Genomic DNA, 72,089 nt, shown 5'->3' with positions numbered 1-72,089 from the left:
GCCCTGGTCCTGCTGACCACACTATTCCTGATACAAGCCAGGATGCTCTTGGTCATTTTGGCCACCTGGGCACACTACTGGCTCATGTTCAGCCAGCTATTGATCAACACCCCCAGGTCCTTTTCTGCTGGGCAGCTTTCTAGCCACTCTTCCCCGAGCCTGTAGCACTGCCTGGGGTTGTTATGACCTAAGTGCAAGACCTGGCACTTGGCCTTGTTGAACCTCATACAGTTGGCTTCAGCCCATTGACCGAGCTGGTCCAGATCCCTCTCTGGAGCCTTCCTGCCCTCCAGATCAACACTCCCACTCAACTTCACATCTGCAAACTTACTGAGGGTGCACTCGATCCCCTCATCCAGATAATTGACAAAGACATTAAACATAATGGGCCCTAATACTGAGCCCTGGGAAACACCATTTCTGAAGGGAATGGTGATTATTCTTTTAAAGAGATCCAGATTTTTCTGTGTTTTATGGGGAGTGCATGGAAATAAATCTGTTATTTTGGCTTTTCTGGAAAAAGGGTGCTGTGCTTGAGGTTTTTTGAGCTACTCTGCTAAGCTTCTGTTTTCATATGCTTGTAACTTCCTATGAGTAATTTTAAATTGAAGCTTTCTGTATATGATTCCCAAGTAGTTTTCACCTCTACTTATTTCTAAATGTTGCAAAAATGAAAAAAAACCCAATCAAACAAAAATAACAAAAAACTCGTTGTTTTGACCCTGCTGAAAAATATAGAAATTGAATAGTTTGCCTTATTTCCTCTGTTCAGCCCATTATCAGTCTTTTTCCTTTCTTCAGATTTCCATCACTATCTCATTTTACTCTTCCTCTTCAGGAAACATATTAATACGTGTAAAACACACATATGTAAAATGATCTGACAGCTATTATAATTCTGTCAAATTTGAGACTAGTCATCAGAAATGATCTTAGAGCTTCTGGAGGGAGCATAGGTCAGACTAGGTTGAGCTGGACTCTTTTAAAATTCTGGTTAAGAATTTTGTCTCTAATTCTTGCTTTAGAAAAAAGTAAAAAAGGAAACCTTTCCCCCTTACTACAAACCAAACAGACCTTGTTTACTTCAAAACAAACAAAAAACCTCTTAGATCTTCTACTATTTTTATAAACTGAGGATTGAGCTGATTCTATCAAACTGTATCTTGCAGGACCTGCATTGCACATGGTCAAGATGAAGGTGTTTGACCCTTTCTATGTTTGCCATAATTAGATATTGTAAAGCCAATTTAATACGAATGAGACACTTGTTTGAGTACTACAAGCTTTGCTAATAAATGCTGAAAGTCCTACCCTGGGGTTTCATGCACATTTGAAAGCAGCTACCCTTGATGATTATGTTCTGTACTTTTCTGTACTGAACAGCATACTGTGTCAAATCGATATTTCTTCTGCTCCCTGAGGTTCTTAATTCACATGTTCAGAAAACTTCATGTTTTGTATTCCTTGAGATACACCCTACAAAACCTCTAATACACACAGAAATGCACATTAAAGGGCCCCTGCTTGCACTCCATCTGTGTGAGCATATCACCAAGAATGACTGAGTGAGGTTTGCTTTATAACTTGAACCTTTGTGCGCAGGCACTCTCCTCCCAGCCTAGCTCTGTCTCGGGACTCTTCTGTTTCTCCTGCTGGAACTCAGGAGACAGGTTTTACCTACAATGTGTTTTACAGTGCGTGCATGACTGTAGAGCATGACTTCTTCCCACTCCGCTGTCTAAGAATTGCATATCTGAACTTGTTTCTATGGAGGTTAAATTATTCCTAACCTTAAGTGGAATAATGTTATTTCTGGAGCCTCCTAACATAATTTTTATTTCTAATAGTGTAGGGATCCTAGTCAGGGTCATAGCCTGGGTATGCTAGCTGCTGTACAAATATATTATGACAGTTAGTCTCCAGAGAAGCCATAATTCCTAAGAAGATGGCTGACTGTGCTCTAGGGTTTCTGTCTCTTAATGTTAACTTTCAATGCAAACGCTGGCACTGGTGAATCAGGGCTGATTTACACCTGCCGAGGACTCTGCTCAAGAACTCAGTTAAATTTGAGACACTCTCAAATTTCAATTTAGTTGTTTAAAGCAACAAAGTCTTGCAGGTGATTTACACTGTCTGTCAAGTTTCTTGAAAGGAAATCAAATCTGTTTCCATCAACTTATGTTTTTCTTGAGCTATACAAATTCCTTCTACGTAGATGGAGCCTGCCATATGTTTAAAACACTATAAGGCATGGGATGGGATTAGGAGGGAGGGCAAAACTCCTAGGATAAGCAAATACTGGGTTTTCTGACAATCTTTTGGGAAATGAAGCTGGGTATACATTTCTGCTTCAAGAAATTACTATGTGTGGCAGACTTGATGTTACAGTCATTTACCTTTCCCTTCACAGAATCTCCTGTCCAGTCCAGCTTTCAGTGTCCTTGCTGTTGCATCTCAAAAGTGCATCCAAGCTGAGCAGTGCTCAGGACAAGTATCTCCCTCCTCTCCTCACCATACTCTCATTACAGAGGCCCTGTTCTCTGGGAAGGACATTAAGGGTGATTGCTCTGAGTAGGAAATACTTTGGGGGAAAAGCAGTGTATGAAGCAAAAGCTTCTGCAAGTTACTATGCTTGGAAACAGAAAGGTAACTCTTCTCTGGGACCTTTCTGCACCCCAGCAGAAGCATGGGTTCATAGCAAACGTCTCTCCATGCAAGCAGGAGTCAGAAAGGAGTATCAGCAGGGAAGAGGCATTGGGAGGTGTTGGTCCTTAGAAGCTTTGTTCGTGGTGGGAGCTGCCTGTCATGGTGCCCTGTGCCCTCCGCTCCAGGCTGCTTGTTCGAAGTCGGCAGCACAGCAGAGCAGCTGTGCAAGAAAGCTGCGGTCAGGCCTGAAGGTTGGAGATTGGAGATCTCCCTCTGTGATGTTTTTTGCATGAGGTAGGGAATCTAGTAAGAATCAAAGGTGGCCAGAGGGAAATCCCAAAGCTTTCAAATTCTGGAATCCCTGCAGTGAGACTTCAATCACCAGTCTTAACTTCGAACAAGCAGGTCAAAGGCACTCCCTGTGAAAACCCTTTCATTTAATTAGACTTTCTCATGTGATTAAAACTGCCTTTGATATGGTTTATTAACAGTTTCAATCCAAAATTAACGTCTTACCAGTATAAATTTGGACATTGATATCTGACTCTTCCTTTTTTTTGTTAGGAAAGGTTTCAAGTAAGTCTGAATCTTGCTAGGCAGGAGAGAATGCAGGATGAACTAAGTAACTGTGTCTTGCAGAATAGCTGCTCAGATCCTAAGGGTTAAGATCTGTCTTTCATTTCATGCAAGGATTCTGCAAATGGTAAAATTATGTGTTATCAGTGAAAGGGTAGTTTGCCTTGTTTTTTTTCTTTTCCCCAGTATGAACACTGGAACATATGGAGACTGTTGTTAATTGAATAAGAACTGTGTCTACGCTTATAAAACCCTTGTTATGAGGATTTTAATTGTCTATTAGTAAGCTCTACTCCTTTTTTTTTAAAAAAGGCAGTAGGTCACTATCACAACAGGACAATAGATAAGTTGCTGAAAAAACAGGTTTAATAGTTTAAGTCTTAAGATCAATTGTGAGCCCTAGCACAAGATTTCAGGCCAAGTCGGAATCTACATATTCTTTAAGTCCCAGGCATCCTGGTGAGATGCTGTAAAGAGGGCCAGGCACAAAGTCAAAGTCAGATTCATTTCCTTTCATCTTCAAAACAGGCATGATATCGACTTCACCTTGAGCTAAAATTTGTCCTCTGATCTGATAAAATCATTATTTGTCATTTAAATACGGGACAGTTCTCATACCTGCTCCCCAAGCCCCTGCTGTGCACAGTGGCATTCTGTCTTCAGTTACAGCTCATGTGGAGTTGTACCTTGGTGTGAAAGCAGCTTTTGATTGCAAGCAGAAGCTGCCACGTTACCCGAGATGATACCGCTGATTAACTCTCTCGTAGTTGTGGCCATAGAGGCCTTGACATCACAAATTAAGGGCAGCGTTTCACTCTCTGTCTCGAATCTGCTGGCATTTGCTGACTGCATCCAAGAATTAAACTTCAGCTTTACTTATAGGAGTCATCAATAGGAAGAATAATTAGGCTTCTGTCTTCAGTGAGACTTAATAAAAATACACCAAGAACTGACGGTCAGGCTGATTTTCAATGGGAATTAGTGAAATGATTGTTATGGGTGTTCACCCCTCCACTTCTCTCATTTTTTTCAAGTGCAGCCCCCTCATCTCATCACAAGCAAAATCCTCCCTCGGGCAGAACAGCTGACAGCGACACTTCAATCTGCTGATTCTGATCCCAACAGCATTCTGAATGAAGGGAAAAAAACAAGTGTATTTGAGCATTAACAAACTGAGTTGCAGTATTTACCAGGATTTAAAATGATTGTCTTTCAAAAGATTCAAGTGTGAGCAGGTGTTTATGTAAATGATGATTCTTTAATTTGTCCAATAGTGTCGTTTTATTCCCTTCCTCCTATTATTCATTTCACTATTTTGCTTGTGGCATCCAGCTGTGATCCAGATTTGCAATCAGACCATTGTTTTTAGTCAAGTTCATCAAAAGGTTATATTGTATCTAATAAAGTCCAATTAAGACATTTGTGTTTTTCTGTATGTAAAACACTTGAAAGAGCTCTGTATGCACTCCGCACAATGTACAATAAGTGACTGTGGAAGGTAATGATAAAGATGACCTGATCAGCTCATTTTGTTCAATGAAATAAGCACCATGATATGTTGGAAAATACAGAAGATTTAACTACTAGAAAACTGCTGCTTGGAGAAATTGCCTTTCATAGTTTTGTTTGTTTCTTTTTTTTGTTTTTTAATTGTGGGCCTATATATAAAGATTTTGTGACTTAACGCATGTACTTTTAGATACATGGCAAACTGAATGTGTCCCCATATTCCTGAAGATATCATACATCATATCCTATAGACAGTATGCGCCTAAAGTAGAGTAATAGGTCCAAAGCAGGTTATTTGTAACTGGTGGTGTTATCATAGCAGAGGTAGCTGGGCTGTCCTCTTGTGTTCATTTACTGCATGAATAACAAGAATTTATTTGGTCTGGCCAAGCTTGCCTTGGAGTCACAGAAAGTGCAGCAAAGGAGAATGTGTGACAAACAAGGTTCCAGAGTTTCTTTTTGTAAAACTCCAGTTGTGAGGCACATCAGGGGCTTAAGCATTGCTGCTCATCTTCTTTGTCCCGAGGTGGCCCCAAGCACCGTCTGTTCAGGCAGGAGAGGATCTCCAGGTGCCAGTGACATCTGACCACAGACTTTTCCTGATTTCTGTCCTTGTTCTGCAAAATAACTGGTGCAGAACAAGCTCTGTAGGCCTCCAACATTACAAGACTTTCAAAACAGAGTATAAATGCTCACTGTATAAATGCAAGTCAGGTGCGGTCAGGGTGTGTGTTTTGGTTTGCGTTGTTTGAAATCTGATTTGACTTTCTACACCATTTAGCAGCTGATGTGGGGGAACAAGGTGACCAGGCAAGGTAGGGCCTGTTCTGCTGTTTCGGGAGTCAGTCAGTCAGTGGGATATTATCATTATATCCCAGGTCTAACAGTTACACTGAGCCAAACAGCTAATCATTTCATAATGATCCCCAGTCAAAAGTCAAGACAGTTTACTTTTTGGCAAGGATTTTTATTTTAATATCCAGTTTTGAGAAAGTAGCGTGAACATTAATAATAGCTAGTAATCATTGTGCTAATGCAGCCAAACTGCTTTTCACTCACTTTTACCAGGAATATTTTGAAACTTTAGTTTTCAGAAAAACCCGAACTGCTGCTGCCCAGAGAGATAGGGAATACAACAGAGGATATGACCTTTCTGAATGTTTTCTTATCAGGCAGCATAAGTACTGTATGTCCCACTAAGCTGCTTCAATAGAACCTTGTCAAGTTATCACATTACTTGACATGTTGCTGATAATGAATACATAAAAGCTTTAGATATTGAGGACTCAGAGGAAATAAATAAGATTCACTGAAAAACTGCTCAACATATATCCCAGGGCCACATTCTTTTTTTCCATGTGGGTTTTGTGCTGCCTTTGGTCCCTTAGATAAATGGGATGATGCAAGAGTTCCAGCTTCTTGAAATGTAAAGTGTGGATGTGAGTAGATAAACAAAGAAAGTAAATGGTCATCTATCTCCACAGTGGAGAACTCAATCACATCGTAATCACATGAGCCTTGTGCTCCAAAACTGCATAATTATTTGCTTTTCTACTACTGCTTGCTCCTATAGCTCTGGCTGGTGTCTGCTACATCTTCTCTTGTCCCATATTGTTATGAGGGCTGAGCTTTGGGGAAGAGTTCATATTCAGCTTTGCAATTTTGCCCTGACATAGACAAATTCTTGTGACTTTGAGGAATTAAAGAAAAAACTACAACAAAACAAAATGCAGCAGACAGAACTAGGATCACCAGCATCTATCCCTTTTGTCACTGTGGTAGAAGGTGGCCTTAAGAATTAGGTATCAAACAACGCTTGCTGAGAGGCTGCCCAGGGTTTCTCAGCTGCCGCCCTTCCCTGCCAGAGGGAACACAACATGCTGGAAAATGTCAGGATCTGTTCAAGAGGAATGGGGTGACTTACCCCCTCACTCCTTTTCTGAAACGATGTGTTGGTAGTCACATAGCTCTGGAATGGTTTTGGTTAGTTAGTCCTATGTCTCACCTGGGTCTGGAAAACTGTGTATGTCTGTCATCTGTCTTAAAGACGGTCCCACTGGCAGAGGTTTTGATTTTGCTTTATTAGCAGTATCGCAGTATACCTAGGCAACAAGAGCTGACAGAGTTGAGATTTGTTGCACCTGAACTTTGGATGCAGCTTTTGATAGCTATCAAGGATTTATTCAATAAGCACTGTTTGTATGCCTCTGACTGTAGAAGGTAACTTAATACCTTCTGAATCTGAACTTCTGACTTGGAAGAGCTGTAAAATTTGTGACGGGCAGCTTCTTAAATAAATACCTAATAAAATATTTTTAGTAATCTCTGAATCAAAAATACACATTCTGTTCCCTCTCTAATTCCTAGTTTTTCATGTTTAGATTAAATGAATTCACTCCTTTAGCGAAGATGACTTTGAGATTTACTTCAAGTTTACTCATTTTGTAGACTACAGTATGCTTAAAGCAGAAAATAAGAAAGTAATATTTTCCCATTTTAAAATGACCCCAAGCACCTATAAACTACTAACCTAAGAAAAAGCACCTGTAGAAGTTCTTTATCTTCTTCTAGCACCCCGAGAGCCATCTTTCTCTGGAAGCCTGTGCTTTCATTCTGGGCTCCTGTTGTATGTAAGGACACGGTCTTAGATCTGGTATCTTGCCCGGTTGAGACTTTTTCCCATGTTTAAAGTCACCTCTTGTATTTGACTGATGAGGAGGAGGTGGGAAGCACTGTTACAGCACGGTGGCTCGCAGTGGCTGTAAGCAATGATATCTAACAATGCCCTCAGAAGCTAGTTAAAAAGCGCCTCGCACACTCAGGAAAGCGCTTTAATGTAACTGCATTAGAAAGCTGTCAGTTGCTTGTTGGGCAAAACAGACTTTTATTTTGCTGTAAGGATTATTGAAGCATTTGTTACACAGTAATTTGGAAATCATAATAAAACATTTCTAATTTTATTTCCCCCAGCAAACAACTAATGGATCTAGTGCATCGCAAGCTCAGACAGCATGCTGTAGAGCCGTGAAATCTTGTTCATCCTCCTAATTGGGAGGGCAGGGGATAGAAGCTGTAGCTATTTTTTTTAAGTGTCCTTTAAAGAAAAAGAATTTTCAAAGGCAGAGATAGGAAATAACTTCATATTTTTCAGCTTTTCCACTGCCTTAAACTCTTGGTATGTTTGTGCAAATACAATTTAGTGTTGTTCAAATGACATGTTAAATGCTGATGAAGTGTCAGAAATCTAGTAGATTACTTAAATATTCTTAGTAGTCCCCCATGTCAGGAACCTTGGCAAGATGGTGACAGATCAATAGAGGTTAGATTTTGCAAAATCCTAAGAGGGTAACTGGCAAAAAGTGCTTTGTAGAGGACATCCTTCAGCGCTCTCTACAGGCCAACATTTTACATGGTTGAGAAATGAGTGATACATAAAAATTAAAAGAAAAAAAAAAATATTTCTGAACTGTTTCTTTAATCTGTCTAACTTGTCTATTTACCACATTATGATTTCCTTCATGAATTTTCTTTGAAATTGGAGAAGTAGAAATCTGATCAAAAAGTTGTGCACAAGCTTTTAGTAGCTATTCGAGAGCTGATTGTTGGATATGCTTAGGTCCAGATATTTGAAGATGCATGTCGATGCTCTTCAGGTAAACTTTAAATACAGACCTGTAATTAAAAAACAAACAAAGCAAAACTAAAACAAAACAAAACAAAAAAAAACCAGAACAAACCTAACAACAAACAAACAAAACAAAACAAACAAAAAACCCAAACCAAAAACCAGCCTCACATCAAGGAGGAGAGAAGAAAAAAAGAAAGTAATGAAGTGTGGTGATTTTCTGAATTTCACCCTTAAGTCGTGGTTAAACCCGATCACATACCACTGAAAATGTCAACTGTTATTGTTGTGTGAATAAGTTATGTGAGTTTTTGCAGAATTGGCATTCCCATGCATCCAAAATGTCACAGGCCTGAGGATACAGCAATGACAAAAGCGGATAAGGGAAATCATAAATCTGTTGAATGGGTTTGCAATTGGAAATCCGGAACACTCAGGTGCATCTGAGCAGAGGCTGGAACACTCTGTTTATTATTCACTATCCTCAAAAATTTCAGGTAAAGTTGTCCTATGAAAAAATTCTCCCCAGACAAAAAACCATTCTGTCTTGGGAAGATAAATTTAAAAATAGTGATTCACAAATCATGTTTTTGTCAGCTAAGGCAAATTCAATTTTTTACATCATATATTCCAAACAATACTTGCATACAAACTTGCTTCTTCTGAGATCAAGATGAAAATTGTCTTATGTTGTCCATTAACCAAACTTAGTGGAAGAGCTCTTCATGAGCAAAGGATGTATATTGCTCAAACCTGGATATTAGATGAACTGTAGTAGAGTTTGAGTTATAGACCTTGAACGTGAAAAACTCTGGACAGCAAGTACGGGGTGTTTCACAAAGATGGACCCATCGCAAAATATATACTGCTTTGAAAATGGGTCCATCATTTTGAAACACCCTGTATTTCACCTAAAGTGAACATGACCCTTTAGTTTCAAAGGGACAAGCATCAATGTCTATGTTTAAAGCTCTAAGCAGCAGTCTTTCGCACAGAGGGCTGAATTAAAATCTGAGACCGTAAACCCTACAATTATTGACTGATATGCAATGGCTCCTGTAGAAGAACCCTTTTTTAGCCTAAATCCAGGGCTTTTTAGAAGATTTATCATTATGATTTTAGTCCATCTTTTTCAGTATGGAATTCCAAGTAAGTTACACTTGAAAAGCTTGGAAATATTATTTTTCATATATTGCTTATGTTTCATGTCAAGTATCATGATGAAACATGGTATTGAATATGTTTATTTGTTCTAGTATTTTCAATATATGCTGTTAAGCAGTGGCTGTTCAGCTACCTGTATGACACACAATGCAATGTGTGAGAGAATACAGTGAAATGGAGAATAAGATGGAAGTCTGGGCAGAAAAGATCAAATACCTGATTTTGTTTTTGAATAGCAGCACACATGAGAGATTTCTTTAAGAGATCATTGTGGCAGAGAGGAAGAGGAGGAGGAGAGGAAGACAGAGGGCCCTGGAAGAAAGTGGAATCAAGTTTCTGAGAACTGCAGCCTTTACAAAGAAGGTCCTTTAGATACAAATAACGTGCACATTTATAAAAGAGAGTAGTGGGTTTAGAATTAGGAACTCAGAATACCAGTGAGCATCCAACAATGAATCTTAGCAAAGAAAAATACCTATTGCAGTAGGAGCTCCAGTTGTGCCTTAAAAGTACAACGGAGAAAGGACAGAAGTGAAAAGACAAGTCTATTCTTCTTTCCATTCAGGAAAGGACTGGCCTTCTCTTCTGACAACTGTCATCTCGGTTTGTGCAATGCAGCCCTTCATGAGACCTGGAAGGATGCTTGATGGTAAACTGTCTTCAAGAAAGAACGGTTCATTACAAAAAGCTTTAGAATTTGGGCCTCCTTAACAGCCTTTCAGATAAAAGGGACACACCAGTCTTTCTTATGTGATTTAAGCAAGAGTGTCATCACTGAATAGATCTGCAGGATGGCAACAAGGACAGAGATTTATATAAGAGCTTTAAGAACAGAGGTTTATAATTAATTAGTCAGCGCTGAATCGGTGGAGCATTGGGAAGGAGAAGTAAAGAAGAGACCCACAGTGCTGCTTGCAGGTTAGTCTGAAGTGAAAGCTCTTGGGGTGCGGGCCAGACTGACAGAGTTCTGCTAAAAGGAAAGAAAAAGCATTAACCTGTGTTCATGCCTGGATTTAATTCCACAAGACACTGCAGGACCTAAAGCAAACCAATTGGGACCTAAGGTACATCAAGTAACATTTAACCAGTTGTATGTTCTTTTTATGACTTCTGTTTGTGAGGGAGATGAATGCATGTCTTAGACAATGAAACATTTCCCCTGATTATAGCAAATGGTGTTTCTTTTCCCTCGCGGGATGTAATAGAAATATCAATGTTTTATATCTCAGATTAAAAAAGCTCGAGTTTGATAAAAAATGAAACACATTTAGTAGAGTTGTTATCCCAGGTAAGGTAAAGTACCATTGTACAAAGTCATAGGCACAGAACTGTAAGTACAGCAGATTCACTTACTTGCTGTGAATCCAACCATGCTTCTGCATGCTACATCAAAAATCCAGGCGAGCTTGGAAAGAAAGGCTAGTGGCCAGGCTTCTGTAAAGACCACAAAATCTCTAAGCAAAGCCAGGTGATACCTTTTATCAGAAGTAACAACCATTTCAATAAATGCAGCAAATTGAATTTTAAATTGGGACACAGACTTATATAAGGGGAGGATGGTGTTGAGGAGGAAAGCAGATGAGAGGATGTGAAAACAGAAGAGAACTAGCTCAGAAAAATAATCCTGGGAAGTGTGTCCAATTTTTCTAACATTTATAATCACTAACTTCTCGCGGTTGTGTGGCTATCTGTGACAGTAGAGTATGTCCCCAATAGAGTTTTGATAGTGTGTTAAGCACATGTTTTATTTCAGGAATGTAAATATGCAAAATAGATATGCTGAAATATTTTCTTTGATGTAGAATAATAAAATTTTAAAAGAAAGTGATACAGGCTTGCCTTTCCCTTCTGTATAGTGAGCTGCAGTTTCGCATTTAGTTGTATGGCCACTGGGGGAAAACTTTTCCAAGCCTGCAAATTTTCCAGGAGCTCAGGTCTTTTCCGTGTTGTGACAAAACCAAACTGTCCCAACATGTGCTTCTTGTCTGTCCAGCAGAGACACCTGTGCTAGGACAGCCAAAAACCCCACTGGCTTGGGAGTGTGGCTTCAACGAGGAAACCTCTCCCCTGGGTGGTCTGGAGCAGGTTCCTCACTGCAGGGCTCTGCACCTGCAAAGTGAATGTCCTCACCACCAGCCTGCCCTGCTGGCTGCTCCAGACAAGGCCACCCATTGGCAAAGTGTTGTGTCAGATGGCAGCAACGGGAGAGCGCACGCACGGGTTGAGTGACCGCAGCCTTTCTGGGGAGCATGGTTGTGGGAGCCTGAGGTACCCCCATCCCTTCTGCAGTGAGTATTTAATTGTGTTTGTGCGGTAGGATAGTGTGAGGAATAAAGACTTTTCCTCCTGTTTCAGGCAAAGGACTTGAGTTAAGAATTTCATCTCAAGCTTTAGCAAATGAATATTTTGAGAAAAAGAAAAGAAGCAACCAATGAAGTATTGACAGTGGGTCTCCTTAAAGATAGATTTCTGAGTTTTCTTTCTAACACCCTAGAAATATTGTATCTCATTGCAGTAAATAAGAAATTTTCTGTATGGTTCTAGGCGAGTATGCTATGTTTGACAAGTTCTGCATATTTCTTAACTTTCCCGGTTTGCTACCAGACTAGTTCCTACTGCTTCTCAAAGCACTGGTTTCCAAATATCTGACTGTATTCTACAGTTACGTGCAGAGGTTTTGTGTGTGTCAAGGCAGTGTTTTCACAGCTCCATATTTCTGAATGGAGGTGTTCATCGCTGTTGGAACTGCGATTTCACTGCAAAATTAGGAAGAATAGTTTTCACAGTTAGTTCTTTTGAAACAAGATTTCTTGTAGTGGAACTGGTCTGTTGGTTTGGTGGTTTTTTTTGGTTTTGTTTGTTTGTTTGTCTATTTATATGGCATTTATAGCAGCCAGGAACTATCCAGCATGGAAGAAGCTTTTAAAGAAAGCCTGCTAGTGCGTTATTGAAAGAGACCATGGTGTAGTTTGGTTAGGGGCTGTCTGGGAATGAAGCACAAGCAAAGAGCTGAGAACTGGGCTGATGGCAGCAGCTCATGTTTGTCATTTCGTGATGTCAGTGTCCTTCAGTCCTGCCTTGATTGAGTCCAGCAGCCTGTAATAGAGATCGCAACCTGCCAGTGTTTTCTCTGCATTGCTTTTAAGGTGTAAAATACAATATATTTTTTTAAAAAATGGATGTAATATGTATTTTATGGAATATACGTGAAGTTCAAGGAACAGATTTCAGACATTGTACATTGACATGATTTCTTTTATTTCATATTTTATGCAGACGTTGAACTCAGCATGCTGCGGTTTTACATTTGTGCTGGTTTACATCATTAGCTGTAAATGTGACATCACAGTGTTGATACGTAATGTACTGAAGCTTCTCAAGTTGGCAATTACAAGGATGTTTCTTGTGCTGTACTACAACTGAAAATCACAGATCCTATGAGATAAATATTCTTTGAGTTTTGTTTATCTAGATGTTGCATAACAGTTGTTTTTGTTTTCTCTTGTTGTGTTTTCTGCTATGCAAGCTGGAAATTTTTAGTTGGTAAAAACATGTTTCTTTTTAAAAAATGTCTGTCGTCTATTTTTGTGAACGTGAATAATTGTTTTGTGAAGATAATTCCCACAAATGTTTATATTCAGTCAAGTCAATGTTGACCTCTAGTTTCATGGGCTTTTGACAGTAAAAAATTGAAATCCTTGAGAACTTGAAAAATCTTAGAGAAGAAGCCACAAGAATAAATTTTAATATAAAAGATAATACAGTTATGCAGAAGTATGAAGCTTCTGGTTTTTTCATAACATTATTAGATGCTTTAAGTTTTGCTCAGCTCCCTCCATTCCCTCCATTTCCTCCAAATGCTAGAACTGAGCTAAACTAAACATTATCATATTGTTTTAAATATTGTGTTTTAACATATAGTATACTTTCCAGATGATCTAACCTCCTTTAGAAGTACTAGTCCCTGAAAATGTGACTGTGATAGCCTGCATTCCCAGAGAACACACACTGAATTAGAGGGTAAATGTATTTTAGTAATCACAGCTTGCACTGCTGCTAAGTTAAAAACCTTTTTTTTAATATATTTTAAAACATAGCCACATGTGTTATTATTTTTGCACATTTAAATATTCTGAAAGTCTCGGCAATGAAAATCAGTCCTTTTGCCATATTAATTTCTTACACTGTCTTTGAAAATCCCTCACAAAATATTTACAGAATAAAAGGGATATAATAGTTTTATACAGTTACCGAACCTCCAAAATTCACCAGGATGAGTGAATTGTGAATTGTGGCAACTCTGCCACAGCTACGACAATAAAGTCACATCCAAGGCTCGGAGCTTTGCGGTACTGTTGCAGTCACGTCACAGTCACACCAGATAATGGTCGATCTGTAGTCACAGCACACCCAAGACACTGCACATGCATAACACACCCCAGTCACCTACTGGGACAATCACAGACATACCAGAGTATCATTACTTACCCCCTAGTAAAATTTTAGGTGTATCATGTGGTATTCATGTCAGTCCTATGGATTAGAAGATTTTTCTTGAATTTCCTTGGTTTTGTTCCTCTGTAAATAGAGTCAAAATTCAAGGTAGAAATATATTTTTTTTGTGTAATTCTGTTGTATTATATGTCAGTTCTGCTTTTGTTTAAAGAAGAGTAATTTCTATTTCAAGAAGTTTACAGAATACTAGAGTGATTTTTTTTTTTCTCCATGTATCCATTTAGATAATTTTTGCTTAAAAGAAAAAAAAAAAAGAGAAAACTCACTAAAAAATATATTATCTGAAATTACATATATTAATCACTGTTTGAAGGCCTGAGGTGTAATATTTACATTTTGCAATTTTATTCAGAAATTAGAACTAGATTAAAAATTAAAATATACAATTTTTTTTTTTCTTAATAATCTTTTAAAACATTTATCATTGAAAAATGCCCACCAGAACATTCTGTGTTTTAATGGTGGTGTAAGTTTCATTGGTTACAAGTTCTGGAATATGAGTATGACTAATATTTGAACCACACTCGTGCAATGCAATTTAGGATTGCATCATCCATTTCTTTTCAAGTGCATACAAAGATGAAATAGCTCTACAAGAGACGTATACAATGTATTCTACCTCGCAGTGTGTCATCTGTTCCAGGATATGTGCTGCCTATGGATCAAACAGCAACAGTGTTTTTTCTGTTTGGGGATTTCTTCTTATTTTGCAATGATTTTATTTGAATATTTGGCTGAAATTTCAGGAATTCAAATGTTTATTCAGAAATCTGGATAAAAATGTCTTTCTGTGTTTTCCAATATAAATGTCTAGTGTGCAGATACTCATTCACTTGGAGCAAAACATAAAGAATCAGAGCTAGAGATGTATCGAAATATAGTACTAAGGCGTTGCTAAGAAGAGATGAGAAGTATACTATTTCTATATTTCATGTTGAAAGTTTGACCCTTATAAACTGAAGCTGCAATTATACAATACCACGTATGACCCATGAAAGTTCCAGCAGGTACCACAACAACTTTTGGGGCCACCTGTATTAATAATCAGCTCTACCTTATCCTCTCTCAGAACAGGCAAAGTTCTCTTGCCAATGGCATTATTTTAAAGTTTTAACTGCGTAAAACAAAACTCAATTGCCTTGGCAAAGTCGCATACAGTTGAAAAAAAACAATCATAGCTTTTGTTTAAGGTTTTGAAATCTTTCTATAAATGAAACCCAGAAATACATGTCTGCCATAGCTACACAGGACAGGATAAAAAATTCCTAGAGAAAGGTCATCCTTCTTTCTTAAATCGCACAGATCTTGGAAGATGTTTCGTAGAAGCCAATTGTATTGTGTGGAACCCAATTTGTGGTGTCGCTCTTTAAATCCTGTAGGATTTTCCGTGGAGTTTGTTGTTCGGTGCAAAGAGCCAGGTCGGTGTTCGCCCCGAGCGCGAGGGTTGCTCTCGCCCCACGCTCCGTCCCCCCGTTAATGACGGGGTTGTCACGGCTCGCGCGTCTGTCCCAAGGGAGGAGCTCGTGGGAACGGAGGGGCAGGTCATTCTCAGCGACAGGCTCCTGGCTCGCGATCTCGTTCCTGCCAGAAATCTGTCTGAGCCTGAATCTGGCAAAGTTGAGGAAGCAGTGTTAAATGCGTCTCTTTGTTCACGGCTTCCACTAACGGCAGGCGCAGGAATTTCGCTTGGCAGTCGGTATCCTGGCTACCCTTTTCAGGGTACTTCTATGGCTGTTTCAATAGCTGGGAGGGGCAGGGAGCAGTTTTTGTGGTGGTTTCAATGTAAAATGCACCCAGGTACTGTGATAATTTTACTTGGTGATGCAAATATATAATTGTGTCTATAAGATATTGGTTGACTGGTTCTAATTTTGATTAAAAAGGAGAGCCTTTAGATTATATAATTTTAGAAAAGTCTGAAGCCTGACAAATATGCAGAGGAATAAGATCTGTGTGTAGTAGGTGAGCAGTTTATAGACTTTTTATCATGGTATGTTTTCATTTATTACTTTGGATAAGTACTACAACTGCAAAGTAAGGAGAGAGGGTTTTTTGTTTTGTTTTGTTTTGTTTTTTTGTTTTGGGAGGGACGGACGTGGAAATAAATAAGTGTTGTTCAGCCTTAGAAACAAATGTAAAAATCAGGCATTTCATGTATATTCTCGTTCACAGAATATGCTCTGGATTTAGATGCTGACTTCTGCAGTCAAAATGTGTAAGAGTTTTTGCACAAGACAGATTTTCCTACGGGTAGAAGCACAGTAGTGTTTTGATACTGAACAACAGCTACGAGGGAGCCAGAACCCGCCTTGGGCATCAGCTAATTCTATTGCCAGAAGGACTGCTGCTTTATCCCTTTTCAGAAATGAGCTGATGTCTATCTCAGTAGGCAGAAGAGCATTGCCTGTAGGAAATTCACTACAGTGTATGAGTGCAGTGGGGTCTAGACATTAAAACTCCTCTGTGGAGGAGCGCTGGCATGTGTCTTTTCCAAATTCTGATTGATTTTGTCAATTATATTACTATTTGCTCTCTGGGCACTGTTGTCAGTGCATATAGACAGCGCTTCTCCTGAAAAGGTGCCGCTGCTGAAGTTAATTCAAGAGTTCCTTTTGCATATTGTTGTTGCTTGCTTACCCTGTTGTTACTTAGGTGTATTAACAGGTTTTCCTGCATGCCCAGCATTTATTCTATTGCTCTGGATGTGTGTTTGTCAGTGTAAGGCCCTCTTACTAAACAACATGAGAATTGAGAAGAATATCTTAGTTCGTACCTCTGGCTAGATACGAGTCCCACTGTTCCCATCCCCTAGAGTGTCTATCCAATAACAACTAGATAATTTCGCACAGCTCTTGTGGCAGACCACGGTCCTGAAGAGAGATGTGGAGAAGGAGAAGAAGGACGAGAGACAAGTAGAGGGACTTGAATATGGCTGCTGTTGGCAGCCAGAAAATGCCACGGGTAGTGCTGTAAGAGAGAGGTCAAATAAATACAAGAAATGTTTAAAATTTCCGTGATGCTGAAGAGGAGCTGCTTGAACTTTGCTGTAGGGGTAACAGAAAAGGCAAGTAGGAAGAAACACGTCTGGGTGGGAGGGAGCTGACATGTCTGAAGTGAGAAGTGAGCGGCTGAGTTAGTGGTTGGATCACTGGAGGTAGGTGGAACCTTTTTTATTTTTTTTTCCTAAAGTTACAGGAAAATGGTTTGGAAAATAACACATCTTAAGCTTGCACCCCTTGCAACTCCTTTTTCTAGCTTGAATCACAAAAGAAAGTTCAGAAACCAAAGAACAGGTTATTGTACTGTACTATTCCCAGCCTAACTTAAACTGGAGAACATTTGCATATGTGTCAAGTCCTCATGAGGATTGCAGCACAAGTGCTCAGAATCAAGTATCGTTAGATGTCTTTAATCTTGAAACATTCACCTTTCACGACGCAAATGATGAAATAACAATTGCTCCTTGTGCTTACATCTATTTTTAAAGAACATTTTCTTCCTTTTCCTATTGCTTTTTCAACATCTTTTTGTGAATACTACTTGCCCTTACATCACAAAAGAAGTGTTCTGCCAGACACACCAATTACATCCCATCTCAAATTTGACTCCATCCCTACTGAGTCCAGGTACCCAAAGGATCACAGTGTGACAAACTACACGTTTATGTCTGTGGCTGGCAAGGAGATTGTGCCCAGTCCTGATGAGTTACATTCTTGGTCACATTTGCGCACAGGCTGTGCTGTCATGGGTCTTTCTGAGTAAGGAAGTCTCATGTCCAGGATACCAGGTTTGTTCAGAGGGTCCCAGGTGTTCAGCAACTCATGGCTGGCACACTTCTTACTGCGTTACCCACCTCTGACTTGCTTCTTTTTGAAGACAGAACATGGTTCAAAGTCTCTGCCAAGATTTTTAGACCTTTACATAGACCTGTGTTTGCTACTTTGGGACCACATCTTCCTGTGTGTGATTTTTCACCCTCCACTGTCACCAGGAGATTGGAATCAGATTGGGAGATTTGTGACTCTAGGAGGCAAAAGCTTCAGAAGAGCTTGGTGAGAACTGCAGAACACTTGGCTGGGATGGCATTGTCCCCTCCACAAGGTGGCTCACAAAATGGCAGTCTGGTCCTTGTCGTGGAAAGGAAGACAGAGAGAGAGGAGACATGAAGTGTGTTGTCAACCTCTTTACCTCCTTGAATTAGCAAAATGCTCTGACAGTGACATTCCTAAATAGCAACACTTCTATTTCACTCATTTCTAAGAACCTGGAGGATCTCTTCTTTTTAATTCATGACTACCTTTTTTTAGGTCTTCTTTTATTACTAATTCTTATGCTGACTAACAATGCTAACAAAGATTTTACATAAAGCAGGCTGTCTTACAACTTGATTTTTTTTCTTCTGAGTTATACATTTTAATTAGTAATAAGTGATATGAACAAAGATAATTGAAACATTTCATCACTACATACTTAATCCTTAGATTTGAGATGGACCCTGGGGAAAGAGTTTGCATCTAGACCCAATGGCATAAACACATTCTTGCATTAATTGTCAGAAAACTATTTCATAATTTCTGTTTTAAGGGGTCTTCACTTATACACATATTTAGAAACCTTTTTACTCAACCAAAGTTTGTATGTGTGACAATGCAATTGTCTTGTTGCATACGTTCTCATCCTGTTAAATTTCATATCATTTCTCTAGGATCTCAGTTGAAAGGATTTTTCTCTTATCATTCTTCGGGCTTAATTTTGCTTTGGAAAATCAAGCTCTGTGCTCTTTTTGTTTCATACCCTGTCATTTAGAATCAGACAACAATAATTCTGGAATCGGAATGTATTTCTGTTATCTGGCTGATTTTGATGGATTGTCATGCGTCTGTTTGACTTTGCAGGGGTTGAATATAGCATTAAAATATTTTGAGCAGTTAACTGAACAAACATGCCATGGAAACTAGAAAGGAAGGTCACTGGCACAGTGTTTGATAAGCAAAGCTTTGCAGGTTGTTTTTATTTTATTTTATTTTATTTTAATTTTTTTTTTTAACTCAAGAAAAGCTTTGAAATAGTGCATTGTAATGCAGTTTGCAGATTGCTGAATTATGTACTGTATACACGGTTAACGATTTATGGGGCCATGAGTTATTTAATCTGGTAATGCATATGCTTTGTACAACAAGCAAGTAGATGAAAACTCTGGAAGAAATTGTTCATCCTCCAAATGACACACATTATATACTGTGTTATCAGGAAATAAGATGACTTTTTCCAGCCAAAAGTTGTCACTTCCAGTGGCCATTGTCTCATCTGAAAACATCAATTACACAAAAATGTGTAATAAATAGCATCTTTCATTTGGGGTATGTTAAGTGCAAGGCAAAATAGGGTGATCTCAGATCACTGGCATTAGGTTCTTGTGTTGTCATTGTTGTAAATTTTGTTGCTTTGCAGAATGGACCCAGCTTGCAGCAAGGCACTTGATTTCAATACCTACTGGAACTGAAATATGTTCTTGCTGTAGAAGCGATTTTAATCCTCATGAGTGGGAGGTGGTAGATAGCTGTAACGATGTGTTGCAGCATAGGACGGAAAGGGTAAGGATAACCAGGGAAAAGCATTGTACTGTTCACAACAGAGATGGCTATTTCACAGTGTTGGCACAGGACTTAGCACACCGGGGCTCTTATTCTAGATTGACATTTGTTGGTTACAGAAAAATGAAAGGAGAAGAAAAGGAAAAAAGAGACTGACAAGCGTGAGGCAGTAAAATAAAGGAATCTATTGGGGGCAACAGAGGTAAGGTGCAGATGGGGAAAGCAAAGCAAGTCTCAGAAAAGAGATGTCTTGTGCAGAAAAACTTTGAACTTCTTATGGATGGGGAAAAGCCTTAATCTTCAAAACTGCATGGAACAGAAAATGGAGAGTGGAAAGGGAAGATAAGCTCTGATTCTTCTACAAAACTGTCTGGTTTTTGACATGAGAGTGGTAGACACGAAGGAGCAGGGACTTGTCACACTTACTATGTCTCAGTGTCCGTCCCAGCAACCAGAGTCACAGATCATATCAGACAGGATAAGTTCTTCAAGAATAAAAGCAGACGTGTTGTGTCAAAGTAGGTGACCCCAAGGAAAATAATGCCATATCACAGGCTTGGACCCTTCCATGTACCCTGGAAAAAGGACCCTTGGGGGCTGATCACATTTAAGAGCCGTGGATATAACTAGGCATTCATCCTCTATAAACCAAGAGAGTATGAATGGCATGTTCTGGATATGAACAGCATAGCCAGAGCATCGCTGAGCACTTGTGCTCACCTAGAAGGCTTAGAAAGCTGCACTGAAGTGACTGACTGTCACAGATATTGGTGATGATACGCATCTCCTTCAGATATGCGTTCTTTTCCTCTCCTCAGGCCCTGAGGACAGTTTTCTCCAGCATTGCTGCTGAAAGCAGCCGAGGAGCCGTGTGCCCCGATGGGTCAGCAGGGTGCGATGGAGCAACGCAGACTAGCATGGAGCCTTTTCCATGCCGCAGTGACCTCCATGCTCAGCAGAGCTGCCAGGGCCCTGCTGTGCTCCCCACACCCTTCTGTGAGCAGCTCCTGCTCACCATGGTCCTTTCAGGTCGGATTTTTCTCTGAAAGCTGGGACACCCTCTGAGAACTGAGGGAGCTACACCAGCCTGTCGGAATGGCACTGCTATACAAGTGCTTCTGGAATGGCTAAGTCCTCGCCATATTCTTCGTAGAGTTTGGAATTATTTTTTCCCTTAAACGCTTGAGAGAGCATCCAGCTTTTCAATTTTCCCTGTATGTGAAGATGCACAAGTCTTCATTCCCATTTCCAGCATCTGACTTCAGCAAAAATCCCTAAGATTTTCTAGTTTCAAATTGTACTTTTGTGAATAACGGTGACTCAAACATCCCAAAGTATTTTTAATGTTCTCCAAATCCCTCACAATACCGCAGCTAGGTCCATGCAATTAGCTTCAGAAAACCATGTGAAAATGCAAATGTTTGCTTTCTCGACCAGAACTGAAAAATATCAAGCATTTCTAAAGGAGAAACAGAACAGTGTGTTCTAGTTTCCTTATGTATTTTATAAAAAATGCATATATGAAGAAATGAATATAAATTCTTTTAGGAGCAATTGTTTCATAAAAGAAACATGAGTTTGCTTTGGCAAAGATGCCTATGATTTATGGTTCATTCTGTAAACTTGGCCAAACAATTTCCTTCTCGTTTATGATTGGAGAGCAAAGCTGTCAGGGGCAGGGAGTTACAGGATGGCATCTGTTCTTAGAGCAACAGGATTATGTTTATTCATGATTAGTTTATGCAGAAACTGCATCAAAGACTTTATTTGAATTTTTGATAAATTTGCCTTATAGAAAAGAAATATTTTTCTTAATTGGACCTTGTAGGAAAAATCTCAGTAGTGGCAAATGCAAATGAGGAATAATCTAAATTTAAAGAGCTTTTTTTATTTTTTTAGAACACTAGCACTCAAAGTAGTGTGAGACCACTGTCTTTGCACTTTTTAATAAAATTGTGGGCTTTCCTTTTCCCTTTAATTCCACATGCATGCTGCATGGTACTACATAGTGCTTTAACATGTAGTTTCTTCGTGTGTCTTTACTGAAAGGAGGAGATAAGTTTATCAGTATAGTGCTCAATAGCCTTCTTTCCCTGCTTGCTTTTTAGTGTTGCATGAGGTTTTATAAAGTGCCACCAACCATGCCAGTTTTCCATATTTTTGACTTTATGTAAATTTTTGCAGAGATGGGGAGAGCAAGTGAAAGATTGACACTGGTATCTCCTGAAATGTTCCCTGTTTTTTTTAAAGTGGCTTGATTTTCCTTATAATGTTGCCAAAAACCTAACAGATGATGTTTTCAGGATCAGAGACAGGAGATTGAAATGTTGCTAATGTCTGTAGCACTTAAGTCATAGAATTCTGTAAAGAAATGTGGCATGATTGATCTGATTAATCATTTAGATGGGTGGTGAGGGAGAAAGAAACTTCTTTATCATACTAAATTTTTATATTTATGTAAGTGCTTTTTAGACACTGAACTTAGGTGTCCTTGTAATATTCTGACGTGGGTGACTCGCACTTGGCAATTTCAGTCAAATTTGGTACTCGTCCTTTCTGCTGCAAAGTTTTTTACATCGGCCTGGCTGTAACAGAAATGTTGATTTTTACAATTCTCTCCCACGAGCGAAGTCCCATGGGATCCTTTAGGAAACGCAAAGCAACGTGGCAGACAGTCGTGCCGTTACTGTGCAGAAGCTGTCCACTTGCTGCGAGGAGCTTCTCAGCCTTTAATCAAACTGAGGGTTCACTGCCAAAAAGCTTCAGGTTACATGTCATCATTCTCAAGATTAACTGTAATTGTGGATCAACACAGCCGCTGTAGCCGAGCTGGGGAAGCTCTTATTTAACTCGCAGTCACCTGTCACGACCTGCAGCAGACGTGCCCATCAGCCTTCATTCAGTCTCATGAAGCTGGAAGACCTGGTGCTTGTGCTGAAGGATTCCAGACCTTCCTCAGCTCATCTCATGTTGGGGCCACCAGCCATGGCACAATTATTACAGAAGTTCTGGTCTCTTTTTACAACTCAGATGAGCCGTTACCTGGTGGGCAGCTCATGCGTAGGTGGGTCTTTGCAGCCTTTTCTTTCGGCTTCAAAAGGTGCAATATTTCTTAAATGGAGCTAAAGTCATTTTCCTTGTCACGTAAATTCTTGTAAATTCTCAGCCTTTCTGAGCAGGTGTCAGAGGGCAATATTAAAGTGTATATGTAGATAAACATGCACACAATTCATTATTTATTTAGTAAGACCATGGAGCTTTAGCAAGGATGTCAGAAAGCCAACATAATCAACATAATGTGCTGCAGCCAAGGAGCAGAACTAGTCAGACATGACAATAACATAGTTTTGTCTTGGGAGCAAACAGACTTTTTTTTTTTTAAAAAAAAAAAAAACAGACTTTTTTTTTTTTTTTAAAAAAAAAGAGATTTCTGTCATTCTCTAAACTAGTGAAAGAGCAATAAATGAATTTGTTACCAAAATTTAGAAATTTTTAAAATATTTGATCAAGTCTATTTGGTTTTCTCTCATTTGGAGCCTGCCAAGTGAACACCCAGAACAGCATACGTGAATTATTGGCTGCCATACTCTTTGAGTTGCAACTTTATATTTTACTTGACCAGTGCCTAGAATGCCTCGCAGAACTTAAAGAACATATTCCATTTAATTATATCACATTGGAATAAATAATTTCCTAAATATACGCTCTGTCATGGTGGCCACTGATAAGGAAATTAATTTGAAACTCAGCTCTTGGCTTCTGAAAATCAGGTTTAACTAAATTGTCGCAGTCATTACATGTTGTAAAGCCTCTATATTTCACAGTTCATTTTCTATCCAAATGGATGCCAGCCCACTTCAAAGGGAAAGAAGTAAACCTGTGGTTGGAGTGTTCACCTGAACAGTATGGTCTCCCTGGATCCCACATCCAGCAGTTGCACGCATTTTGAATTCCTGCAGGTTTGCAATTTAATTGGTCAAAAATCAAAGGATGTCCAGTTGAACTGTACCTCCCTATAACAGGGTCACAGATTGGGGGATAATGTTTGATGCTCCACCTTTCCTGACATTTCTCTGTTGCACAAAAAAGGGAAAAATATTTCAATGAACTTCCAGGTTAGAAATGTTAACTCCCAAGTGTTCCAAACTTGTGAACATGAACTTTATATGGAAGAGAGACAGTTTTAGAGCCTACTAGAAGCTATAGTACAAAATTAAAATAAGATGCTAATTTGTACCTTGTTATAGTCTGTGATATCAACCCAAGTACTCAGATCCCCATTCAGCCCCTCTGAATTGTCTCAGAGTGTCCAATAAAACTTTGTTACGGAATACGTGGTACACATACAAACATTTTGAAGTGGTAGGATCTACACGACCCTCAACATTGTATTTTTTGTGTTATGTTCCTTACCACACACTGTAGTGGGCTCCTGTCCCTGGCTATTTCCTTTGATTTTTTTTGATATGTTGAGATTGTTGAGGCGAATACCTAGAGTTGGAAGGTAGGAAGCATTTGAAAGAAGACTGAAAACAGATTTGGTATGAATCTGAATGGAAAATTAAGGTTCGTTGCTGCTGTAAGGTTTACTACTAATTGCTTTCGGCAGTTTGCTTTAAGTCACATCATTTAAAACAGAAGCATCTTTGGCGCATATCCTGTTCATGGATCTCTGGGCAAAGCACAGTTGGTAAAGCTGAGGACCGGGGCTTCAAACTCCCTCCTCCTTGCTCTCCTCTTTTCCCACATTTACTCCCTTGGGCAGTGGGAGTTCACAGCCTGGTCTAAAGCGAGCAGAAGACAATCAACAAGCCGTGCTGAGGTTTGGAGGAACACTGAGCTCTGCCCCACCTTCCTGCTGCTTTCCTGTTCTTGAGAGGGAATCACAGCAGGAGATTTTTGCCAGTGGCGACATCGTAACCAAGGCCGTGCTCTCTGGGACCACTGTGTCAGGGTTACGGTGTGTGTGATTTGCAAATGGAGAACTGGCAGGAGAAATGAAAACTGAAACTTTGCAGTGGTTGGCTGCATACTACTGTTTGACCCAATGTCCAATTTGGAAGGATGGTGTTGGCCTGGCTTCAGTTCATGCGGTATTCGTGTCAACACGTGTAGTATGCAGCTGATAGAAAGGGAGGTGCTGTGTTGCTGTGGGAAATGTGCATAATTACTGTATAAATTGAATTGGTGTGGGGACCCAAAAACTCTATTCATTTTTACATTTATTATTTTTTTTGTCTTTCCCTGAGCAAAACTCACATTGTTTGGGTCTGTGTCACGACTGGTAGCAATGTTCTTTGGAGACCTCAGTGTCACGTGCAAGTAATAATGATATCACCACTGTTTATCTGATTGGAGACTGATAGTTTGATACCTTTCAACTTGGCTGGGCAGGTAAGGTGCAGGAATTTTTAAACTGTGTGTTTCCATCACAGGACTGTTTTGGGCTGCTTATTGGTAGCTTGCTTTTAAAAGCACTTGCATTCATATAGGAAGAGTTTGCTTCTCTGTTTAGAAGAGGAGAGGAGAGGGAAAAGAAGAAGGGAATGGAAGGAAAAAGAAGGAAAGGAAAGGAAAGGAAAGGAAAGGAAAGGGAAAAGAGAAAAAAAGAAGAAGAAAATAAGAAAAGAAAAAAAGAAGAAAGAAAAGGGAGATTTATCTAGATAATCAGAAGAGGATGGTTGTGCTAGAAAAGATGGGTACTTAAGACTGTTAATCATTGCTCACACTAAAAGCAGTGACATATAGGAACTGGACACCCCAGGCATACTGGCTAAGTGGACCTGGCCTCTGGTGCTTTGAGTGCACTTTCTGAAACAGAAGCAAATCCAGGAGCCAAGCCATTGGCAGCTGTGCGTGCTGGTACCTGGGACACAGGAAGGCAGGACAGTGTGCCTATAGAAAAGTGGAGGGCAGCTGAATGTATGGCCCAGAGGAAGTAGCAGTGCAGGGTTCTTTTGGAGCTCCTGAACTGCTGAGCAGGATGCAACCTGTTGTCGTACCTGTGACATTTAGGGAGCCAGATCTTTTATAAATTTTATTTTAAAAAGTAAGTTTGAGCTGAACAATGTCTGTTAGTACAAGCTTGTCTTTCTAACAGCAACTAACTAGTAAGGTCTTGAATACCATTTGCTTGAATCGAGAGGAGCAGCATATATTAAAGACAGATAGGTCTAGAAAGTCTAACTTGCAGTTATGGGGCTGAGACAAGATGCATTGTAAGAACCTCTTACGAAAATAAACTTAGCATGTGAGCTTTCCAAGACTGAGTTCAAATAAAATATTGGGTTGTTTTAAATGTCCCTCATTTTTAGGGAAAACCTATTGATCTGAAGAATTCTTATTTTCTACTGAGATTTATAGTCCCTTTTCCTTTACTTGTTCAGACTATTCAAACAAAATAAGAAGTCATAAAGTGTTACACAGTAACAGATGCAGGATATTCCTTTATTTGTTTGTTTTTCAAGTTTCTACCCAATACTTGGTCCTTTTCAAGTTATAGCTGTAGTATAGCTTTCAAAAATCTAAACAACCATGGGGTGGAAAGTGCATTATATAAAGCTGCCCTCTCATGTGTCCCCCCTTCCTAGTAGCTACCTATTTCACAAACAGATATTTAAACCTGGCTTGTCACAATATCATTATTCTCTAGCAGGTGTCGATTGGGAGTTTTTTATATTTCAGGATCCTCTGACCTTTCTTCTGGGCACACGTACAGTGTGTTAATGATGAACAATGTCCACACATCAGAACTAATTCAAACTTGAGCTCTTCCAGAGTTTGAAATATGCATGGGTAAAGTCTGTGCAGATGGTCCTGAATTTTAATACATAAAAGTCACAGTAAAACAAAGTTAACTTTAAAAATTCTGCAATAAATCAGAAAAAGATGAGTACGATGCTCTGGATATCTTAATTAGATGAATTTCGTTCAGTTAATCAGACATTCAAAGTCAAAGGGACAAAAGACACTGTCTTTCTTTAATACTGAGGCCTGAACAATGGCTCGGTAGTCAGAAGAGTTGATCAAATTATTTGCTGTCACACGTGTTTATATTTCATTGTATTATTTTTCTGAACAATAACTTGAATGTCACTGATTTCATTTCTTTATCAATTACAACCAAGAATGTTCTCAACAACTTTATTTCTGGGCTTCTTGCTGCCACACAGGACGTGGCAGCATGTATATTGACACGTAAATATTTAAGGAATAGTAAGTTTGCAAGCTGCACTTCAAAGATGGGAGATAGAAAAATCAAGATTATCCACAAAACACACTTTGGTGTGTACCTCTGATAGGAATCACTAGTAGTAGCAGGAAGGGCAGAGGTGGGGACACAGGGTGTCCTCTGGGCTTGGAGAGGTGAACGACACCCACCACGTGCTGTTCGGAGCTCAGGTCCGAGGGTGCCCGAGCTCATGCAGAGCACGTGGAGCCTTTGGGCTCAAGCAAGCGACTCTCACGGCTGCTATTTAGCGCATGCAGATGGCACATTTAAGAGACTTCACATATGGCCAAATTAAGAGGATTTTTTATAAGGAAATTAATACATTTCTGTCTGCTTCAGGGTTATCTCTATGCTGAATTCCCATGTTCCTTCTCCAGATCTTCAAAATGTTCCATTTTGTTTTTAAAAAGCAGTGGTTTGTGCTGGCAATTTCTCCAGATTTTTCTAGACTTATTGAAAACAGCTGTGACATTTTTGCTGAAGTGGGATGTCTTTGGTTTTGTCTGCTTTGGGTTTCTTTTAAATTAAGCCAGAGGTAACATCAGTCGCAGCTATAAACAAAGTTTTTAGAGAACAGAGGAGGGAGAAAGAGTGAGAGAGCAAGGGTTTACAATGGAAAAGTATTAGGCAGGATTGACTCTAGGTGTCACTGTGAGCTGTGCCTGTAATTCCGCAGCTCCATTTCCACTTTTACTCAGTGTCCCCCACTTTCCAGCCTTCTTCTCTCTGTTTCCCCCCCATCTCTTCTTCTCTCTCTGACTCTCTCTCTAATACACAGATGTGCATGCAGAGAAGCGTATGACAAATACTAGCAGGAAGCAAGGAAATTACTGTGACCATCAGAGAACATGGCATTGATATAAATTAATAGATAATTAATAAAAATGCTGGTTAACAGAATAGTTATGATGTGTGATATCTAACTTATATGACAGCCCTAGAAAGAAAATGATTGAAAAAAAAAATCTAAGCTTTCTTTTGTCTATTTGCATATGGAAAACACCAGCACACAACATACTCTTCCAGTCTGGCCCAGCAGGATTGAGCAGAGGCAGGGCTGGATCGTTTTAGGGATTACAGGCTTGATTGAAGGCATGAGAAATTCTGGTAAAATTTGAAATTGTACCCACCTGCACAGATACTTGAAAAAGCAGCCTCTGTTAATGTTTTCTCTTCACTAATATTAAGTTAACTTCACAATTTATAATTTAGAATACTTTCCTATAAGATCCACTTAGAGAACACTAACTAACGATATACAGCAGCATCATTAAACACTTTGGTGCCTCAGGGTAACAGACTACAATGCATCCTGCGAAGTAGCACTTAGAGGCTGTATGAACATATTCTGTCACCTTGCAATCTTTTATAGCAGAGCCCTGGGAATGTGCAGGGAGATAACATGCAGTGGAATAGAACAAAGTCTGCTGGAGTCACACTCTCCTTAACGTGATGAATTATCAAGATGCCGTACGTCTCCTGCTTGGGTCCCAAACAGATGAACTTTTGTAAATGAGCAAATTTAAATGCCTTCTTATCACACGTAGGCAGAACACTGTTTTCATGGTGTTACTAAGAGTCTGATGTTACTTTTAAGTGACTTTGTTCAGAGTGATCAGTTCTTTGGTCCTAATTAGTAAAAGTAGTAAGAGCCTTAGATTTAAATCACGAACAGAAAAATAGGTCATCTAATATTTTAGTTCAACCCCCTGCTGACCCTAAATTATTCCTTGCTGTATATATTCTAACTTATTTCCTATATCACTTTAAATTTCCTAAGTAACAGCTTCTGTGGCTTCATGCTTTTTTCTTTTGAGTGTGCTTTTTTACTAGAATTTAGCAGGATACTCCTGAAGGACAAGGGTAATTTTTAAAGCTGCTTTGTAGAATTCAGTTTGCTTTTTGATTCAGGCTCCTCTGACAGTGTTGAATCTCAAATTTTTGTGGCATTCTATAGGAAGAGGAAGGCAATCTGCAAAGTACAAATTCTCCTGGCAAATCTTGCTTGTTGCTGTATGCAACTTCTAAACCACCTCTCCTTGGTTTTCATTCTTGCCTGATGGCTGCATCGCGTACTGTATGTTCAATATGGCGATGACTCCGAGATGCACCCTGTCACTAATCTAGTCACTTATGGCTGCTGTGATTATCCACTGTCTCTATCAAATTACTCTTGGACAATGTCATCAGTGTAGTCTCACCTCTGAACGGAACAGACTTTTTTTTTTCTTTTTAATCGGGATTAAGCAGTCAGATCTGATGACACTTCACACAAGTACAGTTGTTTGAAAACATACTGTCCTTTCAATCACAGTAAGTGACAGTGCGCACAGTGTGCACTCCACCGATGCCAGGGCTGCCTTTGATGCCTGTTCTGACATGCTTTATGATAAATAGTTCAGAGAAAAAGGAAAAATTCTTTACAGGAGCAAACTACTTTTGCCAAATGGTTAGCTCTTTGTAGTTCTTTTCCTCCATTTTTTCTTTTAAATGGAAAATATAACAGGGATTAAGCTGGGGGGGGTTGAGTAGCCATTTCCTAGGATGAATATTTTTTTTAGCAGGGGCAGGCTTAAATTCCTGTATATTTAGAGCCAAGGGAGTGGGTGTGAGGAAATATGTCTAAGCTCCCTGCTCCCATCTCTGTGCTCAGTTTCTCTCTCATGGATATTATAGAGGCATGAGTGGGAGTCAGGAATTTTTCACCATGTGTGAGACAACTAGTGGCAAAAGAAACCTGCAGAGCTGAGTAAACCACATGATGGTGTCTCTCTAATTTCTTCTCTCGCACTGTCCTTTCAGCAATGAAATGGGGCAGATGAGCCTTACAGACTGTATGATAGGGAAGAAATGGCAGCGCATGGCTGTAGTGGGACATTGTGGGGGGTTTCCTTTGACCGTGGAGCTCCCCTGGGGTGGAGGTGCTGCAGGAGATGGGGGCTGAGGGCTCCAGCTGGGGCACACCAATGCCAGGACGTGGGTGAGAGCAGTGGGGATCAGTCAGGTTATGGTGCAGACCGGTCGGGGAATGGGAGGGACATGAGAGAGGGGACCAGCAGTGTGTGAGGAAGTATTTCCCTGCGGGCCACAGCACACAAGGCATATTATGGGGATCTAGAGGAGAAACATCAGTTTAAGCCAACTTTTCATCATCCCAGACTCCAAGACATGGTCCCAAGATTCTCACACACTGTCTGTGTCCTGATGTCACTCCTGCTCTGCCACTGCTCTGTGTGGTCACTACACCGGGGACTGGGGGACCAGAGTGGAGCTCACATGGACCTGGTGCAGGTGCCAAAGCCTGAGGCAGTGTTTGTGGCACTGAACACTCAGGGAAAGGCTTGGGGACAGAGGGAAGATCCCTCCCAAGAGCTTCAAGTCCTAAAGTTCCGGGAAAGAAGCTGTCATGTGTTGTAGGAGAGATGTAAAGGTGTAGAAGATACTCCTCTGCAGGTCTGATGAAGTGTTGTGTGGTTTTCATAGCACGTTTGCTCTTGCAACAGTGTTTAGGGATGAGGAATGTCTTCACCAGGGGAAATGGAGAGGAAGAATCTTACTGGAAAATATTCTTAATCATAGGAGAAATTTTCAGTAAGTGTTTTTTTTCTATTTTTTTTTTTCTGTAACACTTTCTGATGCGAGTAATGCAGCATTTAAATTCTCTTCATCTCAGATGATTCACTGAAGGTCAGGTCTCTTGAAGTAATATTTTCTTTCTTATCTGTAACTAATCAATCATGTCATATATAAAAAGTCCAAGCAGTTGTATCAGCGCTTTAGTACAATGTAACAATATTAGACCAATCAAAATCAACTAATCGTGTATTAGGAATTATTTTAAAGTGATACTGAAAAAAAATTACACACCAGCTACCAAATAACACAGATAAAATAATGCTCATCGGTAATTACAATGGAGATAGCTGCACAATTTTTTTCTTCTTCTAGGATATTTAACTGTCTGGCTTCTAATATTTCTTTTAATGTTTGCTTTTGCCTGGCAGGAATGTGATAAAATTATGCAAAGCAATGATTCACATAGAACAAATACAGATTGCAAACTATATAATGTTATCCCAGCCTGCTGTTTATAAAGCAATGAATATACCTGCTAAATCTGTATGCTGATGATTTTTTGCAGCCAGGTTTGTATCTGGATGAATGACCTTTACTTTTTCTAATTATTATTTTACACAAGCAAATGATTTACCTTTATAATTACAAGTAATCATCAAGAAAGACCCTTGGCAGGTGCTGGCATATTGCATTGTTCATATCATTCAATAAATAGCCTTCTTCTGGTTCAGGTACAGTTTCTAGGCCTCGTATGTTGCTCTGCAGAGAAAAAATGTGAATTAAAATTTGAATCAAGGCAAACTATCTCAATTGTTTATATATGAGTCTGCACAGAATCACAGGCTGTCCTAATTGCTGAGGGATGCCTGTTGGGTAAATGTCCTGATGATTCTGATGACACTTCTACTCAAGAGTGACTGAAGAAATCAGACTCTTCTCACCAGAGCAGACAGTTGCCAGCCTTATGCAGGGTCTTAGGGCTTGGAGAAAATCTAATTGTTTCTCAGTCAGCGCACCAGACGGGCATTGTAACCAAGTGGTCAGTTTGCTCAGCCACAGCCGGTTAAGCAGAAGCATGTGAAAAGGCTTGCTCGGTTTCTTCACTATTTGAGTCTTTCTGAGCGTCTTAAGGGTCAGACTCTGTTTTAAAGCACTTACAATAGAATGACAGTGACTGAATTGCTGACAACATAGCATGCAATCTTGCTCAAGAATGTAGCGCTAGTCTAGAGACAACATGGGGTAGTTCAGACACACCTGAGCTGTTTCAGCAATAACACTGAACTTTCATGCTTCGCCTCTTTCTGATACAGCTGCTTGTTTCACAAACAGGTGTCTAAAACTGCTGTGAAAGTCACTTCAGCTGCAGGCGGAGCAAAAGTCTACTGACTTTCCATGTGGTGGTACAGCGTCAAGTAATAATGTGCACGTTACTGTCACTTGGAAATTGCAACTGGGCAGCCTCTGATCTTTGGGAATGAGGCTCACACTTTGGGGAAGCTGGGAAAGAAACCTGCTGGAGTGTGCCCTTCATTTCACTGTGTTTTCCCTCTCTAACCAGTTGTGCAGTTGCTAAGGCTGCCAGCAGACAGACTAGTTCTGCTGTCTGTGTTACTGGATTTTCCCATTTCTTTTCCATCTCAGGAACAAACTCATTGTTTTTTCCAGTGAATACATAGAAAAGCCACAAAACCCATTCTTTTTGCAGAATCTGCTGTTGCTCTGCATTTCTGCATAAGAGTGAATATAATAGCCATGTGACATGTTGACAAGAGTAATTATACCCATAGGGGTTGGTAATTTATGTTGGGTAGCAGGTGGTATCATTTCCTGGTTAGTCTGTACCCTAACTTGTTATTATCTATGGCCATCAGCAGCTAAAATGACACCTACAGAGGAGACCTCAGAGCTCACAGCAGGAGCCAGAGTTGTTCCATTTGACTGTAGATCGAAGGAATTCCTACTGTCCTCCGTACTGTGTGTAACACAACCTTTGATAACATAATAGGCAAGGCATGACTCATCTCATTGACTTTCCCCTCTTGTATATGACTTTTTAACAGGTTTTGCTTGACAGAGAATATGTTGCCTACTTACTTTTGACCACCATCATTATGCCGCTGACTCAGTCATATATAACATACTGTCTAAATAGCTACAGTCCCTAAAGGAGTATTTTTTATCACAGTATTTATTTGGTATTGTCAGTTACTTCATCGTTGGTTTTTTTCAAAGATGAGAACCCCATTGTTTTGGGAGCTGTACACACATTTAATTAGAGACAGAGTCTCGCTCTGGAAAGCCTTTGCTCTTAAGAGAGGAGAATGTTGCATCCATTTTGCAAATGAGAATGAACGTGATGAAGAGGTGAGGTTAAATAAATTACCAAAGAAGGTCACGCAAGGGATCTGTGACAGAGCTAGGAGTTGATCAAGCTCTTGGAAGAGCCATATACAGTAGACTTAATGACAAACTCATCCTCATTTTTTAAACCAAGCCTGTTCTGTTGCTTTCATTTTTTTAGAAAACCATACTACAATATCCTCAGTTTGGTGAATCTCTCTGGACTCTTGAGCAGGTGAAAATCTAGATCCATAGTCATCTTCCATGTTTGTGGTTCTGACAGCTCCTCCCATTTCCAGTTTTAGCTTTCTCACCTCATTTTTTCCAATTCTTCAATCCTTCTGTAATCCTTGAGATTCTTACTTTTCCTTCTTGCTTCCCTTAACAGGCCTGGTAATAATGACTTTTTATCACAACTGGTGTCATAAACCTGTTTTGTCTCCTCTTAGATCCCATCTACTTTCCCTTTCCTCTGTATTCTTCTCTTCATTTTTAAATGCCATTTTCTGAACTTCCTCAAAATGAAGACATTGCTTATGTCATTCACTTATTTTATCAAGGGAGAAGCTCAACATCTGAGGTCCTGCAGGTTTGTTCTAATCCTGTTAACTCTGCTGTTAGATTCTAAGTATTTTTGGTTCCAGGTCCACGTATGTGATCCTGAATTGAGGATGTTTCCAGTAGCTGTCTTTCTCTGCTTCTCTGTAGTTTCTGTGCTACATACATCTGCTGTGTATGGATATCCAAGCTAGCTCCAAACAAGTGTACCCACATACACATGGCTATAATGCCTAAATTATTCTGTAGGTGAGACTGTGGGTTCTGTAGGTAGTTTTAGAAGATTAACCCTACACTTGGTTTCATAAAATTTACTTTTTTTGATGGTTATGACCCTTGAGGTGATGTTTTTTTTAATCCATGACTGGAAATATTGCTGAATGTGTTATATATTTCATAGAGGTTTTGAGGATTTTTGTGGAGAGGCTTATAAGGTTTATATATATGTACACTTTTTTTTTTTTTTTTCTTTTAGAGAAACTATATAGAAAGAGTGTGTAAAGATAATGACGAAGAACTCACAGTGACTACCATGGCAATCTTTAATTTTTTTTCTCTTGCAACTAAAAGATAACATTACCAGAGCAATAAGAGTATCCCTCACACATAGGCATGGCATGTTTAGTGTAGTGTCAACCTGTCTCTTGATGTTAATTAATTGCTAATACAATCATGACTGTTGTATACTTATACAGGGTCTTGCATTCTGAAAGCTCTAAAACCATTGTACAAAGAGTGGTCTAAGACAAGAAGTGAGGAGCACCAGTAGCTCACTAGGAGCACAAGGAGAGTAGTGTCCAGTGGGGAATGTAATTCCCTCAGTGGTAAGACTGTCAGGATGGTGAGGTTCACATCCCATTCTTAAAAATAGCACCTGGGTGTTAGTAATGTCCATGTGTATACATGAGCTTGTAATACCATATGCCACTGAGTAGAGTCAAGTGAACCATCTGTGGCAGGTCATTTCAGGTTCACCACTTGAGGGTGAGCTGCATCTTGTGGATATCCCTGTATCTCTCTAGTTGTGCTGTGGGAAATTGAATGCTCTTCTGTGAGCTATGAAAGAGGAGGAGGATATGATTTGTGATCAGACCTTTATCCTGGAGAGTGCTATTGAATCTTCATTTCATTCAGTTCAGTTTCTTGTGGGAGTAACTGTTCTAGACTGAGAGATAAAGAGATTTGCCCAGGCTTTGGGATATGTTTGGCAGGCAGAAAAGGTATGTGTGAGAAAGCAAAATAAAATCTGCTGAGGCTACATGTTTGCGAAGCCTCATCTGCACACAGAAAGACTGAGATATAGTACAGGAAGAATTGGACCATCTTCAGGACTGGAGAACTGGAAATGGGGTTAAATTTGTGTGAAGTACACAAGGTCAAATTACAAAAAAAAATTCTATAGGTCACTAACTGGCAATGCCAAAGGAAAAAGAAGTGCATAGGTATTTTACAGGACACACTTTTGTGAAATGACCATGTAAAAGGCAAGTGTAATCTTAAGATGTTTCAGATGAAATATTTCTGTTGATGATAAGAAAGTATTAGTGTAATTGTACAAGTCACAGGTTTATAATTCTGGGCATTTATGTTTAAAAGAGAAGGTAGAGATGCAAATAAGAACCTAATTTTGATCAGGAGAATGGAAAACATTTCTTAGTGGAGGAAACAATGGAATCTGATCTGCTTAGCTTAGCTAAATAAAACTTACAGAGATTTTACTAACTGAAATTAAGGAAAGAATAGAATTGCCAGTAATAGCAGTGGCTGTGAGTACATGTGGACCCAAATTAGAAGACCGCAAAGGAGCACGTGTCTTGAATATCTTACCCAAAAATGATGTTTGCCTCTAGAAGGTGGTAGTGGCAAACAGTGAGCCAATCTTGAAAGTTACAAAGGTATTCACATGAGTTTGCTGCTAGTACTGGAACCTAAACCAAGAGCCACAGGAGAAGCCAGTCATTTATGCAGTTCAGTGCCATAAACAGTTTTAGTTAATTTAAGGAATCTATAATATTCTAGCAATTTGTATTTTCTGGTGTCTCTTTTTGTGAACCAGATAATGATCTTGAATTTTAATGTCAATTTAAGAATTTTCAAGCTAACATCTCTCTTCTGAGGTTCCCCAATTTACCAGCAGTAGCTGAACGAGCCATTTGGTTTTGTCCCTCATTCTGCTCTAGTTTTCACATCAGGAGTACTAAATTCTATACCAAAGTCAGTAGAGGCAGCTTCTCTGATAATACACTTCCCCACAGGGACCTCTTGTACCCCATCTAGCTGAATTCAGCTGCAATCTTATTTTCAGTTTACATTTTTTAAAACTTGATAATACCTGAGGGAATTAGTTACCTAATTTGTATTGAATTACAATGTGAATTGGATGAATAATTTCCTTAGACTTGTTTGAAAATCTCAGGTTGTTATTTTAGTATTAGTCATACTACTGCATGTGGTTTTGTTGCTAAAGAACTGCAATAAATAAGTTCCTGGCATCATATTTATTATGAGAATATTTACTTTTATAAACAAAACTCATACCTGTATTAGTTTGCATAGTTTTTCAAAAAGACCAAATATTGAGAAGTTGGACACCCTGGTTTACATAACAGCTACAGATCATATGACAACTGTAATTTCCAGAGTACCGAACTTTAAATGAGAGGAGACATAAAAAGTTGTGACAAAGGACATGTTTTGAAGTTTCATGGCCTGATTCTGCAAAGTAGTCAAAGGTGAATGGCATTTATCATAAAGCAGACATTTTCTGTCTTCATTGTCCCCAGTTAATGGTTGCTTCAATATTATGGATGAGAATGGGAGGTTTGTGTGTCAAGGGAATCATACTCCTTTAGCAGAAAGGGAACATATGCCTAACCTGTAAGTTTGTTTATGCCTTTTTTTGTTTCTGTGGGCTTTACCAGTTCTAGCGTCAAAGCAGTAGGCTAACTAGTGGGAATGGAATGGAAAAGGAAGCTAGAAAGATAAAAGGAGGAGTTGAAATCAATAAGAAAGGGTTCAAACCGTATGTCTGATGAGCTCTTTCTAGTAGCTAACATTGTCAAAGAATAAAACTGAGCCGGAGGGTAACATTTTACCTTTCTGTCCAGTCCATTCACTAGAAAAGACTACATTTGATTCAATGCTCTGTAGACCCATCTGAGAGATATTGTTTTCCATGATGTGCAAGAAATTCTGAAGGAATTAAAATACTTCTGATGAGCTAGATTATGCTGCATTCTTCTCATTAACAGAGAGACTGGCACAATGTGATGGTCTCTCAGACTTTGACTTTTCTGGAGATTAAGGTATTTCACATCATTTGATGTGAAAATAGTCCTGATCTCTTCAAGGGAGGATAAGGCAGTGGAAAAATTACCAACATGTGCTAGGAAGCTTTGGGATAAAACCCTGTTCCCTGAATGAGAATTGCTAACAGATAAACCAGCAGGATTAGTACAGCCCTTTGCTTCCCACATTTTTGTGGGGTGATCAAATATTTTTAATAGTTTGTGTAGCTGACACATGTTCAAAAAGGTCTAGCATAAAATATTTGTCACTAAAATCACATTTTGCAATATTGCCTGAAAGCATTTTCTGTTCGGAACAGTATGACAACTTTCTTCTGGATTTGCAAAGAGGGTGATCACTTTTACGAACAACAGTGGAATTCTTCTCACTGAATTTGAGGTGTTTGTGGAAGCAGGCTGCTCCCGGTCCCCTGCCATCCCTGCAGAGCCCAAGGCACGTTGTCTGTATAAGTACTGCTTTTGAGATTCATTGCTATGGCACTGTTCAGAAAATTAGCTTGAATTGGACAGCTAACTTTCAGAGGGCTGGAGTTGGGCAAGAGAAATCCAGCACTGCCAGGCGATTCCTCTGAGACCCGAGGGACAAAGACTGGGCACCACACAGATCTACTCGCTGGATAGATCCTTACTATATCTGTCCTTTGCTGAAGAAAATACAATATCCAGCCTCTGCTTGGCTCATGACAAAATCCAAATCTTCTATATCCTTGAATTTTTTCGGCTTAGTTCTTTATGCTGCACAGAACATGCTTCTCAGAGTAAAATGTTAAAGACCTTTGGGCCTGGGCTGATCCAGGATCAGAGCAGCAGTTGTTTCCTTGACTGCGGTAGGAGGTGAATTTGGGGCCTGTTTGAGAATTGGTTTTACATGCAGCTCAGGTTTAAATAGGGGAACCTTGTGTAGTGCAAGTCCTCCGTGAAATTAGGTGACTGTATGTTGAGAGAGGCAATTTTTTGATTAAAAGAAAAAAAAAATCTGATAAAAGCATGTGTTTGTTTTTGGAGAACAGCACGACAATGTGTACCGTTTTTATCTGTCAACAGCCATCACCTTGTCAGAGTATGGCTGCTGTTGATTTATTACAACCTATGTGAATGTATAATTGGTAGGCTGGTCCTCAGATCTGCGAAGGAGAGGCACAAATTTGGAAGCCAGATGTCCCATGGTAATGCACTAAAAGAGATAATCACCGAAGAGCTGAGTAGCCCTTCAACTTCTCATTACTCTTACATATTCTCTCAGCCTCAAGATTTATCAGTGTTTGTAATGAAAGCATCTAAAATAAAAACAACTTATTAACTTCACTAAAGACACCATCTTTCACTCCACACAAATAAATCTTTTATCGTAATCTGCACTGCAGGAGTCCCAGCTTTTTAGGCAGAAATAGGGAGAATTCACTGAGGCATGTTAATTTAGCATCGCTGTCCCAATGCCCAGGATGACCTTGACAAGGAGAAAAGACTTTGGAGTTGGAAATTTCCTGGCAAAATAACACATGCAAGAAAGTATTACGCTGCTTTGTGGACTTCAGGGATTATTCTTGGAACTATTTCATCGGGGCTTTCTGCTGTTTCTGTGCCAGTACTGAAGGCATGCAAACTACTCACAGAACTGTGGTCTGCCCTTAACATTTATATGGCCAAGGTTTAAAGTCTTGGTATCAGAGACCATTGTATCTGAAAGGCACATCCTGCCAGACAAAAGACAAAGTAGTCCTGGCAGAGCTCTTCTGAAGCTGAGGTGAAGGAACGTCAACATTTTAAATACTGATTCATGCTTTTAATTCGGTATTAATCACAGTGCTTTTCATAGTGCTTGGGTTTCATGAGGAGGCCACGGCTTCTCAAAGGTGGTGCTGTTAACATGGAACAGGTTCCTGGTGTTCAAATTCTGGCTGGCAGAGGGCAGATTAGTGAAAATTTTCAGGAGATTGCAGAGGACTTCTACAGAAACTTCACTTGGACTGGAAAGTAGGGACAGGAAGGCAAAGCTATAAAGCCCACACGTAAATTATCATCTGTCTTTTCCCTCTAACTCCATCCTGATGTGGAGAGAGGAGAAAACTATATGTCATTAAATGAGTCTTAGTAGTTTTATAGACCAGGTGACGTACCTCCATTATTTGCCTCAGACAACTACATGTATGTCTTTCTAATGTGATTAGGCCATCATACCGGGCACAGACAATTTATTATTCTGCCTGAGGGCGCCATGTTCCTCTTTAAAAAATTGTTACTCCTGGAGTCGGCAATTACTTTAAAATAAATTTGCCAAAGACAAAATTGTGCCTCTTGGGTCAGTAAATGACTTCCCTGTTTTTTCTTGAAGAGACAAGGTGTTTATTAAAGACCTCCTTAGTTTACTGTGTTGGGTTTTTCACTTTGAATAATTGTCCAATTAAATATAATTTGGAAGTCCATGCTAACCTACTGCTTGCATTGTACAAGTAAGAATATCTCTGAAAGATGTGCATTAATAAATCCCACTGAGCCCTATCTCTTTTAAAAAATGGCTTCTTTTGTTTAATTTTTAGAATTTTTTAACAGGTCTCTATGCCTTACATTTGGAAATGCTGCTGTTTTCACACAAATAATTTATACAGTTAATTCTTTCAAATTCTATAGAAAACAGCTTTATCATTTATTGTAACATAGCTTTTTTTTTTTTTTAAACCTATTGTTTAAGTTTGGAACATATTTTACAGTCTAAAACTTTTTTTAGCCTAGGGACTTCTATTCTTAATTCTCAAGGTGGAAGTTCTAGAAATCCAAGATGGAATTGGTCAACAAGACATGTAAAAAGATAAAGAAAAATAATATTGCATGATGTAACCAGTGCCACAGAGATATAGTCATATATGGCTTAGTGGTCCTGGCAGCAGGACCTCTCATTTTAATTCAAACACAGAGAGCATTGGTATTCCTTATCTACTAGGATCTAAGTCACTCCAACTCATTTTCTCCTGTGGATATAAGATTTTTATTCCTAATAGGAAAATAATGAGTATTGATTAGCTGATCAATCAAATTAATAAAGATTTTTACAACTGGGGAAATAACAAAGCATATGAGGGAAATTTTATCTCATTCTCGTATTAAAAATGAGTCACAATAACTACCACAAAATGAATTCCTAAAATATGTTATGTTATTGTAGTTACACTTCTAATTGTAGTTATTGTTGCTCTTATTGTATTAAAAAAATCATTTTGTTTGGATATAGGTAGGAATAGATATGACATTAAATTGACATTAAGATTGAAATTAGCTGCCTACTCTATGTCCTTTATATTCTGTCTGCCTTCACCCTCTAGTGAAACATAGGCGTTGGAAAGCTTATTTGGCTTTCCTAGTCTATCAATGCACAGAACACCTAATTAATATTAAGGTCAGTAACACAATCTGCTGTTCCTGAAGATTTAAGATCCAGCAACCAGCCATACACAAGCACAAACCCCAGCCAAGTATTTTTAATCAGTGGCATCCAAAATAAAATAGAAATTAATTAGCATTTCCCATTTCAATGTAACACCACCAATGGGCAGGAGGGTGCATGTAACTGTATACACATACAAACAACTGTAGAGATCTGAAGTGCATCATCCAGTTCCAGCAGAGATGGGGAACTGCTTAATTTCAGTGAAGACTGACTGGAATAGAAGAGAAGCGGACTTTTGTCATCCAGTAGTTTGATAAGATAATTCTTCAGGAAGGAGTCCTTACAGATAAATAACTTGGTTGCATCATGGAATCAGGAGGATTTGGAATAGCGAGAGGACAGAGAACAGCAGCAGAAGGCTTCAAATGAGGCAAGTTCCTTGCCTGAGAAGTCTCATTATACACCTTTCAGTCTCTTTCACAACCCTTGACATGCTGGCCCAAGTTGGTTGTGGTGTTCTATAGGTGAAAAGCTTGGTCTTTACTGAGCATCGTGACAAAATATCATGCCTTGCTTTGGAACAGGAGGCCAGTAACTGCAGGCTATTCTTATCTGAGCAGTAAATGTCTCATGGCAATGAGATGCACTAAGCACTGCCTGAAGAGTAGGAACAGATTGCTCAAATGGATTTTTGTAGAGTTGGAGGCTGGGTGAAAATAATTTGCTATTATGGACTGTAGATCTTCATTGTCCATCGGTGTGCAGGGTATTGCAAGGGTGTGTGGGACTTAATAATGCCTAGCAGAATTTCTGTCAGTGCCAGGAAGAAAGGAATTTGAGTCTGTTTTAATGCACCAGCTGCTTCTCTCAAAGTACGTCTTGTTTCATTGCGTATCAGCTCTTCGGGACCACAGTTGTGCCAAACAGATAAGCAGTTTCTTACTGTAGACAAAACTGGTGCTTGAAATCCTGAAGCTGTGTATGGTGATAATTGTTAGTTTTTAATGACTGAGCTAGTTGATAACTTGTAAAAGTTTTCAGTTTCCAAATCAGCACAGTCTGAGCCAGTCTAGGATAGCTTAATGCCCTGTTTTTCCCTGATACTGTGTTTAGATCCATTTATAACAAGGTACTGATGCACTGTTAGGTTTGATTATAAATCAAAATTTTTATAATTTTAAGTTCAAGCACAGACAGTGATTAGTAGCCAACAGATGCAGCAATTTGCACAGTAAAAAGCCACATGGATGATTAAGAGATTGGAGCATCTGATGTGAGTTACAGCTGGGATTGCCCAGCCTAGAGAAGAGTCAAGGTGATCTTATCAATGTGTATAAATACTTGATGTGAGGGTATAGAGAAAGCAGAGACAGACTCTTCTCTGTGGTGCAAAATGATAGGCCAAGAAACAATAGACACAAATGGAAATACAGGAAAATTCATTTTCACATAAGAACAAAACTTTTTATTGTGAGGGTGGTCAAACGCTGGTGCCAGTTGTCCAGAGAGGTTGCTGTGTCTCCATCCTGGGAGACATTAAAAAAACAATTGGACAGAGCCCTGAGTAATGTGCTCTAGTTGGCTCTGCTTTGAACAGAGCAGGAGTGGACTAGACAATCTTTAGCAGTGGCTTCCAACCTCAGCAATTCTGTGATTCTGTTTCCTATCAAAGGCAAAGTTTCTGGTGTGTGATTCGGGACTAACTGAAGCCAACTGGTGTCTTCACTATAGCTTCAGTGAACCATGGTTCAGGTCAAGCATGAGAGGAAAAAGAAACAATATTAGGTGAGATTAAAGGAGAGATAAGATCCAAGACATTTTGTCGAATTCAATCTGGGAGCAGAAGAATCAGAGGAGGTACCAATATAAGCCAATGAATAGTTGCTAAAGAAACACATGCAACAATGTTCAGAAGTGGATATTAAAAAAGATGTCCAAGGGGAGCAATGCTCTCATTTCTGCTCACAGTGCACCCCTGCTCTAACAGAATGGCTGGATTCTAGATCTACAGCCATTCCATTTTCTTAGCCTCCGAGGTTCCTTTAGTACCAGCTTGTGTCCTAATAAGCACTTCTACTTTGCCGCTGATCAAGTGCATGAATTGTTTAAAAGTGAGTGGCTTAAAGAAATTTCCTCAGCCACAAGTATGTCTGATAGTATGCTTTTAATAGCTGCTAGATTTTCAGCCCAGTCTCCATTTTAAGTTTGTAAATTACAGCTAATACAAAAGAAGTGAGTTTAAGTTCTTATTTTAATAAAGCTCTGCACTTTATCCAACAAAGCAGTTGAATATGTATTTACCATTAACCTCTTGCTTGGCTCTAAACACTTCTTAAAATTGAGGACAACAAATTTTGACCTGGTGCTAAAGTCTAATCACAGTTGTTAAGTATTTTTTTGAGGACAAAGATTGTCTCAAACATCTTTCAGAGCTTATAGTGGACCTAGCAGTTATTTGACTTCATTTGTATCCTTATTGTGAATGTACTGGCGGGTATGCGGGTGGCTCTATGCATTTTCTTCCTTCAAAGGTAACATGATTTATGTTATCTGTTTATAGAAGAAATGTACAAGTCAGTGGTCCATCCTCTAAAACAGTGTGGGGTGTTTTAAGTGTGGATGATGAGAACGCGGTAAACAGGCCAGTGTTTTACATGGTTTTCTGCTCTTGAACAGGTGTGTACTTCTTAGATCTACCCATGAATGTGGAAGCCACTGGTCTAATTTAATTTTAGTTTATGGAAGGCTTCTGAATCATATACCCTAACAGTATTAATTTCTCACAAAAATGCTTCTGAGAGAGTCATACTTCACTAGGGCCATGGAAACTGTGGTTTACTGTTCTTTAAGAAAAGCTGAAAGACTTGGAGAGCATGTGGACTTGGTGGTGATTCAGTGAATGGTTTAGGAAGTGAAATGAGTCAGTCAAATGCTGTACTCAAGAGTCAGTCAGCACCTGTAAATTCCCTGCCTTGCTCTGCTACCAACCTGGGACTAATAATAAGATTTCTACTGTAAGCTCATGGAAATAAGAGACGGAGATGTCAGTGGTTAAGAAATGTCAACATGATATGACAGTGGAAATGGTTGAAATGACTCTAGGATGCATTAAATGAAGTCTTGCCAGTAGAGATTAAGAAAGTGTTGAATGATCTTGTAAGGTATGGAGCAACAATATAATTGTGGCTTCCCATGTTTAAGGATTATTTGGGTTTGGAAGAGATGAAATGAGAGCTTGAACTCAAAGAAGAGACTGCACACCTTGTCTTGTTTAGATCTGCAGAACAAAAGCTTGGAGGAGATAGTAAATATCTGGGAGTTGGTAAGAGCAGTTTAGATTAGAGGTCAGTGCTGACACAGAAAGGGATGGGTATGAATTAAGCATGAAAAAAATGGCCTGTAAATAAGGAGATTTCTAATCCTTGGGACCGCCTTAGTGAGAGTAACTGGCACAAATGACCATAGTAATTTTAAGATGGACCTGGTTAATTTGAGGGAGGGGTTCGATGATGCCCTTTACTATGAAAGGGGAAGGGGAGTCCCTGGCCCAGGAGGTCACTCGTAGTCCTGAGTTCCTACATCCTGGGTCCTTGGGTGGCTTTCGTTTGAAATCTGTTCTTTACACTTTGTTCCAAACTAGTAGTCTCTTGCTCCCATCTGTCACCTGTGTCAGGACTAAAATGTGTCTTACTTTGTGAGACATAGAACGTGTGATTTGAAAGTTAATGCAGTATTTGTTCAGTGTATTTGCATTTTTGTGCTTGATGCTACTTGATGCTAGTAGAAGATACAGCCCTAGATTCCTCCTCTGTGGGCTATGATTCACCTTCATTATAAATATTTCACATCAGCCTCATGTTTAATGATGCTGTTGGAAGCGGGAACATCTGGATTCTTCTACCAGGTGCTGTAGCTGTATCTTACAAGTTGTATGCATTACTTTCACTGTCTCTATTAAAAATTAAAACAAGGAAAATTATGTCTAAATTCTTATGAACAGCCAATCTTGAAATTACTATTAATATATTAGATTATTCTATAGTTCCCACTACTGCGATATTTGAATAATGCCCTACAATATTCATGTGTACTTAGAGGAACTGATGTGCTGAAGAGATAATGGGTGTGTTCAAGGTTATACAAAAAGTCTGATGTGAAAGGAAGCCTGAGTGTGTGTCTAAGCATGTCTGACTTGTTCTCTGTCTACTGGGCTATTAGAAAAGATGTCATCTCCCTGGAAAGGATGCTATTTCAACCTCAGTCATCGGTCATTTGACTCTTGATTGAATCATGTATAATTTTGATTCTTGAGGAGATTTCTCAGTTACAGTACAGGTCATTCCAGAAGACACGGTTTCCCGAGTAACTACTCTTTTCCTGTTCTTTATACCTATTCTCTCTTCCTTTTTTCAAGTACTGTGCTATGAACAGCATGACCTGTCTTTCAAATGTTCACATGTGCTGTTTGCAGTGTTTTGTCTTCCCTCAATGTTCCTGTGGACCTTCTGATCAGTGACTATATTGAGTATTGACAGAAATGGAGAGCACACAGGTGATGCAGGGCTTTGTGGTAGCCTGCTGGGCAAACTCTGACTAACAGCATCACTTACTTGGATGAATATTTGTGGGAAGAACTATCCTGAGATAATCCCCAAGGTCTATCCATATTAATACCAGAATTACTTTGTGAAATGAGGTAACTAGAGGCCAATATAAAACCTGCATGTCAAGAAAGAATTTCTTCTGCACCTTTCAAGATCACACTTTTTGTTGTTCAAAACTTGTTTTAAATAACTGAAAATACAATGCCTAGACATGTCATTAAAAAGCATTAGAAATCTACTCCTGATGATCTCATTTTCTGGAATTTTATGTAGTTAAACTACTGATGACTTAGACTTTTCCCTTCACACTACAATAATGATGTTAATTTTATGTGATAGAGACTGAGTGCTGGGGCAGAGCACTTTGTATGGGGTGTTGAGAACCACTTGAGAAATTCAACTCATTACAGCTGTGATGGTGTAGCTCAGGGGTGGTAATAAGACAGTGGCGAGTTTATTATGTTAGCATTAGTTTGTTGCTGCAGTCTGCTGATAGGTGTAGTTCAAATCCTTTAGCACAAAACAAAGTCTTTTAAACCCTGCTCTTTCAGCAATTCATTTAACAAGGAGTGCTTTGAAATTAGTCCTTGGATATCGTGTCTTCAATTTACGTTCTCAGTGCAGTTAGCACTTAATATATCCCTTTCAGAAGCAGATTGTCACTGCAAAGTGTCTGTACACAGTCTGTCTAATTCATCCACAGAGGTCCCACTACATTTCAATTGTGTCTTTTCTATTGCTTTTAGGAGCAAAGCTTGGGGTGCTGCACATTCTTGCTACCTTTTTCCACTTCACTGAAATCATTCACTTGATTTAAAAAACCCTACACAACTAAATTGATTCAGTAAATCCCTTTTTTCATGTACAGTAAGTGGTTTGGTGTAAGGCACAGAAATCTTTCTACTTTTACACTTCCTTTCATTTCATACAATTGTCCTTAGAAAAGTAAGTCTATAAATGATAAAAAAAAAATACAAAGTGGAGCCAAGTTAGAAGGAAAAAGTTTTAACTAGCTTTTTTGTCAGGCTTCAAACAATACTTTCTCTGATTCTGACTTTCTCTTTCTAGCCAGTGTCTGTTTACAGTCACTTGTCATTAACTATACATGTTTATCAGGGTTTGCAGCCATCACTGGCCTATTTGATACTTCTCTTTTTAAACAAAAACACCCTCAGAAATTGATACAGCAGCCAAAATGATATTCATAAAAAAAATTTAAGAAAGAGCTCTCAGCGTTAAAAAAAAAAAGAAAAGAAATTTTTTTGAAGGAGCTGAAAAGAAAAAGGTCTTGGAATTACAAGCAGTTAGACTTGGGTTTTTGCGTAATGACTCCTGGTATCCCACTGTGAGAAGACTTTCCCCAGCTTCTCGTCTGCATTCTTCCTCATTCCCTGCGGGAGAATGAGTTGGATTTGTCTGCCATATTCACAGCAATCGAGGTGATCCAGGTTGAAAGAAAATCAATAAGATGTGTCCATTTATGCCTCACAAAGGAAGAAAGGTCTAAAGAACAGACATGGGACGTGATTCAAGCACTAGAGACTTAATAAGACTTCTACTTGTGTTTGAAGGGGATGGTAATTTATATTTTACTTTGAACTTTTTTTTATGCTTCATAACTATTGGGATTCGGGCTGACATGGGAAGCAAGGAAAAGAAGGTTTGATGCTGTCTTAGAAGACCTAACCCATTTGGGAAGGCCATGCTCAAAAGTTCAAAAAATTTTGTTTTAGAAAAGATTAAAGAGACATCATCTCATCATACTGATTTATCGCTATTGATAAAACTAGTTTAAAGTATTTTGGATTGGGGTACAATAAAAAAAAAAAAAGTCTTTCTTCGAGAACAGCTGCAAGTTTCTCATTATTGGCTGTCTTTTCTGTGTGTTTGATATCATTTTGCTTAGAAAGAGAGGAGCAGTCATAATAGGTACCCTGGTGCCACTTGAAGCTTTGTCAGGGCAGCTCCCCAAAAGTGGTGGTTGTTCTGCGTGATGTCTGTCATGTTAGTCACCAGGGTCCTGCTCTCCCAAGGGTGCACTCTGTCAGCCCTCAGCAAAAATGTTGTCTCTGTTTTAGAGAACATTGTTTTTTCAAGCCAGTCTTGCGGTGTAACTCTGCAAGTGAGATGTAAGCATGCTCTTATTCAGCAGGAATTAGGACCTGAGGGAGTTTCAGAAACTAAACCCAGAAAACTTAAAATAAAGTAAACCAAGACAGGCTGCAGGCGTGAGTCTAGTTATTCCAATCTTTTTGTTTTATCAAAAAAGACAAAAATGAAAGCAGCCCTTCTTACCGAAGGAGTAAATGGCCTCAAAAATTATGTTTAGGCAAGGCACGAAAGAAAAGCTTGCTGATCAATGAGGTAGCACGAGAGCATCGTGGAAGAGGAAATAGTCTTTTTCTTCTCTATAGCCACATATTTCGGCTATACGTTCCCACCCAAATGAAGGCTGACAGTGAACAGGCCTCAGATGAAACATCTGACATGGAGATGCCGTACCCTAGGAAAAGGAGTTCTTATTCTGAAATCTGGCTGTTCTCGTTAAGTAGCTCTTTAAGAAAGTTTCAATTATAAGAAATATCTCCAAGAAGAAAACTGTGCTTAGTGCTTTATGCTGGATAAAGTTAAAGGTGTAAAGAGGATAGAGACAGATTTAGAGCCCACTTTAAAGGTATGCAGAGGTTTATCTTTATTAAAAGTACCGTTTGTTCCAAATCAGCCCCATTCCACTGAATCTTTGGCAGATTTTTGCAGTTTCATCCAACTTTGAGTCTTTTCAAAATAGATTGCAAAGTGAGTTTGAGAAGCATTCAGACTATTAATGGAATTTTTTTTAAGGCTTAATTGGTATCAAACAAGATTTTAGTGAACACAGCCAAGTGTGCCCATTGCATCGTTAAATGAGGAAAATTAGCATTTAACTGAGATTGACTTACACCACTGTCCTTCACTTTCAAGAACTGTACTTAAGTGGGGTGAGATCAGAATATCAAAGCAGCCCATGTACTGTGCAGTCATAAATTTTTTTTTAAGGTTTCCTTCACATGCATTTCAACACGGTGCTGTTGTGGAACGACCACTATTAAAACAATTAATAAATAAAAACACGTGCTAACAAAGCAATTGTGCAACAGTGAATGAGAAGTGACATAGGCCAGGCTGTATTGCCTGGAAAGGAAATGTAAAAATAAATCCCAGCAAATTGGAAAGGGATTGGATGGGCCAGCTGAGCAGCCTGCCACACAGAAGTGCGATTCTGCAGTTTACAGGCAGCCCTTTTGCCTTAGAGGATCTGAGAAGTGTTTCAGTATCTCATTTACATAACAAAGGAGGTACAAAATCAGCTTTGCATACAGGGGACTACACAAGTCTGCAGCCGAGTGGCAGGGAGTGGGAGAGGCACAGGGAGCATCGACTGCTCCCCAGCCCCCTGCCAAAAGTTGCCAGCAAACCCCATGTCTGATAGAGGTATTTCACGGCCATTTAGGGCTGCTGGGCTTTTGCTACACAAATGTAAATAGCTGTCCTGTTTCTTCAGAAAGGCACACCAGAGAGAACCCAGTTTCTTGGCACCTTGTCCTATACTGCTTTTCATTTCCCAGGGGATGAAGTGGGTTCCTGTCACACAAAGCCACAGTGACACTAAGTGGGAACCTGAGGTTATTTCTTTTGACGGGTGTTTCTGTTCAGCCCTTTCCAGAGGTCTTGGCAAAAGTGTTGGTAGAGCTGCTAGACCATCCTCACTACTGTGCTGCTTTTCACCCATCCTCTTCCAGCTGTCCTCAGATTCCACATAGCTCTTCTTTACAAAGAGTTCCCTAGCTTGTGGGTTAAATAAGTAACTGAATGAACTGATGATCCCGAGTCTGCAAGTTCTCCGTTTCTGTAAGTTATTAGCCCAGTAGACAAAATCTCAACAGTCCCACCTGTGAGATGTGCAGACATTTTTATCTGTGTGTGTCCCTGGGAGGAAAGGAGGACTCCAGAAGTGGCATTAGAGGAGGTTTGCATCAGAAAGGGGAATGATACTGCTATTTCAGCATTAATTCATTGGTAGAAGCTGGTAGGCTGGAAGCCGCAGTATAGTTTTATGAACAGTGTTAAGTGCATTGTTATTTCTGGGTATTTAATTTTTTTCTTGTTAATGCTATTGAAAGAAAAGAAACAACAGTACTCTGAGAGGACAAAGAGATCTGTCCTACAGCAAGGCCACGTGCCAGGCTGATGCTTTACTTGGGAATGAAAAAGCACCTTCCCTCATCTGTGCACGGCCACTGTAAAGAGCTGGCCAGTGCTGGTCTTGACACTCAGGGGTGCACTGCATTTTCTACCAAATGGCTCTCCTTCCCAAAAGCAATTTATCAGAGGGAATGGGGTAGGCTGGACAAAATCACTGTTGCGCACCCCACTTGGGGCGAGCTGCCAGCCCTGGCTGTGTGCATATAGGCCTGTAAGAGGGAGTGATTTGGAGTGTTCCTGTCTGCAAGTGCAGCGTGTCTTCAGCTGCCCCTAAAGGGATGTCTAAATGTCTCTAGAGCATCAGCTATTTTGGTGTGATGCAGGGTTTGCCACACTAGGGTCGTGGTTCATAGACAGAGCTCCCCACTGCAACCACAAGTGCAAAATGAAAAATATTCAAGAACTGTGCACATTAGGAAAAGCAGATTCATTCAGTGCCCATGCAGTCACAGCTGACACTGAAAGCTGTCTCCAGTTCCCAGAGGAAAACGCGGTGTCTTCGTGGAGTGTTCACCTGGGAAGGTAGTTGTAGGACTACATATCGATGGTGATCCCTCACTGTTTCATTCATTCTGGGAAAAATTCTGAAAAAAAAAAATGAAATGGTTCAGTTTTGTTGATGTATTTCCTGATTCGGTGCAGCAAAAACTTTATTGAATAGTGGTGAATGGGAGTCATTAAAAACCAAAACAAAACCACTCACAAAAAAAAAAAAAAACATACCACCAAAATCCCAGACCCCAAACCCCCAAAACTTAAAGTAAGTGAGCTCAGTTCTCTTCACAGAAGAACTGTGAGAATTATTATTCTTTATTAAAAAGAAACTCATTGGAATGCAAATTTTGATTTTGATTATCTGTCACAGCCTGCTTTGAAGTTTTTCAGACAAAAATAAATATCTCCATAACAGAGAGGATTATAGTAGTCTTGTTTAGAATCATCTGACTAAGAGTGACATCTAATCTCAGAATATATAAGGTTTTATTGAGGCCACAGAGACTTTGAAAGAGCTTGACTCTCTTCTGTTTTGTAAATTTTCTATAAATGGTTTAATAAGGTTTTCAGTTCAGCCCTCAAAAAACAAGGACTAAAACATTTCCATCAGCCATATTGTTGAAGAAATATAAAAGACACATAATTCAATTTAAATAAAGCTGTAGCTAGGTCATATCATCCTTATCTCAGTAAAAAGTATTTTCTTTTACAATCCTAAATAAATAAATAAATATCTGTTTCTTGGCTTTGAAGGCTTCGCTTGGATAAATCAGGTTTTGGCAGCTCTGTAATTCATGAAACAATACCTCTAGCTCTACCGGAATGGGAGCGGGATGTTTCAAGCTTTATGATTCTGTTCAATTCTGGAGCGTTAATGGGGCTATTTGTAAAGAAAGAAATATAATGAGTTATCACAAAACACAGCAAGAACTCTAGAAAGGGGCAGCCTCCCATCCATCACCCATTCTAGCGTATTCACAAAAGAACAGGGCAAGAAATCTTGTGAGGACAGTGGGGAATTTTGCTTTTACTCTAACCTGACTTTCACAAATTGCGATGGGCCTGGAACATTATTTTCTTTACAAAATGACCCCAACACAATCCTAAATTCAAAGTGGGAGTGTGTGTGACACAGATTTTTGTGGAGGCTTTTTTTTATATTCCTGTACTTTATGCTTTCAGAAGACATTATCTTAATTAAGATTTATTGATGAAAATAAAAGTATTAGATCATTTTTATCTGATATAGAGGCTAATTCAGGATGCTGACATTGCCATATTTCTGTGGCACCTTCTGGTAGGGCTATAAGTAAAGTCACCTGTTGTTGCCATTCTCTTCTCCTCTATTTTGGAAGTTTATGACTAAACCTAGAAAATTTCTTGTGGGTTCACACTCTGACATATGAGCTGGGAACCTGAGAGCAATTTTATTTTGAACATTAAAAAAAAACAGGCAAACACATACTGAGCTGGATTTTTTTGATTGCTCTTTGTTTTTCAAGTTGTAGAACCACAAATAGAACCAAAATTTTAACTGGTGTGTGTTGTAATGTAGCTGCAGTTCTGTCCTCTCTCATCACACTCAGAATCCTTAATAAAGCCCAAAGAAGGTTTTGAGTGAATATGGGTTTTAAGAAGGACTGAAGGTTTTGCCCCAAAGATAATGAGATAATTAATGTATTTTATAGTGTAGTTCAGAGACGGTGAAACAGCTCGGAGTAATGAAATGAAACACGCATACCAAAACAAAGGGCACAGCAGGAAATAGTCTAAAGTACATGATAATCAATTTTCACATTATAAGCTTTTACATCTCTCCTTCCTTATATCCCATTATAACAGGGCCTGTTGCTTATTAAAAAGGAAATTGAGATGTCACGAGCTGTGGAAGAGCAGATCCTCGGACAGCATAAATCAGTCTAGCTGCACTGAAGTCCATCACACTAGCTATAGGTCTGACTTGGGATCTATTTCACATGGTAGATCAGTTTTAATCTGCAATCCAGTAGTCTTGCTCTTAAATCTTTCTGTATTTTGAAGGCTGGAAGAACATTGCAATGAACTCCTCCCCTTGCCCCTGCTCTGGCTTGAATTTATCCACAAACTGCAGTCCCTCAGGGGTGTACCAGCTCCTAGTGGGACCTTGTCTATGACCCACAATCTTTCCAGGGGTCTACCTGCTGTGGCATAGACTTATCCACAGCCATAGTAGCTTTGAAGTGCACTTGTTCCAGCTTGGCCTTCTCCATGGACCATAATGCCTTCAGAGATACACGTGTTCCAGCATGGCCTTACCCACAGCCACAGTCCCTTCAGAAGTAAACCTGCTCCTGTATGGCCTTACCCGTGGCTGCAGTACCTCCAGGGGTGTACCTGCTCTGTTGTGGGCTTATCTATGGCCACATGCTTTGAGGTGCTTCGGCATGACTTCATGCACAGCCACTGATGCTTTGAGATGTACCTGCTGTAGCATGGACTTATCCACAGCCACAGATACTTTGAGATGTACCTTCTCCAGTGTGGACTGATCCTTGGGCCACAATCTCTTCAGAGCTATATCTGCTGTGACACAGACATATAATCCCTGCCACAGGTGTTTTGGCATGTATCTGCTCGGGTGTGGGCTTATCCACAGCCATGGATGTTTTGGGATATCCTGCTCCCTTGTAGACTCATCCATAGGTCACAATCCCTTTGACTGTGAGTTCGCGCTGGAGCTCCAGCCTGTCCAGTACAGCAGCACAGAAACAGCCGCGATGCTCTGGCCATCTGCCAGCCCAGGCACATGCCATCGGTGCTATCAGAGGCACAGCAGAGTGAGATGATCAGCAGTACAACAAAAGCAAAAAGCACCCACTTTTGAGCACTTGACACTAATGAACAGTAAGGCAAGCAAGCCCCATGGCAAGTGCACAAGCCTCCCAATTAATAGCTAAATAGCTATACATGCAGTCTAGCACAATTCCAAACAAACCTGTCCTTATCTTAAATGCTTCCAACCCCATATTGGGTGTCAAAAAGGACTATTGTACTTTAACCCCTGATGGCAACTAAGCATCACCCAGCTGCTTGCTCACTACTCCCAGTGGACAGATTCAGAAGGATAAAAGTGAGAAAACTTGGTTTAGATAAAACCAGTTTAATAAGTAAGTTAAACCACAGATGCAAGCAATGCAAAGCAAGGAATTCATTCCCCTCTTGGCAGGCAAGAGGTGAATGAGGGGCAAGGAATTCATTCACCTTATTGGTGGGCAGGTGTTCAGCCATCTTCAGGAAAACAGGGCTCCATTACATGTAGTGGTTACTTGGGAAGACAAATGCCATCACTCTGAATGTCTCCCCTTCCTTCTTCTTTTCCCAGTTTTATATGCTGAGCATGACATCATATGGTGTGGAATATCCCTTTGGGTAGTTGGGGTCAGTTGCCCCATATCTGTCCGCTCCCAGCTTTTTGAGCTCCCCCAGGTTCCTTGCTGTTGGGGAGATGTGAGAAGCAGAAAAAGCCTTGGTGCTGTGTAAGCACTGCTCAGCAACAAAGAAAATTGTCCTTGTATTACCAGTGCTCTTTCCAGCACAAATCCAAAATGGCCCCGTATGAGCTACTACGAAGAAAATGAACTCTTTTCTAGCCAAAAGCAACACAGACCTTATAGTTCTCTCAGCTTGCCTGTGGGAGAAGTTGTCTTTGTTATGTACAAGGAGGTACATGAGGGAGATATTGTTTTTGCAGATGAAGTGCTTTTCCATCTGAACGTGGTAGAAACTTGCCAATTTCATACTGAATTCACTGCACTAAGTATATGCACTAAGTCCTTTATTGAAAATTAAGTCCGAAGACTTTTACTGCAGCATCTCACCATACGAGATTCTCTGAGCTGATGCCCCTTCTCCTTCCTGCCTCAATAATTTTTCCTCAAGTTAGAGCAGGAAGAGGGAGGCATTGGGCCTCTTATAACAAGACAGATGTGTCCTGAAGAGTTTTAACATTAAAATATGGCACATCTGAGTCTTCACCCTGTGCAGTGATATCTGGATGGTGTACTTCTGACCTAGCTCGGTTGTCCTCACAGGATTCACATCACCTTTGCCCTTCCTTTTTCCTCAATGAAACCGGCATGGACAAACCATTGCAAAACTTCCCCTGTAACCCCAGTGCTACCAGGATGCTGCTGAGGCTTTTGCTGCCTGGGGTGCGATCAAGTGGTGTGCTCATTAATCTTCTGTCTCACATAATTTCTACAAATCTGCAGTCCTGAGCAGTGTATTTTTCAGATGAGTCCCTTGTGTTTTCCAATGAGATAATTATTTTTAAGCCTGGGCTTTATGGGATTGTGCTTTCTACAGTATATAGGTATAGTAAGCAGTACATGCAAATGGACTCATGTGCCTTCGACTATTTGGCGATCACTTTAGCACTAAAGAAAATAGTTCCAGCTGTCATTCATCAAGTATTTGGCTCCATAGAAGTGAGGAAAATTCACACATGAACATGAAAGGTTGTGGCAAAGTATTCAGCATGCTCCATCATTTTGAGTCAGCAATTTCACCATGTGCCGTCACACTAAAAGTAAAATAAAAACCAATGTGAAACACTTGATTTCACAGTATCATGAAGCAGGACTTGAGAGGCCAAGTGCATTGTGGCCTGTAGAGCTGGTGGCAGTAAAATGCTCTGAATAAGGTTGTGCTTGGAACTGTTTTCTGCAGAAGGGTATAACCTGTCTTCCACAGCCATCAATGCCTTTGGTTCTGCATGGGTAAGATAAGTTGAACTGATTCTTCCTCCCTCAGAACAGAAATCTAAGATCTTTGCTCCCTTCTCACTAATGTCATAAGGCTATCGTCTGCATAACTGTAAAATTATATGGGTTTTGAGCCTGTCAAGTATTGAATTCCATGTAAATCATGCTACTAATCTTCATGTGACAGTATCCGCTAAATATTTTATCTTTCCTTCAGAAAAAAAGAACGTTTAGTTGCTAGTAGCATTCACCACATTGTTTACCTTCCATCCTTCCTATCACAGCTAAACAACTTATGCTGGGGCATTTTTGCATGTTTGCTACTGATGCTGTGCCTCAGTATAACCATCTGTGATCGAATGCAACTCTTAAATGAGTCACTTCAGGGACCCTCTTGTCCATAACATCTCATTGACCATTTCTCAATCAAGGTGTAATGCAAGAAGGATTCAGTCTCAGTACAGCATTGAAAGTGTACTGGATCCCTTCTGGTGGCAGAGAAAATGGTGATGACCCTGTTTGTTGGCAACCAGCCTTTTAGAGGTAAAGTTATACAAACCTAAAATGCTTCTAGCTGGAATAGCAGAAAAGCAAGGTCATGTGCCAAGCCACCTGGTGGTACGGAAGTGTTGCTTGTAAAGCTCCATGGCCAATGAAAGAAGATTGTTCAGGTGGCTTTGAGGAAGAGGCAGGCAGGATTGCTTTATACATTATACATTTCTCAGGCAGAGGAAGCATATTAAACCTGCTGAAGAGAGATTTCCAAGTCAAAGTTATATCAGTCACTTATACATATGGTGCAACCTCCCCCCATCCTCCTTGCCTTGGGGGAAGAAGTGTTTTCTTCTTTTGCAAGTTTTGAGATACTTTCAAAGCCACAGAGAGAAACCCCGTGGGACAAGAGAGGATTTGGACGTATTTAGAAATATTACTATATAAACATTAAATGTACAGGATATTCCTCTTCCTTTGATTTATGAGGACTAAAATGTAACTTTTGGCTGCAGCCAACATTTTGAAGTGATTACATAACACAGAGAGGAATAAGGAAGTGCCACAGCTCTTTGCCCCAATACTAAGGAACTAAAGCTGCTAGAGATGCTGTGTACGAGTTGAATCCAAATCACTTAGTTGTTTTCCTTTCAAACTTTGTCAGGGGTTTGAATCTGGTCTCTTTTATAGCCTTTACATTGTCTCTGCAGAGATCACAGTAATGTTCCTAAAGCCAACTCAAACAGCCCCTTGGGGGATGTCCTTCTGTTTGGTGCTTTTCCAGACAATTCGCAGCTACTGAATGACTTTTTTTCAGTTCCTTGTGTCGTGCCTCTTTCCCCTCCCACAGTAAGATAGATGACGTGGATGACTGTGTTTGAAGAGGTGTTTTAGATGAGGTGCAGGTGGCTTGGGGTACTCTATTGTTACCTGCAAAGAACGGCCATTAGAGTTAGAGCTTGGGCACTGCTCTAGTTAATCAGGCACTAGCTGAGTCCTGAGAAATACCAAGGCTCCTGATGGTGATGTTGTTTCTTCTCCTTCCCTGACACGCATCACGCTTAGGCATAGTTCTGCATCAAGGACTTGCCACCCACTCAAATCTCAATTCATTATCTAGACAAGCATCACTAAATAAGTCACAGATATATTACTCTGGGGACTGTTTCACCTTGGTCACCTGTGTGCATCTGTTCCTTGCCTCCAAACTGCTTCTCAAAGTGGGAAAAAGCACTTAGAATCACCTCAGTCTCTGAATGCCAAAGAGATGCTCCTTCTCTCCTGCTCTCATATTTGTCTCACTGTCATATGCACGTGTGGAGTTAGTGTCAGTGAGAATACTGTGGGACAAACAAATAGAAGAATGAATAAATGGTTTTCAGCTGTGTGCAGGCAAGAGGTAAAAGGAGAAGCAATGCACTCAGCTCCTACCTGGGGCACAGGGAGTTTGCACTGCTTGAGGAGCACTCAGATTGTTCCTCCTGCAGCAGTAAGGACCGCATCTTTCTCCTGGTTTGGAGAGAAGTGGTGGCACCACTTAGCCTTCAGAGGGAGGAAGTCAGCTGGAAGAAGTCTACTCTGGGTGCAACAGTGAAAAAAAATCTGTCTTGAGTAGCCTTAATAGGGTATAGGGACCTGCCACTGTCAGACAAATTCTTGGCATGGTGCTGGTGTTGCCAAGAGCTTTGCTTTCCTTCTGTCTATTGTTGCTAGGAGGATAGAGGAGAGATAAGAGCTGAGCAGGGTTCTGTGTAAATGGTCCTTCCTTAGCGTCTTTCAGTTTAGCTTTCACTGACTGAGGCCCCCAAAGTACTTAGCGTGAGTAAAGTTTTCAAAAGCATGAGTAATTTAGGAGATTAAAAGGCATTTTCAAAAGTGTCGACTTTTCAAAGTGCCTAACTTCCAGCTACTTTCAATGAGGTTTGGGAATCTCAAACCATTTGGTTGCTTCAGTGAATAGCACTGTTGATTGCAGCATAATGCATCATGGGTTGGTATCCTGCTCATGTCAGAGGTCAGTGCCGAGTGAGTGACTCTGAGGAGCGTGTACCAATCCCCATCACCACTCAATGGTGAGGAAATTCTTCCTCTCTCTTCCTAGAGGTGGCTTTGAGAGCTCGGGGCTCTTCTGAGTTTCTGGGATAATTACATGGGGATATTGTGGGAGGAGTTCAGTCAGGCTACTTTTAAAATTGTCTGTGTTTTCTTCAGGTTTTAATGACAAGTGCTGTATCAAGTTTCACTCTGACCAATTTGACATCTTTTTTTGGTTTTCACATTTTGCTGTATATAAGTTTCACTGATGTCTTTGATCTGTTTTGTGGTAGGAGTCTCTATGTATGTATTTTTATTAACTTATATAGATACAGTTTAATTTATGAAAACTCTCAGTGTAAAAACTGTAGGTTTCCTACGTGTCTCTTTGGTCTTTGAAACAGTCATGTGAAGCACTAACTTAAATACTTTGCTGAATTGTAGGCTCAGAGGGGGAGAGATGCACATGTTTAGGGGAGGAAGGGCTTAGCATTTGCATTTGGATGCATGTCTTAGGGCTTCAGAGCTCTTTAGACTCTTGAGTGGAGCAACTCCGAAGTTCAAAGCGGTGTGATTTTTGGCAGGTTTTTTTTTTCCTAAGACGACTTCTTCAGGGCATAAAATATTCTGCCCTCAGTGCATGTACATAACTCTCATTGGCCTTAAAAGAAGTTGCATGCCTACATCAAAGGAAGGATTTACCCCATAATGATTCATCGTGAGCCTGACAGGCAAACACAACAGTGGAGAGCTCACAAGCCAAAGCTCGTGAGCTAGGGGTATGGCAGAGTTCAGATCTCTGCTGATCAGCCACATTGCAGCTCTGATTTTTAGCAGTTTTTAATTTTTGTAATTAAGTATAGTAGAGATCAAACCATGTGTTTTCCATATGGCAGAAGAAATGGTAGGAATCAAGCAGAGGAGACAGCCCTTTAACATCTCATGTGGGAGGCGAATCAGGGTCAGATTAAATTGTGATGCTTTTTTCCTGGAAAGTGGATCTCCTTATCCCTGGCGTTATGCTGGAGTCACAGAGACACAATATTCTAAAACAAATTAGAAATACGTTTTTATTAAATATGATTGCAGAAAGTCCTGGGAAGGAATGTGTTAATGACTGGTGATTGAATGCAGTGGTTTGCAAGCTCTAAGCAGCTTTAGTGTCTCCTACCACAGCCCTGATTTAAAATTCATAAATGCTAATCCTCCATAATTTACGGTTTAAAAAGCAGCCCCACTCACAGGCCCTGTGGCTACAGCTCTGTCAGAGTAATTATGCCGCCAAGCTGAAATTGGACTACTAACTGAGATATTAAACAGGGTAGGAAATCCTCTTCCCTGGCAGCCTACCCAATTATTCCAAATAAGCAAACAGATTAGTGAGTAATTTTCCAGTTAAATCTGGTGATTGGTGCCAGAATTGTATGTTAAATATTCAGAAGTAAATAGATTAAAGATGAAATGTCCCCTTTTCTCAAGCTTAATTTAGTGTGTATATTAAAACTTTTTAGGGGGAAAAAAATCTTCATTGAAGTGCAATATGCTTGCTTTGAAAACGGAGCCTTTCCTGGCTTGTTTGCACTTGGGGCAGTGCTGTTCATTAGCTGGGGCACGTTGTGCCGAGGGAACCTTGTGCTGCATTAGACACAGTATCAGTCCTGCTGTTCCTTTATCCCTCACCTTGGAGGAGCCCTCCTGGGTGGCAGGGCTGCCAGACTGCACGTGGCTCTGCTTGGGACCGTCACCATCAGGGACGGCTTTGTACCAGGACTACGTGATGCCGTGGGCTATAGGGTGTTGTGCTGGCAGGAGAGTAAGTTTGGGACTGCCAGCTGCCCCGGTCATCTTGGTGATCCATTTGATAAAAGTTAATAGTAAAGATAGGCATTTCTTATTCATTCTGGTTCTTGGGGTGTGGAGAAGTATTTTTTCTTTCTAAATTCAATTTGAATTTCCCCACTGACCTGCCCAGAGTTCACATTTTTTTACATTTCCAAGCACTCCTTATAATGCAGTGTTTGACTGGGACCCAAAACAGAGGGAAGGTGGGGGCAAAAGTAAGAAAATGTGGACTGAACGCCCAGCACACACAACTTCTGTGTACAGGGGCAAGTGACGGGAGAGGAAACAGGGCAGCTCAGCTGGAATAGCCCAGGAATGTGAGCAGCAGGTCTGTCCCTCCTCTGCCCTCCCACCACTGGCTGCGCGTGGTCACATCAGAGAGAGGAGTCAAGGAGAGAGTCAAGTTTGGGGCTGTGCCCTCGCTCAGAGTTTGGGCAGCCCCCAGCAGCTGAGGGTGCTGTCCTGGAGGAGCCTGGCTCTGCTCTGGAGGTGCCGTGCTGGCAGCTGGACGGCTTCAGAAACAGGAGACACCTCTCAGAAGCAGAGCCAGCAGCTCTCCCCAGCAGGACTGGGGCAATAGTTGCTGCACAGAGCTAGTTGTTTGCTGCAGGGATTGCCGTGGTGGGTTCTGAGAAACCCAGGTGGTGCATGCTGCATTTTAGGACCGCAAAATTCTTTCTGAAAAGAAGTCTGAGGGAAATGTTTTCACATTCATGGATTAGAAGCAAGGACTTGTAGCTATTTGCTGGTAATATGCATGTGTATTTCAATATGCAACACTGCTGAGGAGAAGGAAGCTCCATTTGAGGAACTAGAATAGTTTTAACACCTGGTAGAGTTTGCTTTCAAGTTGTTCCAAGGATCCCAAATACTACAAACAATGTTTTATGCCACTTCTAGTGTTTTCTCCAGGCACTAAAAGCTTGTTCTTCCAAGGAAGTGTACAGTCCTCTCAATTGGAAAGTGAAGTGGAAGGAGCACCTGTTTGTCAGGAGGTTGAAGTACAATAGCCATGGGGCTTTGTGCTGTGTAGCCCCTCCTGAAAGGGCAGAGCTCTGGTCTCTGCTTCAAGGAAGAATTAAGCTAAAGTGAGGTAAGGAGGTTAATGTAATAGAGCTCCATAATATTGCTACACCATCCCCCTACCCAATTTAGCTTGCAACAGCCCTTGCTCCTCTTTCTGTCACTGGAGAAGGAGCACGGTCGAAAGGCTTCATGACCTTCAGTGTTACCTATGGCTTGGTCTGTTGGGCCGGTAGAGAAAATGAGTTCATTCTTAGGTCTGAGTTTCGTATTTTCAATGTTTTAAGTCATGATACATTCTCTAGACTGGGCAACTTAGAGTTTTTAGAAAAAAAAACTTGCCAGTATTGGTTGCCTGGGATACATGGGACAAATGATCTCTGTCCTTCCTGAGAAAGCCCAGGTTTTGGTGGTGGAGTGGTGGTGAAGGGACTAGGTTCCCAACTTGAATAACTTGTTCACGAAAAGTTCTATTATGCCTGAAGGAGGGTTTGGATCAGCCCACTCTCACACCTGGGCATGGTGTGCTGAAGGAGGCTGAAATTTCTTAGCCGTGGGCCCACAGATTTGCTTTTCCACTGGGAAGTGCGAGAGCTGCAAGTAGGTAACGCTGAACACATGCCTAGAAAGGATTAGCTCAACTCCTGAACATCCCAGAGGCTTTTTCTTCTGTTGCATCCTCCCTGGAGAGGCTTTTTCACCTCAACCCTCTGCTGGAATGTGCCTTAAAGGCATAATCGAGCTCATAAAAATTAAGTGGTGTGCAATCGTTAAAACAAAACAAAACAAAAATACCATAACTAAATTTTGCTCAATAAATTCTCTAGAATCAATCCAGTTATGTTTTTATTACTGTCAGAGCTCACAGCATAGTTTCTCTTTCTGTGTTTCACGAGGCTGCAGGGGCTTAGGTTTGGGTTTTTTTGTTGTTTTTTGGGGAGGGAGGGTTATTTTGTTTTTTGTGTTTTTCCACACATGACAACATTTTGGATTTGTACATAGAGGTGTTAAAGTTCAAACTACAGGGGTTTTTTTCAGCTTGTGATGATCCTTCAGATCAAATCTAAAGGCTTACCTGTTCAAAACTAGAATAGATTTATGGATGTGGAGGGATCCAGAATGAGTTACACTGCTGAGGACAGATCCCTGTGAATGACAGGTAGTTGGTTACATGTCACTAGAAATATAATTATACACAGTTTCTGCCTCTCTGGTAAGTTCACGTAGTAGGGCTAAAGATGTATTTTCGTGCTTATTTTTGATGGCAATGGTAACAAAATGGAAGAATTTGTGGTGTCCTGTCTGCACAGATCTTTACTACACCCTCTTGCTGCCGTAGCTCTGATGGTTCAGCATGTGCTGCACATTTCAGGCCTTCTCTGTCCTGAAAGAGAGTTGTGAGTCTTACTGCTTCAAAGTACCCCAAATGTCAACACATTCCAAATATCTTCCATCTCCTGTCTGCTGCACTGTTCCTCTAACCCAGGGATTTTACATTGTTTTCTAAGTATGACAGAAGTCACTTAAAGGTTATTATTCTGAGACAAGTTTGTCAGCTGGGCTTTTCTTAGCAGAAACCATATTACTCTCTTGCACAGTAAAATAAAATGTTTTCAGTTGGTTCCAAATTCTTTCCAACTGAAATCTTCTCTATACATGTACTTCTCTCAACTTGCCTGTTAAGTGTTTGTGGTCATCTTGGGTTTTATGTACCTTTGGTTTACCTTTCCAAGGTTGTACAGGGCCATCACTTGCAATCTAACAACTAAGTGGACATGAAGCAAAGAGGTGGACACAAAAATTTTCATAAAGGAATAGGACAAATGGCCATTCACTAAGTGTAATTTCTATTCCTGTGGCTATTTCTGAAGACTTTAAGCAGTCTGGATTCACCTTATTTTTTTTCACCCATCATATTTACCTACCACTTGATGAGTGAAGAATTTGTCATTAGTCCCTGTTTCTGTTTGTTCTTGCTTCCCAGAAGCACAGTTCTTAGTGGCTGTTACCAGTGAATTCTCTGCAGTGAAAATAATATTTGATTGCATCCTTAGACTTGCTTATATGCAATCCCTTTAAAAAAAATGAAAATCTCTCTCATATGCTTCCTCAATGATATCCTGCTACAGTGAGTTCCAAAGGTTAATTATATGTTTTGCTCAAAACTACTTCTCTAATAGGGTCCTCAGGATGAAGGTTGCTGACCCTTTTAAGCCAGTGAACTAAAGCAAACAGCAAAACAACGCGCTGAGGCTCTTAGCCTGTAGGTGGCTATTTGTCTCTCAGTTCCTTTTCATCGGGGCAGCCTTACCGAATAGACAAGTAACCAAGATCTGTCTCAAGGAGGTGACCAAACAGTCTTTGCTGGCATCATGAAAACAGAGATTTAGGCACCATTTTCCCTGTTGTTTTTCCTAAGTGTCAGTTTTTTGGTTTTGAGAAGAGGCTGTGCCGACAGGACCTTTCCTCACTGCTGGGGACCCCTCTGGTACCCCACGGAGGGGCCTGAGCAGGCTCAGCTGCCCTGGGTGTTTGCTGCCTTCTGAGGTTTGGGGGCAGCCGGGAGGCAGACCTGAGCTCTCTGTTGCCAGTTATGTCCACAAATACATCACTTCTTTGCTGTGTGTAAATGATTCTAAATGCAAATGTAAATAGAAATTATTTTTGAAACTTGGAATAAAATTCCATGAACAGGAGTTCCTTTAAGGGATAAAAGTAATATAATTTAATCTGTATTTATAGCATTTAATCTTAAAAACCTGCAATCTTATGTACTTTATGCATCTATTTCCCTTCAGGAAAGTAGATAAGGGCATCCAGTGCTTTAGCAGCTCATGCCAGTTAAAATGAATCTGAAATGGAAAACATGGTGGTAAATAAAATACAAGTGATCAGGAACTACTCTCATTAGCTAAGATGTGCCAGTGGCACTGTGAGTACTTTAAGGGAGTCTTGCTGGAGCTGGGTTCATCAAGGGTTTCTAGTCTCTCCGGTGACATTACCTGGATTCCAGGACAACTTAGACCTTGTGGACAGGTGGTGCATGCAAGAGTGTGATTTTTCAGCCCTTGCACTGGTTCTCTGGTTATATGAGGAAGAGAAAAAAAGTTTCTGGAATGGCTTTCCTGAACACATGGCCAGTCACAGCCAGGGTCTCTGTTCTAACGTGATGTAAAAGATCACTCAAGTGACTAACTGATGTTTGTCACACTGAAGAGACCAGCTTCATTTTTCTCCTTGAAATGTTTCTCTGAAGCATTGTGGTGAGCAAAGGCTGATGAGGAGAGGTTCCAGGCCCATGCATCTCCCGTTACAGACACCTCACTGTCCGCCCAGGGAAAGAAAGCAAGAACTGGTGGTCCTGAATTACCATGTCAGATTTATAAGGAGAGATGATATCTCTTAAGTAACTCGGTGCCAGACCATTTAGGGCACTACAGACTTCAATCAGTGCCTTGAAATGTATTTATAAGCAAATAGAGCCAGGAGTGTTTTGTGGTATTAGGTCAGTTCAGCAAATCACTTAAGCATTACTTAACGCATGCTAAGTCCACTGCACCTAAGGCAAACTCTGGATATGATAAACTCTTTGTCCATAAAATGTCCCCCTCTGGATAATGTAGCACCACTTTATTGCTAAAGGTGATGTTGCATCTGTCTGTCTCAAGAAGAAAAGACCTAGTGGTAGAGTCATTGTGCTGTACCTGTATAGCTTGTGTGATTGTTTTGCTAAGTGTATAAATCCTAAATGATATAAATTTATAGTATACAGTATAACAATTGGCAAGTGTTGTACATTTTTTTTCACAAGTGAGGGAGTGACCCATAACTCACATCCATCACAGTATATGAAAGCACAGCTCACTGTAGTATAGCAAGCAAGGAATCATTCATACGCAGGATGTTATTCACTTCAACCTTTCCCCTTTCCTGAACACAGGCAGGATCTATATGTCTATTGCTGCATGCTCTGTGCGCTGGCATAGATGTATGATGGCATCACAAAAACTGAAAGGGGAAGAAATGAGATAGGAAAAGAAAGGGGTGTGGGTAAACATCTGAGCTGATAGAAATTTAAGTAGCCAGGCTTGTCAAGGAGAAGGAAAACTGTGGGGCTGGAGAGTGGCTGAGATTAGAACCGACTTTTGGAGAAATGTGAGCTGAAATAATACCTTTCAGTTCGAAAAACATGGGTGATGTCACAGGATGAGCATGGGAGAACTGGAAGTTAAAACAGTAAATAAAATGGAAATGTGTTTGATGTAGGGAGCAGCAAAGTATGTTTCATCCTTTTAATTCTGCTCTGGTTCTTCTGTCATTCTTTCCAAATATAACGCTGTACCTTTCAACAGGACCTCCATCCCGTAGCAATTTCTGTGAAAAATTTCCTTCATGAAATGGCCAAAGCAACAGAGGAGAAATGTTAGTTTGGGAACCTCCTGAGTACTCCGTACCTAGCTGTTTTCACCAGGCTTGCAGACCTGTAGAAAGTCTCTATCTTTTTCTCAGTACTATGTGAATAATAAAATTAGCTTTAATTAGTCATATACTGAACTACTGACCTACCTAGAGAGACTGACCAGGCACTTTCTTGCTAGAAACTGTGCACAGCAAGATGAACCCTGTCCCCAATTTCTGAACGGGCAAGAGAGGCAAAGGAGCTGGTACAGCTATTTCTAGTGTGGAAGGATTTAACAAATTTGCCAAGGGACATACAGGAAACATGTTAGAAGGAAGAAAAACCCAATTTAGTAGCATAAGATACACTTCACACTTGCATCCAGTTTTAGCAGGGTTGCCACTCCATGGGTTATACTTGGATAGGTGGTTTGGGAGATCCTCTGGGGGAAGGAGCAGGAGGCCACAGGGACAGGCAGCTCGGAGAGGAAAGAAAAAGCTTCTTGATAGACAAGTTGAGACCTGCTGGTTTACTTTTAAGAGTGTAATCAGTTTGCAACTTCTGACAGGGTTTAGTAGTAGGTTTTCCTCTCCACTCAGGTCCTAGCCTGTGACAAACGTTACAGGTAATAAGCCAGCACAGTTCAGACAAGAGGCATCTCGTGTGACATTTGAGGGGGCAGCGTCCGGGCATTTCTGACCTTGGTGCTGAGGCAATCTCTTTCCCTCAGGACCGATTTTTGCAGTGAACACAACTCTTTTGTCATCTGTGCCATGCTCCCTTTTGTCATTGCACTGCTGGACTCACATCCTTGAACTTAGAGTACAAAAAAACCCTCTGGTTTTTGAACTGATGGTTTGTTTGTTTTTCCTCTTTGGTCGATGCTGGGATCAGTGATGTCAAGTTGTTCTATTTGCTTTGACAGGAAAATGTTTTCAGAGTTCATTAGGATGGCATCAATTCTAACATTTGGCACACAAACATTTGATGACCTTCATGTGTGGGAAGAAATATGTAGGCAAAACTTCCATTAGTTTGAAAAAAAGCTTATAGTCAACACTGTTCTGATTCCTGAACCACAGCTTCATCCTGGAGTTTTGAACAGTCCCTGTTTGTGATCTGCCAGTGGGCTCCAGAGACTGAGCTGCAACTGAAACCATTTGGAACTGATGCATACTAAGTCTGGGTTAAGGTTACAGCTGGATCCAGCTCTCTGCTCACTGCTAAGGAAGGCGCTGCCAGCAGATCGTTTCCTCTTGAACACTGACTGTCCAGCTCCTTGGTCCTGGTCGGCAGAGCTAGTAGAGCTGGTCCATTGTAAACGCAATGGTGACTGCATCCTATGCCTCTGAGCACAGAAAATTCCTAATGCTTTCCTGGTAGTTCCCCTCAGTGAGATGATTTCATTTGGCAACTTCAGGCTCATTTTCATCAATTACAGGGCTCATTAAAAGAGCTGGACTGACTGGTACCACTAGCAGCTGAAACTCTGGGCTCATCAACAGGAAAGAAATAGCAGGTGTTGGCTTTTCCCTCTTCAGTGCATCTGGCCCGTGATAAAGCTGCTGCCTCTCAAAGCAGGAGGGAAGGTGAATGTTCATGGCTTCCCATGGCCTCTGAGAGTGAGAGGCCAAGTATTAGCAACAGCTTTTGCAGCGAATAAGCCTCTTTGATAGTAGCTGGACTGAGCCCACCAAGTTACTCTTACAGTATCCACTGCACGAGCTGCTGACAGCACCTGGTTACTGCTAACCTGTAGGATTAGCAGGGACAAGGTAAAATGAGAGTCCAGGTATTTGCCACTGTTTGTCCTTTGAGTCTTTCCACTCCCTGTGCCTTAGAGCTGTGAAAGTACTGCCAAACTGATCTGGTTTTCCTACTGCCTGTCTCCAGCCCTTTCCTCTGACCTATCTTAGCTCTTTTATTTTTTTTTTTTAGGCTTCGCCATGCTTTTATGTTTTTCTTCCATATCCTGTAATCAAGTGAAAGGTGTCTCTGTGGATAGAGGGGATTTGTACTCAGCCTTTGTTTGATATTTGCTCTTTCCTAACGGTGCTGCCTGCTGTAAGAAAAGCCAAATGCTGCCCATATGTTGCCGTGCTCCCTTAAATTACGGAGGGTGAATGTTTACGGCTGCTCTCGCTGTTGCTTTTTCTCCATACTCTTCTAAATGATACGTTTTCACAAGCAATTACTGAGATAGGGAGTCAGGACTGGTTTCTGAGGTGTGCCACTTAGTGGCCTATCCATAAAAATGGGAGACGGGAGGAGGAGGATGGCAGAGGCTTAATACCATGCCTTGCTTAAGAGAACGTCCTTCAAGAGAGCAGAATTCTGCACCTTGTAAAAGTATGACTTTAATTTTGCCTTTCAAATATGAACTAAGCAGAGCTGTCAACACATGCTGTGTTCTTCCTTGTCAAACCATTTCACTTACTCTGTCAGCTGTAAACAGCTTAAGAGGCATGTCATTCTGGCATTATTATAGCACTTTTAGATTTGTTTTTAGATTGGCTCTGTATCTGTTCCTGCAAAAGGTGTAGATACAGAGATGACATGGGTTATTTATTGTGTTACCGCAAAATGCTACTTGCTGTTCTGTGTTAAGCACAGAGTAACTCCATTTCAAATAATGGGCACTGCAGGGTAATAATCCTGTAGTACCATGGTAATACCATTGCCATACTTTGTCAAATCAGTTGTGTCAGTAGAGCAGTGTACTTACTTCACTGCGGGTGTATGTGGCCTCACACTTCATGTGAAGTTTTCTTTCCCAGGAGATCAGGAAAGCAGAATTAAGACGTCTGGAGAAAGAACTCTGATTAACAGACCCTGCACTTTTGGTTTTTCAAAAAGTTGCTTTACATATTCAAATAAACAGTGTTTAAGCTGTCGATGACAGCTTAACTACTTCATCCCAGAACGTTTTGACAAGTGATTTTCAACGTTTTGGTTTCTCAGGATTTTGACAACCCCCCAAAAACATGAGCTGATTTTATATGTCACATATTTAATTTATTTGATATGCATATATTATGTTGCAAAAGCAATAAGGAGAAAGTTAAAGGACAGGGTGATACACTCCATATTTATGATCATCAGCTTCTTCACTGTGCCATTGCAAGAGAAAAAATGTTCAGAGATACAGAGCATGCAACGTAGCCAAACTTTTGTGGCCAATCCATCTGGATTGTGATTTATACAAATTGTTGGTGCAATTTCTGTACGACTGCACTGAACTGTATGGAAAACAGAACCCATTCTCACTGCGGGGAGCCATAGCTGCCTCCCTTGTGTTTGGCTTCTGCCATGTGTGTGTTGTCCCCACATTTCTGGCTGCGTGGCCATGGAGGGTGGCACAAAGGGGGTTTAACGTCACCTGGGCTCTGTGCAATGGTGAAGGAGAAAGGTAGAAGTTTTCTCACTATAAATGGGTGAATTTCTGCTGTATATATTCCACAAAATTGTCATCAGAAACAACACGTATATGTAAACTGATCTTCACTTTAATCCCAAAATGAAATGGAGCCCGAACACTTTAAAGAAAAACTGTTGTAACTGTGTTTTCAGGCTTTTCTTAGGTTTTCTCCAATTTTGAATTGCTTCTTTTTCTCTGCCCATGTTAAAGCAGAAAAAAGACAGGATACTCCCTGTACATTCCTGGGCCTTTGAGCAAGAAGTGGGGAAAAATACAGGGAATTGCTTTTGTAAAGTTCCTAGGCTACTTTAGATATTGAGAAATGTGAATAATTTCACTCAAAAAGACTTCAGATTTCGAAGTCTGTTGGATGTTACCCAGTGTCTGTTTGTTGGTACTTCTGTTGTAAGTTCTTCATATACTGGTGTATTTGAATAACACTGAAAAATCTTTGTTTATCTTATTCTTAACTCAGGGGTATCACTGTCCTTTTTCTACACCAGAATGCCACTTTATTGTATAACAGAGTTATTTCCATCAGTACTAAGCATCACATGACCTTAATTTTTAAAGTAGGAGTAGATATTTTATTTTAACTAATTATTGATATCAACTGAAACCATGTCAGTTTAAACTATTATTTTATAATAATGCTGTATACACACAAATGAAAACCCATGCATTCTAAATAAAATTTGAAACTTTAACATTCCTGAAGCTGATTTTTTCCCCTAGACATGCAGTATTTGGAGGTGTTTTGTTTTTCGCACACACACACACAAAATCATTTACAGATTTCATCTAACTGTGATTTCCTGCTTTTTCAGTATCAAATTTTCCCATAAACTTAAAAATGTAATTGCACTCAATCAAAGTGTTAATTATGGAGAACATAGGTGGATTTTCAGACATCCAGGGCCAAGGTACTGAGGCTGTTCAAGACAGATGTCCAGATATTTGAAGATAAAGCTCAGAAAACCTTCCCCAGCGGCCCTGTGGGCAGGGCAGAGGACAGGTGTGATTTGCTTACTCTAGGCTTAGCTGCTGCAACTTTCTTCTGATACCTGATAAGTATTATTTTTCTGATGATTTGAGAGTTTTAACAGATAATTAGTATCTGTCTAGATTGGCTCTGAATTAATTGCCTTGGCAGGGTGCAGTGCTATCTGCAGCCTGCTGCTTCTGAGAGGTGGAAGGAGAAGTGTGGGCTCATAACAAGGGGATACAGGGCAGCAGTTTGAGGGATACCAAGGCTTGGTGGAGAGGGCAAAGGGAGAAAGAACCAGCCAGTGACCTCCGTTCAGTCTTTAATAAGTGGTCCTTTCTGCCGGATATCAGCAGCTATTATTTTCAATAACAGAGAGAAGCAGGGATTCGGCGAGGAGCACAATTAAGCTACACTCATAGCAGAGCACGTTGGCCGGGAAAGAGGCTGTTGTGATGCCTGTCAGGGTGCAAGCAGCCAACACCTCGCTCCGATCAGTGTTACCTGAATTGTAACGTGGGACCACCTGAGTGAGAACCCCCGCGGGTCCCCAGCACCGCCGTGTGGCACGGCCAGTGGGCACCTCTGCCCTGCCACGAACACAGGGGTCTGCGGTGTCTTGCTGGCGAACCTTTTGTTTGATTTTCCCCTAACGGAGAGGGGAAAACAGGAGTAGGTGTGACAGCTCTTGGCAGTGAGAGGGAGACAGAGTTGCCCGCATCAGGAAAAAAATAGCCACTTTTGCAAGAGCGAGTGGTTAAAAAACAAAAAATAAGTATTTTCAATATATTACAAACAAAATTATCTGCCAAAAGGGCGAGATAATTATCTTAATGTGATTTTTGACCAAGATAAATTTATCTTATTTTATAAACTGGGTAAGAATTTGAATCTTATGCAAAACCTAGAAATAAATCTAAAAAATATGATAATGTAATAAAATTGAAATTATTAGCAGTCCAAGTGCCATACTTGAGGCAGTAAAACCTTTTAAGTTACAATGGAAAATAGGCTGGTAAAACTGGAGTAAGTTACTCTACTTTAACCACTTGATAAATAGCTACAATGTTTGGAAGAATTGATAGTGTCATTATAGCAACATCCCTTTTTATAAACAGCCTGGTGCTGATTTGATTCTAATTGCTGCCAGAGGAACAGTATCAAAGTGGTGTTGCTCCTCAGTGTAACCTGCAGGGTGGGCGAGAGGGGGATTAGCTGCCTGAAATGAAGAAAGCCCAGGTTTTTTGAAGGCACGGGCTCTAATTGTAGGAGCGATGGAGGAGGCTGAGTAAATTCAGTGGTGAGAAGAAACTACAGGGAAAATGCTTAAGGAAGAGAATGCACAAAGTAGAGAAAAAAGGCTTCTCTGAGCACACAAAATAGTGGAAAAACAGTGAGAGAAGTAGAGAGGTTTGAGCAGGAGCATGTGTTTGTTTTCTCATGAGAAAGAATTCTTCTGCGGGGCTGGTGTGGTTGTCACCAAACCGCGGCTCCAACCTCCCTGCTCTCAGCTTTGCCTCTTTTGCAGTCCCCATTTCATAAAATGCTTGCAATATAGATGTCTTAGTTTTTTGCAAGTCCACCAGCAGACCCCAAAGGCCAAATTTTCAAGACATTCTTAATTACAACTTCTTCATGTACTTGTGGCCACTGCGTCCAACTTTTGGTGCCCATAAATGCACCTAAAAATGAAGACTGCTTTTGCAAGTTTGATCCTTAGCAGTGCTGTGCTTCAGTTCTTACTCTGCAAATCCTGGATTTGACCTGTCTTGGGCTGCAGAGCTGTTGAGGAGGTATCAGCATTGATGTATCAATACTGATGACTGCTACGACATCTGAGGGCAACAAATTTACATTTATCTGGAAAAAAAATTCTCTGGAACACAGGCTTATAGGCTGGGTCTTCTTCCAAAAACTAAGAAATTGTTGTGTTTTAGAATGATAGCAAGAAAACTAGAGTTCCATAAGGAGAGAAAAAGAGGAACAAGTTTAACAGTTCTGTCTTGTTAGCAACAAACCCAAGAATAAACAGAAATCCAAAGGGGAAGGGTACTTATCATTTTACAAAAATCATGTGATAAGCTTCTCCCATAAAGATTGTGGGCTAAGTGAAATATGTAAAATAGCTTGTTGAAGAAAAAATTGGTTCAAGTGAGACTGAATGGCTCAAGAGATTAGTGATGGGATAATAGCTTTTCTCCATCTAAGTGGCAGACCAGTTCTAATCAATTCGAGGTCTCTAGAGACTGAAAGGTGTTGCTATCCTGTGACTCCTTCATAGTTACTTGAAATGATTTTTTTGTCTCAATCCTGTCCTTAGTTGCCAGAAAGTTATCCCCAGCTCAATCAGCACTGAATTACTTTGAACTAACTGTTGCCTCCTCCCCCTAAAGATGCACAACCTTCAAGGCTATGCGTATGAATAGCAGTTGTTCTATTTAGCGTTATGTTGCTGCTCAGAAGTATTTTGTTTTCTGTGGAATGGACAGATTGCATAAAACAAACAAACAAAAAGACATCCTGCAGTATTTTGCAATGTAAAACTATTCTTTGAAAAAATGTGATGACTTGTTCTTTTAATCCATATTTCTTGGGAGTACAGGGCTACTTTTGGCCACCTTCAGCTATTCCTCACTTGCACCCAGAGCTGCACCTCTCCCACAGTGCGGGAGCATCCTGCCTGCCCATGGGCTGTGTCAGGACTTCCACTGACATAAATGTAAATTGTGAAACAGCAGGGCCACAACTTAGGAAACAGCTATTGGTCATAAGTAACAACTGGAAAATTAAAATAGGCCTCTTGCCCTCCAGGTTTGTTTTGGAGCATCTATTCAGTGTGTGAAGCTGGACTACTGAAATGATGCTAGGGGCATGCCAACTTACAGCAGCTCAGGAGCTTGCCTATCATTTTTATTCTGAAAGATTATAAGAAGTAAAATAGCAGACATTGATTATTCTGCCAAACGTAAAGATTAAGCAAACAGTAAGAAGCAATGCTTACCAAGCCAAGGAGGGTTTGGATCTTTCAGTGGCTACAACAGTAAGTCTAGAGCTTGTGAACCACAGCAGAGTTCATATTATTCAGTGTATCAAAGAAAAAAAGAGACCTGGCGTTATTAGAGAAAAATCCCAGCAGTTCTGTGTGTATGACTGCTTGGGGAAAAACAAACAAAAGGATATTGTGGCAATGTAAAGGTGTCAGAGAACTGAAATCACATGGCTATAGTCACATTTTCTATAGAACTGATCCAGTATGGACTCGGTTGCAGTTGCCTTGCAGGAGAAATTTCATTTTTGCCTTAGCCCAGGCAGCTCCAGGTTTAAGAACACTCATCGGCAGGAAGGCTAAAGGGGTTAAGGAAATAAGGCTCAACAGAGGTGACCTATGGGAACTTTCATTATTATATAGAGCCTTGATGAGTGAAATGAGAGGAATTGCTCTTCATCATGAAAGGCTGAAATGTCGAGGGAGCAATCGCAAATTAATCTATTAAGAATAAGTAGGGAGTTGAACAGTGTGACTCAAATGGATGGAAATATATGGAATCAACTGCAGAGCAAAGTCACTATGATTTATAAGCACAACCTTAAAGACATCCACCTATGTTTTTTTACAATGAAACAGGGATTTTTACGTACGTATGTATTTATATATGGGAGACAAAGTTTAAGCTGACAAATTGGGCCTCTCTTTATTCAGCTAATCCCACTATTTGTAACAACCAGGCCTGAATGAGAAGTTCTGCTCTGATTTGTGTGGTTTTAACCAGAACAATGAGCCAGGAA

The sequence above is a fragment of the Nesoenas mayeri genome (genome assembly GCF_963082525.1).
Source record: "Nesoenas mayeri genome assembly, chromosome: 5".
In the NCBI taxonomy this organism is placed as follows: Eukaryota; Metazoa; Chordata; class Aves; order Columbiformes; family Columbidae; genus Nesoenas; species Nesoenas mayeri.
The sequence above is the reverse complement of the archived record's forward strand: the minus strand, read 5'-3'. Positions refer to the sequence as shown.